This window comes from Miniopterus schreibersii (genome assembly GCF_964146895.1).
Source record: "Miniopterus schreibersii genome assembly, chromosome: 19".
NCBI lineage: Eukaryota > Metazoa > Chordata > Mammalia > Chiroptera > Miniopteridae > Miniopterus > Miniopterus schreibersii.
Window position 1 is genome coordinate 28,233,794 of NC_138119.1, and position 72,089 is coordinate 28,305,882.

Below are 72,089 nucleotides of genomic sequence, written 5' to 3' on the forward strand. Positions count from 1 at the left end.
TCTTTTTAGGATCCAGGATTATACCTCAATATAAATGGTTGATAGAAGTAAACAAAACGAGCCCAGTGCACTACCTAGTGACAAGCAGTAATAAAGATCAGCAATGAGGATCTGCAAGAGCTCCCCTGCCATCTCTAGATGTCACGGAAGTAGTTTTTAATCTCTGTGGGTGGTATAAACCTGGAAAATAGAGGAACATTCAGACCATATGGAAGTCGATACAGCTTCGTGCCAGGAAAGGTGAGAAGCAGCTTTGCCTCTTTAAGAAAATGACTCACGGAGGGCACATGATACCTGAAGTCTCACTACCTATATATTTATTTGAAAATGTACTTTACCTAAATTGATGAGATCCAGCCTGTCACAGTCCGGGAGATTTCAGTTAGAGACTATACTTGTGCAGACATTGGAAAGGTGATACCAATGCAAATCAGTACACAGAGTCCAACAGACTGATACAATATTTGCATTACCATAGATCCCATATGCTAAAAAAAATCTCACCAGCACAATTAAAACAATAAAAGTTTTATATTTGGGGTGGGAAGGGTAGTGAAGAGTTCATCTTCTAGAGAAATGTTTTTTGTGTTTTGTTTTGGGTTTTTTGCTATATGTTCAGGATTACCTATGTTTTGATCACTAGAGTATCCCTTATTTCTTTGGCCACTGCTGGTCCTAAGTAAATAATTTTAAGTAATTTTATTTTGATCCAGCTCCATGGAAAACAGGAAATTTCAGCAGTATAAATGTTAGAAGAGAGGTAACTTGAGGGAAAATAGCAACATGGGAAGAGGCAGCTGATCTCGTTGCAGGAGAAGCTGGGAAGATGCTCCCAGGGCCCAATTTCCACTCATTATATTAATCTACAAACTCCGGAAAGTCGGTCTGGGCCACTATTCCCACTTAAGGCCAGGCTACTATCCCGTGTCTTATTAACCTGATGCATCTATGGCCAAAAGCAAAATCTGGCTTTGCTTTATCCCTTCCTATAAATTCCCATCAAGTTAACCAGATTTGTAGTCACAGCCAATAAATACACCATACACCGGCCTTTCCCAAGGCCTAAGGCATTTTACTTGGTGTCCAGGCCAAGAATTAAAATGAGATTTCAAGCCCCTTAAACTGATTCTGGTTCTTGCAGTTAGGCTGACAAATGACATTATTCTTGTAGAATCCAGTAAGTGCCAAAGCCCTTATCCTCCAAATCTGATGGCTTTGGATGTAGATAAAGGGCTGAGTTTCCTAAGGTGACATTACCAATGCCACCCAAAATGTTTTGTTGCCATAGTCCCAGGCTTATTTGGGGCAATTTTCCTCAAACCTTGCGAGTTGGCAGACAGCTAAAAAATTAGTGTTCTTTGCATAATATGAAATGTGGATGCGTTTCATTCCAGCATTTGAACTAGGAACAATTTTACTAGCAGAAAATGACTATATTATAGGTAAGCGACATAAAATCACGACCCATGAGCATGCAGAAACCAAGCTCTTGGAAGCACAATCTGCCGTTTCTGAGTTTTCCCATTAATGTTCATTTACTGCTCGTGCATTTGTGTTGTTGCCTTCCTCCCAGACAAGCAAGAGAAACCACCGAAGATTCAAGAACAAAATATGAAAGGAAAATTTTAAATTGAAAATGTTCCCTCCATTAAGGGATTGTTTTCTCTAAATTAGCAAGCCTGCCATTCCTCAGCTTCATCCATGAAAAGTCTTGGATCGGCATTTGGAACATTGATGATCTTTGGAAAACAGGTTGAAAATTACAGATAGGAATTCGTATGATATGGAAGGAAACTTGGAAGCTCAGGGTCAGGTACACCCAGATTTCAGTCATCACTGTACCAGGTGCCAGCTGTGTGACTGTGGGCGTGTCGCTGAGTCTTTCTTTGCATACTTTTCTCTTCTGAAATGGTGATAATTATAACATCATAGAATTGTGTGTTAAGTGAGTCTAATGGGGAGACGGTATATACACCCCAAATAGCCACAGATGGCCTAGAATAATTATGGTTTAATCAGGAACACCTCGGACAAGTCTCTTAATCTAGTTGAAACTCAGATCCCTTTTATAATAACATCTTCTCCCTGGTATTGTTAGAGAGTCACTTAGATAGAGGAGGGAATGTCTGCAATTCTGCCTTGTCCTGTGCCTGCTCAGTCGCTCAGTGCCATCAGTGGCTGCGGGTGGTCACTCTGGATTGTGGTGCTTGGCACACAGTGGACATAGGCAAGCATTTGTTAAAAAAAAGAAAAAAAAAAGAAAAAGAAAAGAGCCCAGCCTGTGTAGCTCAGTGGTTGAGCTTCAACCTATGAACCAGGAGGTCACTGTTTGATTCCCAGTCAGGGCACATGCCCTGGTTTTGGGCTTGATCCCCAGTAGGGGGCGTGCAGGAGGCAGCCAATCAATGACTCTCATCATTGATGTTTCTCTCTCTCGCCCTCTCCCTTCCTCTCTCTGAAATCAATAAAAACATTTCAAAAAATATATTAAAAAAAAGGTTTTCTTTAAAAAACAAGAAAAAAAGAAAAATTTTGTGTTAAGTGAGGTGGTATATTGTTAAGAACTCTTTGATTTTAAGCAAAAAAAAAATCAATTTGGAGTAAATTAATCAAAAATAACTTATTGGAAGGATATGGGGGTTTTACAATATCCATGAGAGCCTGATGCATCAGACATGGCATTGAACCAAAGCAAACTTGGTTCAGAAGTAGAAAAGATAGCAATTATTTTGCAACAGAAACTCTGGTCCGATCACGCTCAGTCAAATGGCCGGTAACCCCACCATTGGCAGACTCTGACTCTGACCTTGTTTGTGGTATCGGAGCGGAAACTCCTCACGGGCCTCGGCTGGGTCATGAGGCCACTTTCTGTTGAGGCATGAGAAGCATCTCCCATTACAGCTTCTCCCCAGGACAATATTCAGTGAGAAAGACGTATTCCAATTTAGAAAACGGGCTACAGTTGGGAAGGGGAAATGAGTGCCAGGTATTCCAAAACAAAATGCCTTCCTTTCCTTTCAGCTTTATTGAGGTGTGATTGACAAATAGACTGCAATGCATTTAAAGTGTATAATATGACGATTTCCTATACATATATATTCCAAAAGGATTCCCACAATGGAGTTAACACATCCATCACCTTACACATTTACCTCTTTGTATGTGTGTGAGGACACTTCAGCTCGATTCTCTTCATAAATCACGATTATACAATATAGTATTATCAACTATAGTCACCATAAAACAAAAATGTCTTTGATGGGTGAAGTACGAGAGTGCGTGACACCGGCTAGGCACTCAGCCTACGGCATTTCATCTCATTTTTCTACCTCACTTGGGTAATGCTGACTTGGGATTCTAGGTAAGACTTCGTGATCTTTAGCTGTTAGCCCAGTGATTTCAGAAGAATGTCAGAAGCCCACGTCTCAGCAGCTTCCACATCCCTGGAATGAAGACACATGATTTGCTCGCTAACAGGCTTTGGATACCAACCCTTCAGGAGGAGTCTGAGGATTTCTAAAGACCCAGTTTTTCACAGCTGGAGCTCACAGAAGTGGCTAAGACAAAGCAGCTCTGCTAATTAACTCCTAGTGACGATATCTAGGAAAGTGTGGCTGCATATATCACTGTTTCCAATATATGCTTGAAGGTCTACAGTATGAAAGGAAATTAGTTCTATGGTCATGCTTTTGTTCTCCAAATTGTGCATTCTTTTAGCATAACCATGGCCAAAAAAAAAACCCCGAACACACCCTTGCATCCTGTTTTATCTCTGCTGATACACAAAATCTACAAATATCTCAGAGAGTTGGGCAAGTGTGAACTCGCACAGTATGATAGGTTTACTGTTTTTTTTCCTGGAGTGGCTAGGAAAATTCAACTTGTGGACATATTTCCATTGCTAACTGGACTCGAATATCTTCCTTTGATAGCTCCCTCACTTCTCAGCTGGTTATTTTATTTACTAAACCACAGTTTAATTTTATTCTTTTATATATTTGCATATTAAGGAGAACTTTTCAACTGGGGTCTTTTCAAACTCCAGCAACCTGCCTCCTGGTTGCAACAGTTTAAAATAGATGAATCCCTCATCTCCCCCCAATTATAATTCAGATAACAATGTGGGGGAACAGCCCGTATAGCCAACTATACATCGTCTTCATTTCACCTTTGTGACAAATTCACCACAGCACCTCTGGAGTCCTACATTAAATTATCAGGACCCTATTGCTTTTAGGATTGATTTGATGGGAGACTTGGAGGCCATCATAGCCACAGGCTCTGTATCACCAGCTTTCTTTTCCTTTTTTCCTTTTTAAATAAAAAAATGACTTTGGTTTGTCACAGTCTGACCCATCTATTCAGAAGTTTGTTCCATTAACTCTTTTAATAGTCCCTTCTCCTGGGCTCTGATGAGATTAAAGTCATTTCCTCCCCAGAGGCTGGAGGGCTTCTGCCTTTCACCATAATTCACTGGCAGGAGCTAATGGGCAGGGGAGGGAGGAGTGGAGGGTATTGCAAGTCTAGGCCATGCTTTGCAGTGACTGCGGGATTATTGAAGAGAGAAGTAGTGGGTGTTCTTCCTTTCTTTTTAGATCTTTTTAAGAATGCTTATTTTTGTCCCTCCTTTCCCAGCTCTAGCCCAAAATGTAGGAAAAGTAGCCCACACAGTATTCTATATAAGGGATGCTGGAAGAGATCGGGTCCTTCCATATTCATTTTCCATACTTTTGGATGAGGCCTACACTCCCACAATCAGTGATTCATTCTTTCAACTTAAGGTTTTAGAGTTCCTAAAACTTTTACTAAAATAGCATATTGGTAGCATCTCATAAGAAATTTCACACTTACTAGACAACAGAATTTGAACCAGATAGTTGAGAAGTGTTAAAGCATATGGGGTCCCTGAGTTAGTGGGAAATGTGTGTCAGAAAAGCCCAGAAATTGATAGCACCACTAAGACAGCCTCCACCAAACTTTGATATTTAACCTAGAACTGGCCTGCTTCTATCCCCCACACTCAAAATATTCATCTGGATTCCTAAAAGACATAGATTTCTATCTTCTATTTCTCAGAATTAAATATTTATTAAGCACCCTCTTCGTCTGTATCCCATTTCTCCCTCTCCATGTCTGTCTCCATATCGTCTCTCCCTCCCTCCCCGTACCCTGTCTAATCTCATTTCCTGGCACAACTGGGGAGGAAATTACAAAGAGGATTTCCAAAAGACAAGTGATAGGCACTGCCAGACCACAGAAGTGTGAAGGAATTAAAAATCAAGTGAAGTAACTTTTGTTTCCAGCCATGATATAGTCACTAACTAGTCCTGGGCTTGTCCCCCTGGCATAAAAAAAGCTAGAAAACTGAAAAAAGGAAAGAAAAAAGAGACAGAACTACAAGAGTATAATCCCTAAAGGAAAGAAAACAAAATAGGTGAGACCTATAATTGACCTGGCTTTTACTTGGAGGCAATGTTTGGACCACAGTGCAGAGGTAGGAAAACATGCAGAACACAGTGGCCTTGCTAAGCGAAGGGGCGGCAGTCAGAGTTTGGTGAGCAGGCGGAGACTTACGTTTGCTGGGCAGAGCAGCAAAATGGAAAGGACCATACACCCAGAGAACCCTAGAAATCAGGGCAGGAGCTCCTGCCAGCCAGTTGCTGATTATTTGTTATATACTCATTAGGTAGGATTTTTGTAAGGCTCTGCAAAGAACAGATATAAAAAAATAACTAAGATGGGAAGCGACAAACTGAACAATTCCCAGACAGAAGTCTAAGACATGTCCTAGCTCCAGTCAGCCAAAATCAGAGAGAACTCAGAAAAATCATAATTAACAGGAGCAATAAATGAGAGAGAGTCAAAACTACCCTAGACCCCTCTTAATAAAACTTAAAGACTTGCTTTGAAAAGGATCCAGAGGATTCCATGTAACTGCCTACCCAATAAAACTCAGAAGTTTTTAAAGGAAGGCAACAAAACCTAATATTAAAAAATGTAATATTTGCAATGCCAAACATCCAGTAAAAATAACCAGATAGGCAAAAAGAGGAGAGCACAGGAAAATGAACCACATGCAGAGAAAAGGTGACCAATGGAAGCAGATCCAGAAGTAACAGGGAGAGAAAACTAATGGCTATTATAAATTTTTTTAAGAATTTAAAGAGAAATAACATAATGAGGAGGTAACTAAAAGATAAAAATGAATCAAATGATTGTCTAGAGATAGATAATACAGTGTCTATAATAAAAGAATTACTGAATGAGAGCACCTGAAGATGACACATTGCAGGAGAAAACGATCGATGAACTTGAAAACATAACACTAGAAGGTACCCAAAGTGAAGCACAGAAAGCAAAGAGAAAAAGAAATAAAGAACAAATACTATGAAAAAAGTATTAAATAGTTTAATGTGTGGCAATGGAGTTTCAGAAGAGAGAAAGGAAAGAAAATATATTTGAACAAATAAGTTCAATTTCCCCCCAAATCTGATGAAAACTATACATCTGCAGACATAAGAAAACCAACTAAACCAAGCAGGATGAACACCCAAAAAACCACACCATGGAGCATTATAATTAAATTACTGAAAACCAAGAATAAAGAAAAATTTGAAAAGCATCTAAGGGGAAAAAAGATACGTTATATATAGAAAAGTACAACAAACAGGAAACTGCAGACTTCTCCTGAGGAATAATATAAGCCACAGATAACGTGTAAATACCTTTAAAGTGCTGATGGAACAGCAACAAAAACAAAACCCAAAAGTTCAGAAAGCTAACCTCCCAGCCTGGAAATTTAAACAGTGAGTATATCCTTCAAAAATGGCAAGGGAAAGTTGGATTTCAGAGGACGGAGGAGCACTGGGAATGGTAAATGCATGAGTAAATATTTTTTAAAAATTTTAAACTCATCTTAAAGATAATTGAATATTTAAATAAAAAATATAACAATGTATGTGGGGGCATAAAACATGCAAAAGTAAAATATATGACAATAATAGTACAAAGGAGAGATGGGGAGGCCCAGGTACTCAGTAGTAAATTTCTTATTTTATACAAGAAGTGATATACTGTTTAAGCAAAGATTGTGATAAAAATAAGATATATATTGTAAAGCCAGTGGCATCCACTGATTTTTTTAAAGGTAATAAACCAAAAAAGAAGATAAAATGAAATACTAAAATATATTTTAAAGTCCAAAGAAGACAAGAAAAAAGGAAGAAAGAGAAAAACAGAATAAATAGGAAACAAATATCAATGTGGCAGACTCAAGCTCAAACAAATCAATAAATATATTAAATAAAATACTTCAAATAAAGGACAGAGGTTGTCATAGTGGCTGGAAAAGCAAAACATAACTAAATTCTGCCAAAAGAAACTCCCTTTAAATGTGAAGATACAGGAAAAAATAAATGTTTACCAAGCAAACAAGAGTAAGAAACTGCAGCGGCCACATGAACAAAAGATGAAGTAGATTGGAGGCCAAGAAATGTTGCTGTAGACAAAAGGAGCTATTTTACAATGATATAGAGGGGAAGGCTATAATTCTAAATGTGGTTGAAGCCTTAGACGTGCATAATTATAACTGAAAATTTCTGTACTCCTCACTTGGCAATTGATAGACCAAGTCAAAGGAAAGTAAGGAGAGAGAAGATTTGAACACCATTATCAGCTACTTTTACCTAGTTTATACTCATAGACAAAATAAAAGCATATATATTCTTTTAAATACACACAAACATTAAGTAAGACAGACCATGCACAGGACAAAAATAACAGTCCTGATAAATGCAAACAGATTGGAATCATTCAAAGGATATTCTCTGACCACACATAATTAAATTGAAAATAAATAAAAAATATTCATATGTGGAATCTAATGAACAAAATGAACTAACAGACAAAATAGAGACAGACTCATAGATAGAAATCAGGCTGACTGCTGTCGGGGTCGGGGTGGGGCTTGCTGGAGGTGATGGAGGGATAGAGCAAAAAAGAAAAAAAAAGAGAAAAAAACCCTGGACATGGACAGCAGTGTGGTGATTGCTTCGGGGAGGAGGGGATGGGGGGGTAAACGGAGATGCATGGAGACTTGACTTGGGTGATGAACACACAATTCAGTATATTGAATGTGCTGTAGAATTGTGCACCCGAATTGTGTAATTTTGTTAACCAGTGTCACCCCAATAAATTCAATAAAAGTAAAAATAAATAAACTAATTAATAAAACCGACTTGAGAAATGGAAAAAATTCTTCTGGAAAATCCTCCAATATTTGGGAAATAAACAACAGGTTTCTTAGTATTTCATGTGTCAAGGAAAAAAATCATAAAGGTGATTAGCAAATATTTTAGACATAAAAATAATGGAATCGTAATATATAACAATTTGATGGAACACCTAAAGCAGTGCTTAGAGGAAAAATATAAATGTTTATATTATACAAAAAATGTTTAAAGTCAATAATCTCCTGTAAAAACGAAAAAATAATAAAAAATTATCTTAAAATCAGTAGAAGGAAGAAAAAAAAATAGTTGAAAGAGATGAATTGGAGAACAAAAAATAGAAAATAACTAGGAAAGCCAAAAGCTGGTTCTTTCAAAATACAAATAAGATTATTAAATGCCTTGCTATAATGACCATGAAAAAAATATTTTTAAAAAGCAGGTCACCAATATTAGAAATGACTGAGGATATATTACTACAGATTCTCTAAAAATTAAAAAGATTATCAGGTATACTTTTTCTAACTTAATAATCCTGGTCATTTCTCCATTGGGAGAAATCAGAAAATATTAGAAAAACTTGATGTCTATAAATTAAACAATTTAGATGAAATGGTAAAATTCTTGAAAGACTTACTTAAATTGATACAAGAAGAAATGAATACCTGAAAAGCCCTACAACTACTAAAGAAATGGAATTGAGAGTTATTAACCCTTCTACAGGGAACACTCCAGGTCCAAATTAGGGAATTATATAAAATATATAATATAGATTTCCTCCTTTTTTACAGCTGAGTAGTATTCCATTGTGTAAGTGTACCACAGCTTTTTTCATCCCCTCATCTACTGTTGGACTTGGGCTGCTTCTAAAACTTGGCTATGGTAAATAATTCTGCAATGAACATAGGTGTTTACATATTCTTTCCAATCAGTGTTTCGGGCTTATTCAGATATATTCCAACCACAATAGAATCAATAAAAATTAAAAATAAAATAAAATATATAATGTAAAAATAAACCAAAACAACAGAAACTAACTTGAAAAACTTTCCAACTCAAATACACCGTCAAGATTATTTGTATACATAAGCCAGACAAAGACATCACAGGAGGAAACTGTGGACCAATGACATCCCTCCTAAACATAGATGTACATAGTGTTAGCACAATAACAGCACTCCAAGTTCACAGCATACAAAAATAAATATGACCTACAAAACGAGATTTATGCCAGGGATATAAGAGTGGTTCAACATTTGAAAATCAATGTAATTCACCATATTAACAGAATAAAAGAGAAAACCCGTGTGAAAACCTCAATAGATTCAGAAAAATATCAACACCTATTCATAACAGATTTTTTAAAAGCCTCTGGGCAAACACAGAAGAAAACTTTCTTAACCTGATAAAGATATCTATAAAAAATACTACAGCTAGCAACATGCTTAATAGTATAAGACTGGATTTTTTCCCTAAGATCAGGAGCAGTATAAAAATGTTCTCACCATTTTTATTCAACATCATAGCGGAAGAATTAATTTGGTAAAGCAAAGAAGATTGAATGAACTGGATACATATTGGACAAAAAGAAGTAAAGCTACCTTCATTCACACATGGCATGATCATGGGCAGAAAATTCTTAGGGATTTATAAAAACATTACTAGAATTTATAAACAAGTTTACCAAAGTTTCAGGATTCCAGATCAATAGAAAAAAATCAATGTCAATTCTATATACTAACAATGAACAATGAAAAATAAAATTGAAAAAGCTATACTATTTAGAATAGCAACCAAAACATAAAATAAAAGATATATTTAATAAAATATGTGCAAGAGTTCTACCCTGGAAAATTAAAAACATTGCTGAGAAAAATGTAAAAGGACCTAATAAATGGAGAGACTACTGTATTTATGGACTAGAAGATTCAATATTGTTCTGATGTCAACTCTCCCAAATTGATCTATAAATTCAATTCAATTGTATTCAGAGTTTCCAGCAGACTTTTAAAATAGCAATTTATAAGCTACTTTGAATATTTATATGGTTATTTAAAAACCTTAGAATATTCAAACCACTGTAAATCTGCAGTAATTGAGACTGGGTGGTAGTAATGTAAATATAGAGACACAGACCAATAAAATAGAATAGAGTGTCTCTAAAGATAAATGATCAATTTAATTTTGAGTAAGTTTTGGAGGCACATAAATAGGGAAGGGATGATGCTTTCAACAAGTGGTGCTGGAGCAATTAGGTATCTCTAGAGAAAAACAAACAGAAACAACAACAGACCTCAACCCTTACCTCACACCACACACAACTAATTCAAAATGAATTACAGACTTAAATATAAATACTAAAACTATACAACTTCTAGGAAAAATGCAAGAAGAAATATTTGTAACTTTGGGATAAGCGAATATTTTTTGGACAAGTCACAGAAACCTTAAAACATACATAAAAATAATAATTTGGACTTCAAAATTTTAAACTTCTGCTCTTTGAAAGATGCCTTAGATAAAATTAAAAGATAAGCCTCACAATGAGAAAATATATTCATAGCCCATACATTGGACAAAGAACTTGTATCCAGAATAAATAAAACATTCTGACAACTTAGTAGTAGGAAAGCATGGCCTTAAAAATAGGCAAAATATTTGAACAAACACTTCACAAAGGAAGTTATAGTAATGGCCACTAAGCACATAAAAAGATGCTCAACATCTTTTGACATCAGGCAAATGCAAATTTAAACACTATATATCTACTAAAGTTAAAAAGACTGACAATACCACATGTAGAGAAGAATATAGAGTAAATGAAAGCCTGTGCATTATTTGTGGGAGAATAAATTGGTAGAGCCACTTTGGAAAATACTTAGCAATTTTTTATAAAGCTAAATATATACCTATTATACAACTCGGTAATTGTACAGCGAGGCCTTCATTCAAAAGAAATGGAAACGTTTGTTCACACAAGGTCTTGCAAAACAATGTCCATAGCAGTTTTACTTATAATAGAAAACACTGAAAATCAACAAGTAAATAGATAAACAGGTTTTGTTAAACGTATTCAATGGAATATCAATCAATAATAAAAAGGGGTGAACATGGAACAGCATGGACGAATCTCAAAAACATTATGCTGAACAAGAGAAGCAATATACAGAAGAACAAATACCATGTGATTCAATTTAGATAAAATTCTCAAACAGACAAAATGCATCTCTAGGGACAGAAAGCAAATCAGTGGATTTCTGGATTATGGGTAAGAGAGAGTTAACAACAAAAGGGCGCAAGTGAAATTGGGGGGTAACCATGGGTCTATATATTTGCCAAAAGTTGCCAAATTGTACACTTTCAATTGATACATTTCATTGGCCGGTGTGGGTCAGTGGTTGAGGGTCGACCCATGCACCAAAAGGTCACCAGTTGAATTCCCATCAGGGCACATGCCTGGGTTGCAGGCTCGATCCCCAGTAGGGGACATTTAGGAGGCAGCTGCTGATGTTTCTCTCTCATATAGATGTTTCTTTCTCTCCCCCTTCCTTCCTCTCTCTCTAAAATCAATTAAAAAAAAAATTTGTTTAATGGAGATATGGGCAACTCAGTTCTTTCCAAACAGAAGCAGAACGTATATAATTTCAGTAACTAGAACAAAAGTGAACAAGGCTTACTAGCTAAAGGTCTCAGGTGTTGGGATGAGTGGACTTGTGACAGGTCTGGAAAACGTAAGAGGGATGACTTCTTTTCCCCTCTTGTCTTTGTAATATTTCCAGTAACTGTGCCATTAAACTCCTTAGGTAACATTAAACGTGATTTAGCAGAGAGCGCTAATGAACAATGAAGTGAGAGGCTCCTGTCTGGACTGGCTGCCTGGCGTGCATACCAAACAGGCACGGCGGTGCCCATTCCAGTAGCCCTGCCTGGTACACAAGGCCGAGCAACCAGGGGAGCAAGGGACCGAGACAGAGGGAAAGGCCGGGTGCCAATTTCCAGGCAACATGTGGGCGAGCTATTTTTCCTTCAGCCCTTCCACCTTCATTCCCAGTACACGCCTGCCCCTGTGTGCTCTTGTACGTCTGGAAACGGAGTGCACAGGCCTGACAGGAACAGCTGCTAAAGGCTCCCTGCAGATGAAAAGGGAAGCCAAGGAGCGTGCTCACGTGAAGGGGATTATCAACCAAATGAGTTGATTTCATCTTCGGATCTTTGCAGCAAAAAATGTATGTCTCCTGAATGATAATGATGTCTTCTACTTTTATTATGCTTTCTTCCCAGGACTCCAAGACATTCTATTTTGTTATCTGTCCATATTGGGAAGGAGGGAAAAAAGGAGTATAAATATTTTCTAGTGTGCTTGACTGTCTAAGTTGGACTGGCTTTAGTACTGAAAGTCTCATGGCATCCCAGGAAGCCCTCAGTCGAGGGCAAACTGAGACCACTGGTCACCATGGATTTCTGGTCACCACTGGTCACCAAATTTATATGTACAATTTCTGAGTTCCAGGGTGGCACGGTACCTTGGGCTGGGGGTAAGAAAACCTGTTATTGTTGTCTTTTAAATTTATGTGACACAAATAATGCACACTTGTGAAGGAAAAATCAGCCTGGCAAAATTCCATTCCTTAGTTGTGTCCAAATTTCTGTCTAATCTGCACATGGACACATACATTCTTCATGCCACTTTCTCTCTCCTTAGACCTCCAATATCCACCCCATCCCCACACTCAGCTGATTGTTTTGCTTCCTACTTCAGGAAAGTACTTTCCAAGCTCCCACCCCCACAATCATCTGTGTGCTCCTCTGTTTTCTGGAGAAGCAGCTCTGGGCCCCGTCTCAAGGGCTGAGGTGTGTGTGAGATCCCATCCCTTCTTGCTTACTTGAGAACATCATCAATTCTTTGCTCTCTCCTCTGCATCACCAATTCCCTCCCCCTTTTAGATCATGCTCATCAGGACATTTTTAAGACGGTATTTCTCCCATCTTAAAAATACCATCTTGAGGTCACATGCCCCTTGAAATTTTGCCTCTTTTATTTGCTCCCTTTTGTAGTGAAACTCCTCAAAATACTCACGCACGCCCTAATTTTTCTCCTTATGTTATCTCCTACATCAATGCCAAGCAAGCTTCTGACGCCTCCACTCCACCAACACTTCTCTTGTAAATGCTGACATGACATCTGTGTTACTAAACCCAATGGCAGTTCTCACCTCTCACCTCATCTGGCTCTTAGCTGCACTGGAGTCAGTGGATCACTTTCTTATCCTTAATGTATGTCCCTCAGTTGGCTTTAGGAAGGATACGATTTTCTGGTTATTGTCTAACCTCATTGATCTCTTCTCAGCCTCCCTCTTTATCTCCCAAACTCTACGGTAGGACACTCCTAGGGCTCTATTTCTCACCAGCAGCATTCTCTATTTATACTCAAACCCAAATCTACTCTTTATTTGTACTCGCATCTTTAATCAGGCTCATGGCTGTAAGTGCCATATATCTACAGCAAAGCCCAAATTTATATCTTTAGTCTAAACTTCTCCTTGATCTCCAGAATCATATGTCAATCCCCTACTTAAGGGCTCTATATACATATCCAAAGGGCTTATCAAATCTCTGATACCCAAACCCAAACATTGAATCTCATCCAAACCTGCCTTTTCTTCATTCTTCTCATCTCAAATACACAGACACTCCATCCTTCCAACTGTTCAATCCAAAAATCCCAGGGCCATCTGTTTACCTGTCTTTTTGTCACATATTACAATGAATCTATCAGCAGATCTTATAAGCTCCAACTCTCAAACTATATACAGAAGTCACCAACCCGGCTTGTTCAAGCTGCTCTTTTTTCTTGCCTGAATTACTGTCATAGTCTCCTAATGGGTTTTCTGTCTGGCCTTCCTCTGTGAAATCATTCTCAACACCAGAGCCTAAGTGATTCTTCCGACGTTTGAGTCGGACGAGTCATTCTTTGTTTAAGACCCACTAATGACTTCAGAATTTAGTAAACTCCTACTGGGCTCGGCCAGGGCAGGCCCCACAGTATCTCTCTGGCCTCATCATTTCCTCCTTCCCTCCTTGCCCCCCTTTTCCCACTTCTCCCCAACCACACTCACCTCTTTGGGATTCTTCAGTTGGGCCAGACCCCCACCTCAGCCTTTGTGCCCTTTCTGGTATCCAAACAGCAAACTCTCTTATTTACCTAAGCAAGTTACTCAAATTGCACTTTCTCAGGTCTTCCCTGACAACCCTACTTAAAATTGTAGCCACTGCTCCCCACCTCCCCCCACTCCCGCTTTATTTTGATCATAGCAGTTATCAACACATGTCACACTTTTTAAAAATGCATTCATTTATTTTATGTCTCTTTCTCCTAGGATGCAAGCTTCATAAGAGCAAGGATTTTGCCTACTTGGTTCTTTGTGTTTAGTAAAGTACCTGGCATCTAGCAGGTGTTTAATAAATATTTGTTGAATAAATGATTAAATGAGAACCTAGTATGGTCTCATAAACAGATTTTGCCAAGTACTAGCTGTGTAACATTACATTACATTTGTCTCTCACTCATGCAATTACATAATAAAACCTAATTTATAGTACTGTTGTGAGGATTAATGTAGGCAAACATCCTATTGCAACACTTGGCATGAAGTATACATTCAACAGATATTCATTGAACTTATTTACCCTAAAAAGAGATTACCAGCCCCGGCCAGGTGGTTCAATCGGTTGGAGCGTCACCGGTACAACAAAGGGTTGTGAGTTTGATTCCCAGTCAGGATTTGATTCCCAGGTTACAGGTTTGATTCCTGGTCACGGTGCATACGGAAGGCAACCTATCGATGTTTCTCTCTCACATTGATGTTTCTTTTCCTCTCTCTGTCTCCCTTCCTCTCTTTCTAAAATCAATAAAAACATACCCTCTGGTGAGGATTTAAAAAAAAGAGAGAGAGAAAGAGAGATTATCAAAATTTCCTGCAAATTGCAAAATTTATTTCTTCCACATTTCCCATCCTAGTTTCTACCTTCAGCTATTTTAAAATATGCTTTATATTTTCCATGCATTTTGCTAAGCCAACAGTAATCACTTACCATGGGCTACTCGATTAATTAATATCAATGCATTAGTGCCCAGTGTCAAATAATAAGTCCCTCTCTCCCTCCCCCACTCCCTCCTTCCCTCCCTCCCTCCCTCTTTCTTTCTTTCTTTCTTTCTTTCTTTCTTTCTTTCTTTCTTTCTTTCTTTCTTTCTTTCTTTCTTTCTTTCTCTCTCTCTCTCTCTCTCTCTCTCTCTCTCTCTCTCTCTCTCTTTCTTTCTTTTCTTCCTTTCTTGTCCTTGTTGTTCACCAAATAGACCATCTCTAGTAATATAAAATAATAAACTTCAAAGAAAATTCCCCAGGAGCTTAAAATTTAAGTATGAAGTTAAAATGCCATCCTTCAAGCAGTCAGATAGATGCCAAGTGGCTGAGGTCTAGTGTTAAATGTACACAGGAGTGAATGTTTGGATGGCTACAGATTTAGAGACAGGTATCTTGAAATAGGTAATACTGGATCTCAGCCCTGAAGGATGGCTAGGTATTCTGTTCAGAGTAATTAATATTAACTGCAACAACAAATAAACCCCAAATAATATGGGCTTAACAAATTAATGTCTGCTTATTGCTTATGTTACCATTTGATGTGACTTGAGGGGCTCTTCCTGGCCAGTCTCCTGCCCTCCCCCTGCCGCCCATAGCAATGATGCACATGACCTTCTAGGATGCCATCGCCAGTATCTGGTCTCCAAGATCACCAAGCACACCCTTTATCTTTACTGGCTTCAGAACAAAGCAGCTTGAAGGGTTTAAACAGAATCTCGAGGATTCATTGTGACCTTACTCAGGGAGTACTACTCTGAGTCTTGAGGACTTGGAAGCTGCCTTGAATAGTTGTATGTTTCAAAAACATTTGTATAATCCCGAAAACAGCAGAGCATTGTGGCCAATGCCCCAGGGAGGGTTTTGTAGGTCTCAGGGTGTGGAATTAGAGAACAGTGGTGGGCCATTGCAGCCTTATCACCATAAGGCAAGCGAGAAGATTCCTGAGACTGGCATGGAAATGGATGGGTTGGTTGAAGGGAGAAACACTTATAAATCAGGTAAACAGGTGTGCATGGGATTACAGGTTCATTAATGAGGCGATGGACCTTCGAGAAAGAGAGAGATTGCATTTCAGCAATTGTCACAAACAGGTTTGTTTATGATGAGGGCTGTGACCTTGGAGGCTATCACAATGGCACACTGCATCTTTTCAGAAGATTACAGTGTAATTATCATTCTAATGGGCTTCAGGCAAAGACTCTTAAAGTAACCAGAGAGTTCCTATTTTCTGTCTCAGAAGGGTATGTGCAGGTGATATTGAGACTAGTTCACAGGTAAGGCATTACTTAAAAACATTTTAGCAACTTAAAACGAAGACAAAATTTCCAAAAGACGACTGTGTCAATTCGAACTTAAGCAGTAGCTACTTTTCCTCTGTCTCTCTTTTTATCTCTCCCTCTTCCTACCTCTACCTTTACGTCTGATTTTATTTTTTTCTCTGTGTTATTTTTTGCCTTTCTATTTATGTGTCTCTCTGTGACCTGCCTTCTCTCTTATCTGGCCAGGTGCCTCTGTTCTGATGGAAGATCAACTTGTCCCATGGACCATATAACCCTTTAATGAAATAATAATTTAGTGTCTATTTCTTTAAGATATTATGCCAGTCCAAATAAAAAGAGACTAAACCGAAGTTTATAATCCCATAGTCTCGAATGTAAGCAGAAAGAACTAACAATCATCCAAAAGGGGGACTCTTCCAGTGGATATGACAGACATTCTCTAACCAGGTTGTAGTCTGTAACAGTCTACACCAGCCTAGCCAGACCTAGATTTTACTCTTAGCTGCTTCTGGCTCTGCATCAGAAGTCCCTGATGTCTGTTTGATTTTCTACTTCAAGGCACTTTCATAGGAGCTGAGAGTTGACTTTGTTTCAATCTGCAAAGGACTGCAAGAGGCAGTGTCATTCCTCCTCTTGGTCTTAGTAAGAAAGATACTCAAAGAGATGAAGAGGGAGGTGAAATTCTCTTCTTTCTAAGGCTTTGTCCCAGAGGAATTTCTATGAAAAAGAAATAATGCTGTTTCTTATTTATGAAACACCTAATGTTTGCCAAAGACTCTGGTAAGCATTTTACATTCATCAAGTCATTTAACATGTACAACAACCCTGTGAAGTAGGTGTTATCTATCAGGAAACTGAGGCTTAGTTAGTAAAAGAACATGTTTGAGGTCCCACCATTTGTAAGGGACAGAACCATGATTGAAATTCAAATTGTTGACTCAGAATTCCCTGAGTATGTGGCTACTGTGGGCTGGTTCTTTACATACAATAACCTCGTTTAATCACTGAGCAATTTTTCATAGTAGGCATTACTATCTCCATTTTATGGGTAAAAAAACCAGAGGTTTAGAAGTTAAATATTAGACTGAGATAATATAGCTGAGAAGTGGTTATTTTGCATTTATTCAGGCTTATAGAGGACTGAAGTATTCCCACACTTTAAAAAGCACTCACTTTCATCATTCTGCTCCCCGAACTCATCCCCGTCAAGACTGTATGTTCTTATGTCTCACCTCGATCTGTGTGTGGTGATAGAGTTTATCTTTCTCCCACCTCAGTATCAGTCGCCAATCAAAAATCATATTTATTGTTTTTTTTTAATATCTACTATGTGTGAAGTCTAGTACTCAAAACTAAAAGACATAGACAGATAAATAGAAACTGGTTCCTGCCCTCAAAGAGAGATGGTCTTAATTGGAGAGAAGAGAAACTCCTGATAAAATTAAATGGCTTTTTAGACAACAATAGAAGACAAGTCATGAAGTATGATATGACCAATGGCTGAAAGAATATTACAGACAAGATGAGCAGTAGGGTTTCAGATGAGGGAGGAATGGGGAGTACATGGTCACCCCTCTCTGCATAATACCTTCATATATTTAAAGCCTATTACTGAGCCCTTTAAAAATCACTTGTTTAGGATAAATCTTTGTAATCTTTCCTTGGGAATATCATTTCCCATTCCTTTCAACATTTTCTTGTTTCTTCTCCAACTTTCCCATGTTTCTTAGAAATTCTGGCATCAGCAAAACAGTTCAACAATAGGCGTTTAGGAAGTCTTTCCTCTGAGGTCCTATGTGAGCTGAGCCTTTCCCTCAGGCCATGGGACAACCCACAGGCAATACTGAATATATATCTATAGGTATTTTCACATAGCTCTTGGGACATGAGCAGCCACACACTTAAGTCCGTGGTAGATGTAAAGATGAGGTGGGAGATGGAGGAGAAGGCATGAGAAGATTCCCCAGCCCTCTCTTAGCACCAAGATTTATTCTTCCCATCCAGGTGGGAGTCATCCTGATGGATACATGCTTCGGCAGGCAGCCTTTGTAAAAATACAAATACTCTTGACTCCCGTCTTATACAATATTCTGCTTATGAAGGCCTAGGAATGCTCTTATGGGGCTGGAGGAAGGAAAGGGGGTGGTGGAATGTGAGCTTACTGCTGTTGGTCTGAGGAAAGGAGTTGGAAAAGAAATGCAGAAGACTTGGAGGGGAAAATTAGCAAAATGCAGATGGGGAGTCAGGAAGTAAATCTTACCTACTTGGCTGTCCTGCCAGGGACTACTAAAACCTGGTGAAAAGTTCACAGCTGTAGAAATATATGAACCCATTTTTTTTTTTTTACCCTTCAGTCAAATGTCAACCACAAATCCTAGGAGACCAAAAGGTTAGACCGTCATAAATGCCCTCTATCTCTAATCAACGGTGACCGAGATAAGAAAAACAGACATGATAACCTTGCGAGAGTTTATCTCCTGGACAGCTTTCAGGATACACGTTTCGTAAGGAGTTGTCCCAGTCACTTTTGTGTCTTTTCCTGTTGTCACCTGATAAGTTCAAGACACTGAGTTTACCAGAAGACAATTTCTGCAAAGAAACTGCCAACCATCTTTGATTCATGTTTTCTGTTAGATGTTGGAAACTTTCTTAAGAGACTTTAATTCTCCTCTTACGGTGCTTGCAGTCCTGTGATAGGGAACACAGCCATCAGTCCAGGCTGCTTCTTAGGGACCCTTGGCCAACCAAGCACACGACTCACTCATCCAGCTGGAGACAAATAGGCAGCTGGCAAGATCTATAGTTGCACAGAGGGGTGGAAGGGGACTCCAGGGCTGGACCCCGAGGCACAACACTCAGAGTGTAAGCTGGGGATTTGCTATTGTCATTTAAGCTCATTCTCTTTCAGATATATTATCTTTAAATGGTGCTAATAATATTATGAAATATACCCATAGATGCATTGGGATATTTAAGATAGTTTGTGTTAGAGTGTTCAGCAAAATAGCATATTTTAAGAAACAGTTGTTTAATCTAGGTCCCCCATTGTTTAAGGAGAAGGAAGTTTGTAGGGAGGAGGGGGAACGGGAACCTAGAATTCAGGGTGATGGCTTCAGGACAGTTACCCAGACCCTGAACAATAGTTATTTTCAGGAAGCCAAGGATATTAAAAATAGGTGGGCTTTTTGTTTGTTTGTTTGTTTGTTTGGCAGCCAAGGATATTAAATTTGATCTCTCATGAGACACATTGTTCCAAATTTAACTATAGTCTGTGCTATGCATGTAGCAGTTACTCATTAAAGGGTAGGTGGGAGATAAGTGAATGGATGAATGACTGACTCCCTTAAGGAGACATTAGATATTTTTCTGAAAGTGATGGCCTCATCGACCCCAGCAGGTTATGTTTCAGAGACCACGGAGGTGAACCCTTCCAAGCATGACTGTAGCAAAATGCCTGAAAGGACAACATCCTGTAAGTCATTTCCACGTGGAACCCCTCAAAGCACATGAGAATCCCACGCGGCTGTGCTGGCTGCACCCCTTCTAGTCTGAGCCCTCCCCTCCTCCTGCCCAGGCCCATCTGCATGAGGCCGCACCGTGTAATCTTGCTGGCTGTAGGCTTACTGGTGACTGACAGCCTTTCCCTGGGAACACCGGGTCCGCCTGTAGCCTGGCTGCGCATGGATGCTTCACAGTGACAGGACTAAGCGCTGAAGCTTCTTCAGGGACAGCCCATGTTCAAGAATGTGTGTCTGAGATACTGTCAAACGTGGCAGCCAGGGGATGGCTACTGGGCACTGATGTCTCCCACGCATGAAGAACATCACAAACAAAGCACCAAGGTCCACTCGCAGGCTAGCTTCTCCGGGCTCCTCGCCTTTGTCTCTCTGGCCGTGGAGGTGTTGGTGGGCGGCAAAGGACTCCATCTGCCTCACCTCCTTTATTTGGAGTGGTATTTTCCCAGTAACTAAATACATTATAACCTCAAAACCCAACTGGATGCTTTGTAGACATACAACACACTCTCTTCTAAATCCAGGGGCTAAAGTTGGACAGGAAATATGAGAAACAAGCAAGTAGGAAGGTAACCGAATGACTGCAGCTCTTGGAACTATCAGAACACACTGGGGTTTGGCCATTGACAGGGAAGAATCAGCCCGTGGAATTCACAGGTAGGATTCACAGGTAGCACATCGTTTCTTAACACTTAACAGATTTGCTTTGGAAGAATGTTTTCTTCTCAGGAACTTCTGACCTTCAGCCATAAAGCTTAGTTCATGATACATATTAAGGCTTCAAAGAAAAATACAGTTTTTGACCTGATTTTCTCTGTCATGGTTAAAGAAAGGAGATTCTCCCCTTCCTTCATCATGGTACAGTCACAGAGAACCTCCCACACCTCTGTGGATTCCACTAAAGTTTTTTTATCCAACTCAGCAAGCTGGAGTTAGAAGTGGTCTCCAGATTTGGGATAAGAGGTCTCAATCCCTGTTGTCAGTATTTCACCCCTACTCCCCATGGCCCTATGACCTTGGGGCACTCCCCAATAAATATTTCTTCTCCATTTGCCACTGGGCTCAAAGTCCTCAAGATAAAAAGAAGTGGTGCCATCTAAAGGAAAATTCTGATCACTGTTATTAAAACTAATAATAGGAAATGACAGGCCTTGGGGACTGAGGTGATTGGTCTAGTTCAGATGGACCATGATCACTGTAATTTAGGGCCTTGGTGAATCTTATCCCCATATGCTCTACCACCCTGCTGGACAGGCAGAAGGTGACTTCCTCCTTCCTCACTTTTTTGAGCGATGATATGGATCACTTCTGAAAGAGGCTGAGGTTCACAACCAGCATACCCTTTCCCCACCTGCTCTCTTCTTGTCCTTGTCATCTGACTACACAGTCTTGCCCTGCTTGCTGTTAGTTATTAATGATCCTCTCCTTATTTTGGCGTTTCCTGAAATCTTTAGCCACCACAGGGGCTGTGTCTCTTCCAGAAATCCCAGTGTGAGTACGGGCCTGTTGCCAATGACTCCTGTAGACATAAGGTCATTTAGAATTATACAATGATAAAGATCATTCACTTATACACTTTAGTTTATGAAATTGGACACAGAGGTCAGAGAGCTGTATGGATTGTCCAAGTTCAAATGGGTCACCGTGGCTGAACAGGGGTGAGAACCTAGGTGTTCTAACTCCGGGGTCACTGGTTATTCTGGCCATTTAGCTCCCACCAGCTCTTTTCAATGATTTTACTCCACGATTAAACTTCTGCTTTCCTGTGGTTGCTTTAAGGATCTTACAACTCAGTTTTAAATCCATCTCGTTCTCTGCAATCCTTGTGCCTTCTTCCACCATGATTCCCACCCCCCCACACATACCATGTCCTCCCCACTGTTACTCTCTGTTATTTAGTTACCTCAAGGGATGCACACAGAGTTGGGTGGATAGAAAATAAATTCTTCATTCCTTGCCAATGTGGCCTGAGGGAAGTCATTAAGAAGCAGCTCTTCCTTCACATGTTTCCAAGGCGCCTGCTATAATTGTGGCTGAAATTTCAGTATCAAAGGTTAAAGTATTATGGTTTCCTTTACACTTTCTTTCATTTGCAATTATCAGCCAGGAGGGAGCCTGCCTGAGCAGGAACGCTCCATGCAGTACTTCCCAACCCAGATGGCCCTGCAGAGTGGGCCGCAGGAGCACAACCAAAGATGGAGATGGGCCTGTGGGAAGGGGGAGCATGCGGGCAGAGGAGAGCCCAGGGGAGGGACAATCTGTGGGCAGGATGGGTGGATGACACCATTCAAAGGGAAGGGTTTTCCGGCTTTGGTTCGGTGTTCTAGTACAGATGCGAGAGAATGCAGGTGAGTACGTTTTGATTCAAGAAAAGGGGTAGAAATGGACTAGAGGCATTGGGTTGTGATTAGGTTCCCCAGGAGCCGGTGTGAATGAATACAGCAGCTCTAATGATGGCCTGGGGAGTCTGAGAGAGACGGAAAGTGGGAGGGCGAGGAGCGCTGCAAGGGTGGGCACCACGCGGTGTGATTGCTACTGTCAAACTACTTATGTGACCTTGAACATATGATTTCTCCTCTCCAGGTCTCAGGCTCTTGGCCGGTAAAATAGGCAGGTGAACTTGGTTATCTCAAGGTCCTGACTTCATCTAAGGCCACTGGGGCCAAAATTCTCTAACATTGCATTTCCACTACGATCAATCCTTCCAGGTGTAACTTTCTCTGGGCATAACCACAAAGTAACTACCTTGTGTCCAGTCTCTTCTCTCACATGCCTCTTCTTTAAAAAGCAAATTCTTTTTTGAGACTTTTATATCAAGTCAATTCAAGCATTTTATTTTGAAGCCTCATTTTATTGGAGGCACATAGCCTTGAGGGCCTCAACCCCGGGGGCATCCCTCCCTTCACTGCCCCTTCCTTTCCTTTCCCCAAACTCTTCCCTTTTGCCTAGCAGGCCCAACTCATTTAAGGTGTAAATAATAGCAAATCAGGAACCTCCTGCTGCTTATAATCATAACACTTCCTGTAATTTGCATGATAAAATTCAGCTGATTTCAGATAGCATTTCTTAGGACAGATAGGTGACACAGGGCTCCATGAGGGGAATAAATTACCACTTCAAGTTCTTTGCCACACAATTGTAGATTCAGATTGGCTGACATTCAGTCCCAAAGAAAAGCACAAAGCCTTGTCTAATGGAGCAATGAAAAAGGAAATCTAGAAAATATTAACAAGTTTTGCATGGTAATTTATGCAAATACATGCCATAACTCAGCTGAAGAGGCTCAGCTTACACCTACATGAGGGAACTGCACTAGCCAGGGATTTTATGGGACTGAGATCACCTTATTGCATCACAGAGGTTGTGGGCTTCCATACAAATTAGCAGTGGAGAAACTTCGGGTGGCAACTGGTCTTCAGACCACCTGCATCACAGGGTGCCCGTTAAATGCCGCTTCCTCTGGCTCAATTTTAGCCCTATGGAATCAGAAGCCCTCAGAGTGGGGCCTGAGAATCTGCATTTCAATAAACATGTTTTTGTTTCCCCCAGATAGGTTTTATGACCGGGAATTAGACCATCTTTCAGAGCCTGGCCTCCCGTGGTTGGTACCATCTACATCTAGGTTATGCACACAATGACCTACTCTCTTACTATGTCACTGGGCTGTGTCACTTCACCTTTTTCAGTCTCGAGTTCCTCATCTATAAAATAAGAGGTGGGCCCAATTACCTCTTAAATATATCGGGCCATGGTTCTTTTTTAAAAACACAGCACGGGCCATACTGCAGGCAAAACAAAACATAAATACAGGTGGCCAGTTTGCAGACTGCCCCAGGTGGACTCTGTAGCTGAGTCTCTGGAGTTCGGCTGCCTCCCAGGAACAGGGAAGCTGCACCGCCACACTGCTCACCTCTGCCCCCCAGTCTCTTGCCCTCATCGACTTTTTGTAGCCTGGAAGCCATTGCTTCCCCCAGAGCACTGCATCTAGACCTAAATCTTTTCTCCTGCTGGAGGCTTAGGCTTTTGAAAGAAAAAGCCATTGTGATTTTAGTTTGTTTGTTTTTGCTTTTCTTTTGAAGGCTGGTTACATTTTCCATCTTTAGTGCCTCTCCTCTAAGGAAATAACTCTGTATATTTTATATACAATGCTTTCAATGCCTAGAATGGCACCTGTCATATAGTAGGCTCTCAGTAAATAGTCATTGAGTGAAGGAACCCAAAAAACAATCACCTGATGGAATAGGGAATAAAAAAGGGGAAACAGAGAGTGGCAGAAATATATTTTGATATATCAATATATTAGCACATAAAATGAACATTTACTTATAGCCACATATACTCAAGGTTTTCTATACATATTGTCATATGTATTCCTTACACGTCCATGAGGTGGCTATTAGTAGATGCATTTTACTTGAGGAAATTGGGCTCAGATAGATTAAAATGCTTATCCAAGGCTTCACATTAATAAGTTGCTGAGGCTGGATTCAGTGCCAGGTTTGTCTTATAATAAAACCTAAATATTTCCATCTCAGCACTGTGTCTCCCCAGGAAAAGCCCAGGAAAAAAAAAAAAAAAAAGTAAACAAACTGTTTTATCTAAGTTAGTTTCCCACCCCCCCACACTTTATTATTTCTTTCTTATCTGAAGCTGGTTTGTTCACCTTGGACTCAGATAGGTTAAAAGTAATCTTGTTAAAAGATTAAAAGCAAGATTGGAATTTGTTTAGATTGAAGCTCAGCTGTTTTTGCAACTAAGACAGCCGACCAGCCACTGTCCCGTGACCTTGGGAGAGGATGTGTCTCTGCAAAGCATCCTCTGGCATAGTGAGAGTCACTGGGCAGGAACTGGGGGTGTTTCTTAAGGTCTCTTATCTCGAGGTTAGGCACCACCTTCTCTTGATCCTACTGAACTTTCCCAGGCACTGTTATTCAATGAGTCTTCTCTAGGTGTTCTCCTCTGCACCCCTCATTTCTCAGGTTATACCCACTTTGAGGGTGATGGAAAGTGCTTAGGCAAATGAGGGAAAGGTATTCCAGGGAGGGGAACCTGCACGGCAAAGGCTCTGAGCAGCTCTGACAGTCCAGCAGGAGCCTGGCGATTCTGTGGAGGGAGAGGCTGTGACCCTGGAGCTAAGCTTCCCTGTTAGAGTGACTTCGACACCCTTTCCCTTATTTCTTGTCATCTTCATTTTATTCTTCCTGATCTTTCTCTGGCTCATGTACAAGCTCCCTGAGAGGCTCACACCTTTCAGTTGGTCCTTATTATTTGTGGTGAGCCGAGTGCTCGAGCTAAGCCCCCTGACAGATGAGACACTAGCTGCCAGTGTGCAGGGTCAGTTGTCCTCAGAGGGGTGTGGGCAAGGTGGGCCTTTCGTGCTTAAGAGTTTCCTCTGCAATCTATTCTCGCCTCACTCCACTGAATGCTTGTGATCTCAGCCCTGGCGCTCACAATCCGGCCACCATCCCTTCATTCCTGCCTCCTCCCCTTTCTCATAAGGCATCAGGCCACTGTAAACTCTCAGCCCACCATGCGGCCCGCAGGCGCCACACCTGATGCTTGCTAGGAAAGGAGGTGCATGTCATTGGTAAGAATCACAACTGAGGCACACACGACCTGGGAGGTGGTGCCTACAGCCTTTCCTCATCTGAAGCCCTCTCTGCAGGTCCCTGCCCGGCCCCCATCCGGTTCCCCATCACCTCTGCCTTGGTTCAGAGCTGGCCTTCCTTTGGTCACAGCAAAGCCTGGTTTCATCACTTTCTTCAAGTCTTTTCTGTCACTATTCTCTTTTGCTCCCGCGGGCCTACAGCACGGGCTGTCTCTGTTCCTCTCACAAAGGGCGTTGTCAGTGCTGAAGGCTCCTTCCAGGAAGGCAGGGAGGAGGCTCTGGTTTTTCTAAGTCACAATCAGATGCTTTATTTGTGCTCCTGTCCCCTTTTAGGCAGGTGGCATATTTCTACCTGCACAGGAGAGATCACATATTCAGGGGCGTAGGATTGAATGAGTGTGTGTATGGGGGTGGGGTGCAGTTCATCACAGGAGAAAAATGATGCCAAAAAAGTGGGGGAAAGCAGAGGAAGAGAAAGAGAGGAAGAGCAAAAGAGAGTAGGAACTTGGGCCATGAGACCCGTAATAATGGTGCCAGTGGCCCAAGACTTTAATACCCTCCCCCTGGGTCGTGTCCAAATGTCAGATCTTTTCAAGGCTCCTTCAGCTCTGGGTTCAGTTGGTGTCTGGGTGTCATCCAGTGTGACATCCAGAGTGACATCCATCAAGTGCTCCTTTCAGCTCCTCTTTGGGCTGATGAAATTAGAGTTGTCAGCGTGGAGACAAGCATCTCAGCTGTGGCAGGGACCAGGGACACAAGCCCAAGGAAACAGAGCCACTGGACGTATTCTCTCCTGGGCAGTGTCACTGGGTGCCAGGCTCTGGGCCCCAAGGGCACTGATTCAGCCTTCGCTTTTCATTTGTCACCTGCTTTATATCTGTCCTTCCTAAAGATGGTTAAATATAGAGGAACAAGTGAGGCAGCCATTCCTCTGAAGGCCGAATGCCTAGTTCACATGCCACCATCAGGACCTCTGCTGGGCTTTGCCAGCTTTTTTACATCCTGTGCAGCTCTGCTAAACACCCTTTGAGGAGCTGATTCTGATGGACGAGAGCTGTGCTCAGGGACCAGCAGTTAGTCTGTGTGTGATCTTGGCTCCATGGCCACACTTGCAAGCACTGCTAATGGGGAGGTCAATTAAATAATGCCAGCCACTGCTTTTCTTCCCCAAGGCACTGGCACTGCCAGAGAGAGGTGCTTTGTGGATTATTAACAACAACAATTAATGGAGGAGTAACTGACTGTGAAAGGAGGCCAGATACAGGGGCAGGAAAATCCAATCCTATGTTCTTGAGGCCAGGGCTTCCCAAGGGTTTAGACTATGTCCAGAACAAGGAGTCAGTGAGCTGAAAAGGAGGTGTATCTTGGGTTCCCTGGAGCGAAAGTTTAGAAAATGCTGGCCTGGTGCTGGAGTGCACATGGCCCCAGTTTGCAATGTCTCCCTGCTGAATTAAGTTCCTGATTCTGAAGGGAGAGTCATTTCCTTAATGTGCAAAGCCGCAGGTTCAGCCATTAGAGCTGGGAATGACATTTATTATGTGATGGAGGCCACTTCTGCAATTCCTCCAAAAAATAATTTGCCTGGGTTCAGTGACATTTGTTCCTACTAACACACAAAAACTTCATGGGGAGGGTAACACACTGACCATTATAAGTCAATAATGTGATCAGGATAATAATACTAGCAACCAGCATTCATCAAGATGTTGTTGCCTCATCACTGTGATCCTCATCATCACCACCATCAGCATCACCACCATCATCATCACTACCATCACCACCATCAGCATCATCACCACCGTCATCATCACCACCATCAGCAGCATCATCATCACCACCATCACCACCATCAGCATCAGCATCACCATCATCACCACCACCACCATCACCACCACCATCATCATCACCTCATCAGCACTATGATCCTCATCATCATGACCATCAGCATCATCACCATCACCATCATCATCACTGTGATCCTCATCACCACCACCATCACCACCACCATCACCACCACCACCATCACCATCAGCAGCATTACCACCATCACCACCATCACCACCACCATCATCACCATCAGCATCATCACCACCATCACCACCACAATCACCACCACCATCATCACCACCACCATTATCACCATCACCACCATCACCACCATCACCACCATCACCACCACCACCATCATCATCATCATCATCACCATGATCCTCATCATTACCACCATCAGCATCACCCAGTGGTTCGCATGCATTGAGACCTGTCTGTTCCGAGCACTCTTTCAAGCAGTTCCAATGCATTCCTTCTTCAGTCTTCATTACAACACTATGAGGTAGGTGCTACTACTGTATTATCCCCTGTTTGTAGACAAAAAAACTGGAAAGAGTATTTAAGTAAGGTGACCATGGCTCCCAGCTAGCAAACAAAGCCCCAGAATTCTAAACTACCAGGGTCTTTGCCATCAACCACCATGTTGCTGGAGTAGAGCAAACAGATGGGTCTTCCTGTCAGTCCTGGGGCTTTGACTTTGGCTGGTTCCATACCTGTGACATGGGGATGCAAGTACAAATGGAACCAAGAGGGCCAGAGTAGGTGGAGGCAAGGGAGGTGCCTGGCTGCCAAATTGAAGGAGGTGCTCAGGGAGGTGCATAAGGCAGCCTTGCACTTCAGACCTGGCAGCCCTTGCTCCCTTCCTTACTCACCCAGCCCAAACAAGTAGGTGCTTCGCCACCACTGCTCACTGCTGCTGTTCCAGTTTACATAGCTTTCTCAGTTGTGCATGAGATGTGCCACCAACAAGACCAGCAGCGGACATTTAGGGCCGGAATCTTGCTCTAGCAGCTTAGCCTTTCCCCTTCTAGAGAAAACTGCTTTTAGAAAGCTTGGCGATGACCTGCTTACCCTATCCCCAAATTCCAGCTTAATGTATCAGTAATTTTTATGAAAGAAGAAACTGCATTCTACAACCCTCCTTGCTGGGCAGGGGTGAAATAAGTGAAGTGTGCATGCATGTGTGTGCATGTGTGTGCATGCGCATGGGTAGGTGAGAGAGGATTTGTTGCTAGCAGGTAATAAGCCAGAATCTCTTCTTGTTAAAGCTAATGGCAGCATTTTCTATTCTGAGGACCTAGCACAGTGCTTGGCACAACACAGGCTCAGTTTCTGAGCATCTCCCTGTCCTCTGCTGCATCTTGTCTTCCAAGCACCATAGGCCTAGAGGGAGAGCTGGGCTAATCTCCACCATATGGATGCTGCCACTCACAGCATGACAATTATGCTTTAAGGGACTATTGCTTTATGCGTCTTTCTCCACCTTCCCCATCTTTCTAATGATGACAAAGTTACAAGGGCAGGTCTGTTCTCTTTTCCCTCAGGTTGGAAAGTGGCTCCTTCTAGGAGTCTGCTAATTGCTAATGAAGTCTGATCTGATGAAGGCCCTCTAGCCTTGTGGATGCTCTGATTCTCTGAGACCTGGAGCTGAGTCTTTACTGGATATTTAGGACAATGCCCCCCTTGGGGCCTCGTTCTTTTAGAAAGTAACAAAGTCTACTGACCCCAAGCCCAAACGCTTCTAAGAGAGCTGATGGCCAAATACTGTCATCCCTCTCAGATAACTTGTCCTTGGTCACAGTGATTCAGATAATGCAGGTGGAAATAATTTGGAAACAACTTGGAATAGCCAAGTCTTAGAAACAGAAAATTGACTGTGTGCATCACTCACTCCAATATGTTTAGTGCTTGACCGTGTGTGTGTGTGTGTGTGTGTGTGTGTGTGTGTGTGTGTGTTCGTGGTGGTGTAGAATAATTATTTAGATTTACTTGGCTTTGATAATATAAAAATAATTACATCAACATAATTTTATTTAAGCTTTGCAATAACCTGATGTGGTTATTTTCATTTAAAAAATGACTTGTCCAAAGTCATATAACCAATAAGGAGCAGAGATGGGACTTAAAAACAGGTGTACTGCTTTCACATTTCAGAAACTTTCCCAAAATGTACTGGTGCCCTGCTATTTACAGTGTGGCCCACAGACCAGCAGCCTTGGCATCTCCTGGAAGCTTGCTGGAAACGCAGAATTCCAGCCCTCACCCAAGACCCATAGACTCAGAACCTGCATTTTAACAAGGTCTCCAGGCAACACTGTGCACACTGAAGTTGGAGAAGCAATGCTTTAGAGCTGTGGTGTCCAATCAAATATAGTATGCATTACCCATGTAATATTGTCTTGTAGTCACTAAAAACTTAAAAAGAAACAAGTGAAATTAATTTTAGTGTTAATAATACATTTTAACCCAAAACATTGAATATATTATTTCAATATAGGTCAATATAAAAATATGTTTTTTAATTTATCTTTATTGTTGAAAATATTACAAATAATTTTAAAATTGATATTATTTCTTTGGTACTGCATCTGAAATCTGATGTGTACTTTGCACTACACAGCTCAGTCAGACTGGACACCTTGTGGACTCAGCAGATACACGTGGTGAGTGGCAGCTCTATTAGATAGTGCAGATACACAGTCGTTCTCAGGTTTTAGTGTGGACCGGAGCCCATGGGAGGGCTTGTTCCAGCACAGATGGCTGAGTGGATCTGGGCTGGAACCCGAGTGTTTATATTTCTAACACATTCCCAGGTGATGCTAATGCTGCTGGCCCTGAAACCACACTTTGAGGACCAATGCTCCACAGGTTCCTCTGCCTCACCTTAGAGATCATCAGGTTCTGGACTTAAAGGAGAAAACCAAAGAGGACTCAGGAATGTAGGAGGAAAAACATCACAACTAGAAGCAAGAACTAGTCTTCTTGACCCACTCAGTGATGTAGGGTAAGATGGCCTTGGGCCTGGACCTAGTGGTCCACAGGAAAACAAAACAGTATGCAGATTGGCCCCTATATGTACCTTCCTTACAAAAAATGTGTGTCTGCATCTAGACTCACAGACTACCATGTTCATTCTTACAGTAAATATTAGCTTCAGAGGGTTTACCCAGACACCTGTGGGCCTTCTCGATATCTCCCTCTCTCCCTGGACCCAACATACATCTCTTAGCACAGCCTGTCTCTTCTTCCTGGAAAACCACCTTGGGCCTCCTCGCATCCTTTTGTGTCCATTTCCCCTCCCCCTGTCCCACTGAGAAGCCCCCTGGCAGGTGTTCCAGGCTTGTGCCACCTCCAGTTCATTCTGCACGTGGCAGCCAGAAAGTCCCTTTTAAAAGGTAAATACATCTATTCATGTCTCTGCTCTGGTTTAAACAATCCAAAAGCTTTCCCTGAACCTCAGAATAAAATTCAACCTGTTTCACTGACCTCGAGGCTCTTCATGACACTGTTTGCCTGCTCTCCAGTGACATATGGCACCACTCTGCCTTCAGCACAGCCCTCCAGAGACACTGTCCTGCCTCCTTTTTGACAAGAAACAGAAACCTCTTTTCTGACTCTGGGCTTTCTTCTCAGGGATGGTCCCTCTGCTTGGAATTCTCTTTCTCCCTGATTTTCAGGCCGCTGCTGCTTCCTTCAGGTATCAGCTTTCCCACCCCTCAGGTTTTGTTAGAGCTCCTTTCTTCATGCCACTTAACACGACTTGTTATTCCATGTCTACTTGTGTGTTTACTGCTTCATAGTGGTCTCCAGTTGTCTATTAGTAACAGGAGTATAGGGACCGTGTATTAGCTCATCCATTCTAAGCCAGCACTGTGCCCAGCACAGTGGTAGACTCTCATATATCTGTTGGTCAAGTGGAAAATTCTAGCATGTTAATCAATGACAAGGACATCAGTAATAGAAACGCTGATCTTGAATGTTTTCAATTGCTCAAGGCCATTGGGTGATAGAAGCAGAGGGAGGCAGCTATTTTCCCCAACAGTATTCACATTAATATAACCATATTAACATGTTCAGAAATGGTCCAAGAAAAAGGGACCAGGCCAGGCTTGCTGGGTTACGAAGATTAATGCCAAAAAGAAAGTGTATCTGTCACAGTCAACTATTTGTCAGAAGAGGCAGCCTGGTGACATAGAAGACGATTATCATTTTCTCTGTTTGGTAGAACCTGATAGCTCCTTGGCTATTTTAAATTAAACTGAATCCAGCATGGTTGCTTCCTATAGAATTTTATTTTTAGGCTTTAGTTACAATCTCGGGGATGTATCCTGTTTCCTTTTATAGCCAGACCGTAGCTATTGATCCCCTGTATCTTTGTTCCTTCTTCATCTAGGTGCAGACAATATACAACCCCGGGGAGGAGCCACTGCCTCCTGCCCAGAGGAGTGCTGCCCGAGGAATCCCAGGGCTGCTCAGCGTGGTCGCCCCTTTCACTGCTGCGCATCCCGGTCGCCTGCAAAGCATCCGTTGGGGGCTTGGTTGCCTGCGGCAGAGGGTCTCATAAATCAGACAGAACCCCGCAGAGGGGCTCCGCCGATTCCAACATTTCGAGGTCTGCTCAGACCGGGACCCGAGCTAGCCCATCCTTCATCCTGCCTGGCGCTTCCTTTCTCCGGGAGGTGCCTTTTGTTGAGTCCTGGAGCCTGTGCTCTTGGGGGGCCCCTGAGCTGGCTCTGAGTGTGTGTTTTTGGGGAGGGGTGGGGGTGGTAGAGGGAGGGAGGTGCACCCACCCCTATGCCTTCTCTCCCTCCTCTCTTCTTTTGATTGTCATTAATAATGAAAGATTGAGACCAGGCTGCTAATGAGCCTAAACTCCCTCCTGTTAGTTTATTTTTCGCCTTCAGACTGTCACTTCGGAGTAAATCACTTTGCTCTGCATCTTGTTGCAGTAATATTACAGCAGCGGGACCCTCCCCCCCCCCCCCCGCCCCCGCCTAATTTCAGGCCTATGGCGCTGCTCTCACTGCAGTTTCCGGAGCAGGGGAGGCCGCCCCATCCATCACGCTTAAACCTGCGCCACGGGCTCCCTCCTGCAATTGAGGCATCATTCTTGTCGCACGGGGTCGAGCCGGGTTTTAAATACTTACACGATGCACATAGATATAACCTATAAATAAGTAAGTAAATAAATAATGGGCACCCATCTCTGTATGTTATTTTTGGAGCTCTGCGGAGAAAGATTTAGAGCCCAGGAGGCAGAGTGAGGCCCACTGGGGAGGGAGGGAGGGAGGGAGGGAGGGAGGGAGGGAGGGAGGGAGGGAGGGAGGGAGGGAGGGAGGGAGGGAGGGAGGGGTCCCAGTGAACAGACAGGCTGCAGTCCCTGCCCCCCCCCCCTTCTGCTCAGCTCTGCTCCTGTTCATTTCGTGGCGTGCTAAGCGATTCCCTGTCAATGGGGAGATGTCAGGATGTGAAAACAACCAACAGCAAGGAGATATTTGGTGCCAGCCCAACAGCAAGTGTCTCAGATACGCTTTTGTCTCCTCTTCAAAGATGCTAAGCTGGTCCCCATCAAACAGCCACCGTCTCTTCACGTTCCCTGGGCTCCTGGGGAACACAAAGGACTGAAGATGCGGGACCGCTTTCTGCCCCTTACGTTCTCTCCTTCATTCCCTTCTTTCTTCCCAGGCTTCATACTGGTGTAAAAAAAAGGCTCTCAAGCCTCAGTTTCCCCCGGCTCTGCCACTGACGGTGGGATCGTGGGTGACTAATTTAAGCTTTCTGGTCTGTGCCCTTGCCTACGGTCAGACCGACTGCATGAGGTCTTGAAAACCAAATGAATGGACGCGTGTGCTGCGCTTAGTACGATGCCTCGCACTTTATAAAGATTCAAGACTTTTCCTCCTCTCTTCTTCTGCCTCTTTTTTTATCTCCCCCTTGCCTTGCCTTTTTTCCCTGGGGAATTCTGACCCCAGAGGATTGGCTTTTACCCATCGCCCACCCGTCTGCTCTGTACAGACCTGAACATAATCCCACTTTCTGGCTGATAGTCACACACAGGCTGTTGGAGAGCTTTTGGAGCAAGGGGAAGACTCAGTAATACCAATCCTGTCTTTATTTATGCTTGTTGATATGTGTGATACACTTGTTCATTGTGGATTCTTTTTTGTTTGTTTTAATTTAATTTTTAAAAACAGTGCATTAAAATATCATTTATCTTGATTATTGAGCTTTTTACAAACACTTTCATTTATGCAAGTGAATCGCGGGCCTCCCTTGCCTTGCCTTAGCTCCAGCCCTGTCAGTCTCAGAAATCAATTTTCTTCCGGGCCTCCTATATTTTGCTCTTACCGGCATCTCTATAAATGGTCGTCCACCTGGTCTTGGCCATTGCAGAGGACAGAAAGTGAGAGCTAATTTTACCCAGAAGGGAGCATCTCTTTGAACTGAGCATGAAACAGAAGGCAAGCAGGAAAACCCATTTGAGATCTACACGACCTTGAGGTTAGGCCTTCAGGTTTTCCCAGCTGATCCATGAAATCTCTCCTTGCCTCGCTTGATAGGACATAAATAGGGGCCAGCCTGGAGGTGGGATTATTTATGAACCTGACACTCTGGGTGCAGGATGGTGCCGATGGAAGGGTCAGACAGCAGAATTCAAATGCATAGCCTTTCCTTTCTTATTTTCATCCAAGTGAGTAAGAATCTGCCCTGGGATTAAGCATTTTTATGAGGCTCTTTGGCTATGCCCCACTATAAAGCAGGGGGCTGCACAGAATTTATCCCTACAGCTCTCTTGATTTAAGGATAAAAGGGCATCTGCTGGTCAAACCAGAGGCTGACTGTGCCGGCTCCTAGGCTCCCATGTTAATAAGACCACCTACTACAGTGCTGAACCCACTTCCTCTGACCATTCAGATGCGGTTGGAAAATTATGCAACGCTTTTCTAAGCCTTAAGTTCCTGGGAAGAATCTCAGCTCCTTTATATATGCCCTAAAAAAAGCTGCTCTCTATTAAATGTCCGCACTATTCTATCTTTTCCAACCCCACACAAATTTCTGGCCAATCTGCCCTAATGGTCAAAGCCAGGCAGTGTAGGTCTCAGGATCACACAAGTCACTAAGCAAATACGATGCATTTTAACCTGATGAAAGACTTTTTCTTCCCCCCCAAATCGATTCTGCTTTGAAGCAAAGTGTCAGTAATATCTTTGTTCCAATGTGTTTTTCCAATATTTGGAAATGTGCCTGAAGAATGTATCCAAATGTCAGAATTTGAGTCATTGAGCCATTTACCTATGTGAACAGATTTCTAGATCTCTCCTGATGCTGAAATCTCTAGAACAATGGCCCTCAAAGGTCAGCAAGCATCGGAACCACCGGGAGAGCTCAGTATAATCCTGGGCTCCACCCTCAGAGTTTCTGACTCAGTAGATCTGAGGCAGGATCCAAGAATTTGCATTTCTCACAGTTTCCAAGTAACGCTGGTGTTCGGAGACCCTACTTTGATGATCACTGGTGTGGGCTCTGGATGTGCGTGAGGTCACAGCTTCACGTCAGTGCTCTTACTTGAATTATCCTATAAATTCAGTGTAGAGAGAAAATGTCTCTCCCTTTCTGTGGATCGGGGTGGGAATTCCCTAACACAAACTCCCTGTAGGTGTTCTACCTTGTGTCCTCTGCGTCCTTGGGGTCTTTCCCATTCAGTTGGTGAGTAGAAAGGAGAGTAAGGGGTAACCGGCTTCCTCACCACTTTGGCCCAGGAGTGGCTCGTATCCCTGAAAGGACAAGGAATGTGGCCTAGCAGTGTGCTTGAGAGGAAGAGGAAAAATGCCCTGGGGAATGTGTAGCTCTCTCGGCCACAGGCCTCAAGAATATCTGGGCCTTCCGTTTTGTTCTGTGTAAACCATTCCATCAGTGGTCTCCACTTTCCACTTTACAGCAAATGTAAAGTTATGCCCTGAGTTCCTCCTCGAGCTGTTTGTCAACTTGACATAATTCATTGCTTCTCTTGAGAGAGAAGGTATTTCCATTCTGTGCAGCTGGGTTTTGGGGAGGCATGTCACCAGGTAGGGGGAGATACGGATTCTTTTCTGGAGGCCTGTGATTTCCTTCCGTAAGGACTTCTGAGCCAATGCAAAGCAATTGGGCAAATCCCTTCAACTTCTGTTGCCCTTTACTCACCATACTCTTTTGTTAATGGGAGGGGAGCAAGGGTGGGTAGGGAATGGAAGGATGGAAGGAGTAAAACTTTTCATGGTGTCTGTGATTTTTTTTACCCATCTGTATTGCAATTGCGCACGATCTGTGTGAGAACATGAGAATGAACATCTGACCAGACATCAATTTTTGTTGCAATCAGGATTCTGACAAATTGAATGATGTATAACTATGTATGTAGGCAGAGATCCTTAAAATAGCCCGGAAATCACCACTTGCATGCAGGCATATCATTACATATGATGAAATAATGTCACTGTGTGTCGAGAAAGGTTAAAAGAAAGACACGTTGAAATCAGTTTCTCTCTCCACCCCTCCTGGAGTTTGCAGGGAATGAACAAATTGCTGTGCAGTCTTTTCTGGCTGCTGGCAACTCTGCCCACATGCTTATTTATACACTTCTGCTTGTCCCTTCCAGGGGAGTCTTTTTTTCTCTATAGAAAGTCACAGAAAGCAACTCCTCTATAGAGTTTTCACGTCCTTTAGAGGTCCTTTAGGACAAGGAGCTGGTACGCTCAAATCACTGCAGAGTAACAACAAACTATTAAATGTGTATGACTCCTTATACTTTTTGCAATAACCTTGAATACATTTTCTCTTTGGGCGCTATTCTTAATCTTGCAAAAAATATACAGGGTGAGTGTATTATGTGGCCCCAATTTACAGATGGAAAAATTGACAAGCGAAGTGTCAGAGTCATTTGTCTCAGGTCACCAAATAAACTTGGACATGGAACTCGGTCTGGAAATAAACTGAGACTACATAGAATATATAGATAATAGAATCTTTGGCTCAGATACATGTGACTACAGCCCCTGCCCTTAAAGTTAGGGGTGCCTTACCTGTTCCTTCCCACGACCAGCCCAGTAAGGGTGGCTTGTGAAGATTTAAAAGTTATTCCTTATATAACTATAATAAAATTTAGGCCAAATAAATAATTTTAATGATATTAACTTTCAATATGGTTAACTTCAGGGAGTTCTAATATATATGCAATTTAGATACCAAATTATTTATCTGCAATGAAAGGGAGTATGGCAGAATATCACAGGCCTGGCTTAAGCAAGCAAATGACCACGTACCTGTCATTAACCCCTCTGCTCTGAACAGAGAAAAATACAGCTCTAAACACTTCTGTGTCTGTCTTCTCAACCAATTTACTTTCCAGGAAACAAATAGGCCATCAGCCCAACTCAGATTTAATAGGGAAGCTTGTAATGGCTACAGTGACCTAGCACCTCAGTACCATTTTCTTTTTTCCTTCAAAAATACCTTATAACCGTGACTGACAGGACCCAGTTCTGAATTTCAAGTTCCAACCGTTGTTGCTACCCACAGTGCTCTACAGTATCAAATGTCTCGAGATGTCCCCGAGCTTGCTGTCATCCTGCGAAAAAGTATACGCCCTATGAAAAGCATTTATTTACATGCCTTTAAGAGCTATCAGGAAAGACACAGGTAAAATGACATGAAATAATGAAAAACAAAAGCAAAAAGAAAGCATTTCCTTATTCCCTCCCCTTTTTCCCAAAATATGCCCCTTCTCTGACTATTTTTGCAAGCCTCTTCTGAAGCTGCTTTTGTATTATAACCAAATGGCAGGTGATCAGAGGCACTGGGAAGCGTGCCGTGGCCTTTCCCGTGAATTCCCTCCCTCCAGCTCGGCTCTAAATGCCACCGCGGAGCCGACTAACAATTTGGGCTCCATCCAGAGCACCGAGCCTTGCCGGCATTATGATTACATTTTTTTGCACAGTCGACATTGCTGCGTTAAACTCCAGATGCTTTCTCACAAGTCACTAAATTAACATCACATCCATTGTTGGCCCATTAACATTACGTTAAGATCACAGGAGGATTATCACCCGGAAAGGTGATTGTGTGCCTGGCTTCTGCTTTCATCATCTCTTCCATTTTCACTTTTGCAAAATTACGTGAGGGAAAACGAGCGTGGAGACCTCAAGAAGACCTATGCTTGAGACATCACAGGAAACTAGGTTCCTGTCAAGAGAAAAAAAAGTCACCGTCCTGTGTCTGTCAGCAGATTGACATGTTTTATGGAGTGCAAGTGACAGCCTTTAATGCAAGTACTAACCAAATTACTGCTGGAGGGCTTTTTTAGAAAACTAATATCCTTTATGACATGAAATATATTAAAACGTCAGTGTTTTAACCAATGTTTATAAAAATACGTTACAGCCATTTATTGAGTCTGTAAAGCGTGTTACGCACTAACAGGATAGAAGGTGCTTTGCAAATGAAGTTCCTATTATTTAGAATGTGCATCTGCTGCCCAAGTTCATGGAGCGTGGGTAGGTGGCACCTTTGGCCTCTTTGCAACAGAACAGCCCTTCCTTTGGGAAGATAAATAAATTAATCCGCGTAATAGTTGGCACTCAGTTAGGCAAGCTCATTTGTAGTACTTCTGCACCAGTACTTTGGTGCAAAGTCTTGTACACACTGAAATATTTCAGTATCTATCTGAGAAATCGGTTCACAAATCCAGCACTGCAATTGCCTATGTGCTTAACTGCAGACCCTCCTTAGACTCTCAGCTCCATGAATCGGGGTGGATGCATTGTTTTCCACTGTGTGCCCAATGCCTGGGGGGAGGTGGGGCAGGACACAGAGTAGACTACCAATAAATGTGTGTTGAGTAGATAAATGAAGCAATGAATGAATGACTCATAACCCAGGTCCATTGACCTATCCTGAGATCCCAAACTTGAGTAAGTTGGGTAGGTACAGTGTTTCTACATTGAAGAATGGCTTTCCCAGTTGTGTTGGCCTTAAAAAAAAAAAAAAAAGGACATTTTAAAGCAACGATGATTAACTGGAGAGGTGAAGTTTCAGACATTTGGGCTTATTAGCAAAGGACATCCTTGCTGAAAGGAGAGCCCGGAATTCAGGCTGTGACCCCAGGGTTTTCTCTTTTTGAGGAGAGAAAATTACTGAGTGAAATGACCTTCATGTTGTACAACTCAAGGGTGGAGATCCATGCAGCTAATTGGTCTTCAGATGTCAATAGCTCTTCTCCGAAACATTCTTAATATTTCTTTAGGCAAAACTGTCACAGAGCGGAGGAAAATCCTGGGTAAAGGATGTATCTTGCTTTGTCTTTTAAAGCACCTGTTTCATTTCAAGCACCACCAGGCTATTGTCATTTTCCCTGTCTTCTCACAGGTCCCTCTCCAAAGCCAGTGCAAGCCCAGTTCTGAGAGGGGTGAGACATGAGTTAGGCATGGAAGATGTTTTACTCTGTTGAGCACATTCAATCCAGTGAGGGGTTAGAAATGGCTTTAAAGGAGCCAGAGCAGCAAGCAGGTGGGGTGCTACACCTAAAGGGGGGTTTAATGTGGCTGCTTTATTTCACATGGCTCAAAAGAAAGAAAGTGCACTTAAAAATGCATTCGCATTTTAGAAAATCTGAAAATCAGAGAAAATTATAAACAGAGGAAATGATGCCACAATATAATTCCACCTGCAAATGTAGCCACTGTTTATCTTTTGTATTTCTTTTCATTATATATATATATATAAAATGCAAGTATATTTTATAGAAACATATTTATAAAGATACATTTTATAGACTTTGTAGCAGTGTATTTATAAAATATATTTATAGAAATATATTTATAGTAATATATTTTATAATAAAGAAAGGTCATACTACTTATACAATTTTGTATTCTACTTTTTCAGCTGGGCCATAGCAAAGACTGGGATGGGGTTAAGGCAAATTTATCCAGTGACAGAAATCTTGCCACTGACAATTTAGAGTGAAATATTCATAAAACGTCACAGACTGAAGTCCCTTGGAAATCATTTTATTCAAACCTCACTTCTCCTCCTCACTTCTCTTCTTCTCTCTTTAGGAAAAGTATCTAACATCACATGTCCCTCTAATGTGCGCATGGCACCCCTTTATGCACCATAGGACAGGAGGGCAGGGCAGGAGGGAAGCACAAGACCCACAGTCAGGCCACCTGTTCAAATCCTGGCTCTGACATTTACTAGCTTTGCAATGTTGAGCAACACACTGAAATTCTCTGCATTACCATTTTCTCTTCAGTAAGTCAGAGATAACACTAATGCCCATCTTATATGATTGTTGTGGAGATTAAATGAGTAAATTCATAAAAAAGCACTCAGAACAGAGCTTGGTAGTTACTATGTCCTAAGCAAATGTTAGCTATTTATTATTATTTTTGTTATTATTTTTACACATACTCCCTATGTCTAGCAGACAATACATTCAAAAGTCCATGCTCGTCTTGAATTCCATTTAGACACTTCCTCAAAGGACCGGATGTAATGATTAACAATGTGATTTTTCAATCAATCAGTTGATCAGAAAGAAAAATAATCTAATGTATTAACGGACTAGGCCTTTTGAAGTTTTGAAAGAAATATACAATATGGTTTACAAATTTCACTGTAGAAACAAAATGTAGAAATGAAGCAATCTTGATAAATGTTAAGACAGTATTTAACCACATGGACAACGGTGTATTATTAATTTTAATTATGGCTCTTAGGGACCTGGAGAAGTTACATAATCTGCTTAGAGAGCCTGAGCTTGTTTGTACAAAAGGACCAGAACCAGAGGCTCTGATTCCCAGCCTGATGCTATTTCCACGGTACAAATGGCTACATTTTATATGACAAGGTTCAGAGAAAAAAGAGAAAGTCGGGTATTGGATGACTCAGGAAAGTTTTCCTGGACAAGGTAGAATTTCTGTTGGGCTGTAAGGGAAAGATTTGGAAATGAAGCCAGGAGGAGGAAGGGCCATCTGGGCTGAGAGGAAACAAAGGCCGGGGCTCCGGCAGAGGAGTGGAGCTGGGCTTAGAGGGTGGTCCCTAGGTCAGGAAACCCATGTGCTTAACCTGATTTCGAGAGGGCTTTATGTTGTTGTTGCTGTTTTATAGTTTGTTTGCTCAGGTTTCTAGTTTTTACGCTGAGATCCTTGGCATATGAGCAACAGACTTTTATCCTAAAGTCAAATAAAAGGAATCCGTTCCCACTCTGCTTGGAGCTGGTAGCAGTCAGCGCAAGGTTGATTAATGCTTCTTTTTTCCCATCTGCAGATTCAGGGACCCAGGAGTCCTGGAAAACAACAGGCAGAGGCAACATGGTTGAGTAGCCACCGTGCACTTGCTTCCAGCAACACTGAGTAAATCTCTGAAGCCCTCATTTGCTTATCCAATAGTCGCAAGAATACTATCTTGCTCAAAGGTTGTCATTGCAGACAAATAAGAAAATACGCGTGCAATGGCTTTGGAAACTGTAAAAGGCTAACATTTTGGCTCATACATTTTCCTCAGCTTTCCCTTCACCATCAGTGAGGAGCAAACCCAGCCAACTCTTAGCGAGTTGCCCCGTTTCCTGAGATGGCTGATGCAGCTGGGGCCCGGCCATGCAGCAGCTGCACCAGGCAGCCGAGAACATTCCTTAGACACCATAGCACATGCACGGCAGTGACTGATTAAAGATACAAGATGAAACATTGCCGCTCTCAATGAGCTCTGCACATGGCTGCCTTCTAATGAAAGGATGCAGTTTCCGAGGGAAAGAAAAGAAATGAAGAAATTTAAGAGGAACACTGTGATATGATCCTGAAAATGCTTCACGGTAAAATATTTTTATTTATTGCCCTCCATCGTAGAGCGTTTGTTTAATTTCCCCTTTTCAGCAGGTATATATTTCAGTTTTTAATTAAAAAAACACATTGTTGTTCCTCGTAGGTTTCCTCACATCACTTCATTTCCTATTTGCTAGCGTCTCCTTGGAATTTTCTGTTGCCTGCGATGAGGGATTCCTTCTGATATTTTATTCTGCAAAACTGCTGTCTGAAAAAGAGAATATGACCACAAGCGATTTAATTTTGCTAGACTTCGTTTCCATATCTGCCCAAAAAGCAATGTGTCATTTTTCTTTCTACCTCTAACACTTAGAAGCACAATGCCACCTCCATCAATATGGCATTTAAAAATGTTTTCATGAAAATATTATTAAAATAGAACATCTGCAGGGTGGGTGTCCTTCAACAGGGATGTGCAGGCCTGTGAGGCTGTGAGAAGCTGAAACCTCTCGCTGTTTGGTGGATTTGGCAATTCAAGAATCATTTATCTTGCCCCCATCTTCCTTCCTGCCCTTTCTGCCAGCTACTCTGTCTTTTGTGTTAGTGTCCTTCTGTATAACCAAGGTTTGGCTAGTCCTCCTGCGCTCCCTGGGCCTTGGGTAAAAATACAAACAAAACAAAACAAAAAACAAACAGGCAACACCCAGTAAAATGACAAGAACACTTTTTCTCTCTGGCTCCACTCCCCTGGCTTCACATGGGAGCCTCACCTGCAGGGGCACCTCCACTAGGTGTCCCCGGCACGACCTTCATCACAGTCCTCAATAACGTCTCTTGAATAGGTCTTGTTAGTCTGGTTGAGTTCTGGACATCCAGATATGCAGGGATAGCGAGGAATTAGCCAGACTCTGAGGTTGAGGGCACAATCCTGCAATTTGCCAAGTCTGCCCAAAATTCCTGACACAAAATATCTGAGTGTCCAAAGAAAACACCCTCTCTAGGAAAAGCACTCACTGTTCTCTACTCTCACTTCTGACACCAGATGTGTAGGTTTTTCCCCCCACGCCAACCAAATATCTGACATCAGCTGGGTATTCCACAATTCAGCTCTGACACTAACCATAGTTAGTGCAGACCCCACACATTATGGGTTCTGCCCCACAAGATTGCTCCTCACTCTAGATGCCAAGCACAAGTAGTAGGTTCCCAGGTTACCCACAATTTCAGTCTGACTTGGCTACAAAATGACACTCTCTTCAAGCTTAATAACTTGCTAGGACAGCTCTCAGTACTCATGAAAACAGTTTATTTACCACTGTCAATTTATTACAAGGGATATTTTAAAGGATACAAATAAACTGCCAGCTGAAGAGAGACACAGGGCAAGGTCTGAGAGGGTCTTGAGTGCAAGATCTCTGTCCCTGTGGAGTTGGGGTGTGTCTCCCTCCTGGCACATAGATGTGTTCAACCCAGAAACTCTCTGAACTCCGTAGTTCAGGGATTTTGTGGAGTCTTCATCGCATAGCCATTAACTCATTTTCTAGACCCTCTCCACTAAGTAAGGCTAAAAGTTTCAGGCTTCTAACCAATGTGTTGCCTTTCTAGTGGCCAACCCTCATCTAAAAGCCCACCAAGAGCCACCTTATTAGAACAAAGGAGCCTCCCATAACCCAGGAAATCCCATGGATTTAAGGAGCCCTGTGTCAAGAACTGGAGTCAAAGGCCAACTATTAGCAGGAACAAAGGGCAGAGACCAATGTGTATTATTATTTTTTATTTCACATATCCTGAGGTTCAGTAACTCATCAGAAGTATTATATTCATGATCTAGGATACACATTAAGTGTATTCAAAGGAAGAGACTCATAGAATGGAGGCTGGAAGGTTCCAAACCCAACCTTCCGTCATCCTCACAGCACATTGCCTGTGAAGCTCGCTCAGGCTTGGTTTGCAGAACTCTTATTGAGGCTTCTTTATGTATCAGGATTGACTGACTGACTGGCCATGTGGTTGAACTCAGTCTCTGTCTCAACACCAAAAATCTCCACCCTTTAATGACACTGTTGGCCTTTCTGGCATAGCCTATCTTCACCTTAAAACTATGAGGTGTGGCCAGCTCCCCGGCCCCCCGAGTCATGTTGTGAGATAAACTATTAGGTGTGGTGGGGAGGGGGAACCATGAATTAAAAAACACTTCTGTGAGGAACCAAGGACAAAAGCTGGACTTCTACTTAGGTATAGCCAAGCTCCTTAAGACTCAAGGGGTAAAAAACAAGGTGGAAAGGACACAGAAGCCTCAAGCATGTCCACCTGTTTCATTGAGTGCCTCCCAGCCTCTTGGCCCATTTCTTGCTCTCTTTAAAGGGTCAAGTTTATTCTAAATAGAGTATTGCTACAGGCCTGTTGCTTTTACCCAGTCTGTATTTTTTTAAAACCATATGAATTAAAATTCTTATGCAGTTCCATAACTCATGTGTTCTGGCACATTCGATTCTGCTTTAGCTCACATTTAAAGGTGTTTTCCCTGTGACAAGCCCTCTATTTAATGTCCTGAATGGAATTCACGTGTCTCTTTAAAAGATTTCCACTTTTTAGGAAAGTGTTCGCAGCCACAAACTGCAAAGCTCCGTTTGTTGATGGAAAAAGATGGCTGTTAGAGACCAACACAGGTGTTTTCCAAACAAAACCTTCTAGTGAATAACATTTCTCTACCATGGCGTCTGACTTGGAAATAGAAGAAATTACTGTAAGTTTTGTAGCTGTAACTTGTTTTGTTTTTTGCTTTTGTCTTACCAGAGCTCTCTACATCGTAAGAGTGGTCTGAGAGAAGTTTACAGCATTTCTGCCCACGAAGGACAGCAGGAGGGAACTCTTTTGAGAACGGAGACCCTGGTCCAAATGTTCTGTCTGTAACACGGTGCCTGTTGTCTAGAGAGTGGTTTCTGTGTTCAAAGGAGGCTGTGACACTCAACCGCGCACAACAGTCGGCATCGTCACAACATGTCATTTGCTCCCACATTCGCAGGTGGCGGCTGCCCGCCCTGTGCATGCCCTTGGAACGAGGTGCTCCCTGCTGCGCACCCGCAGATATGCGTAAACTTTGCAGAATCTGGCAGCACAATACATTTTGAAACTTTATTCTCACCTTTGGGTAGAGTAATAAAAGTCTGTAAGCTTAAGAAAGCAATAGTTCCTGGAACTGCAATATATGGCAACGATGAAACTGAACTTAAATGCACAGTAATCTCTAAGGCCTACCCAAGCTGGAGAGGTGCAAAGTGAGAGTTATAAAGAAAAATTTAACACCCGCCACACTAAATGTCATTTTCGGCCTCTGACCAATTTCACGCAGAATTGGAAAATATGACTACTATCAAGTCCTGATTCCCTGGGGGGAGCTTAAGAAAGAGCATGTCAGGAAGAAAAGTGATGGCCTGTTGTTAGTTGAACCAATGAGAGGTCACCGCTGGTGTAAGTGTCCCAAAGTCTTCGCAACAGCAGCTTTCCTTCCCTGTTCTTGAATCCTATCTGCTCTAGACGATGAGACTTGCAGCCATCCTTAGGAACTCGGGACCTCTGCAGGTAACAAGATCTCCATGGCAGAGACCAAGGATCTTCCTTTCCATGGAGTTTACTTTGGGATGGGAGAGCATCCGTTCTTTCCCATGATGTAATGTTTGCAATGTGCAATTTACTGTCACTAAGGACATCCCCATACATCAGGCTAAGAGAGGAAACAAACACACAGACACATTAACCAACCCTGCATAACTGTTCAAAGAATTGGCTCGATACATCTAGACTATCTAAAGCACCCATGCTCCCAGGCCCTCCAAACCTCCTTAGCCAAGTCTGGAAATGCTATTCTTTTCTGTTCTTTTTCTGACTTAGTTGGATATTTATATTGGGTTCTGGCACTTAGGTCTCCCCCTCTTAAAATTTTCTTTTAATTATCCAAATATAGACCTCTAGCTAGTGAACTTGCTCTGTGTCCAGCTTGACCATCTCTCTTTGTTGCTACACCATCGATTAGTCCCAACTTTGATGATGGTAGACACAGTCTCACATGACCATCAGCTCTGGTTAATGTCCCTGGCTTATTGCAGGATCATTGACGTGACAGGAACATGTCAGCAGTGGGTGATATCCACTGAACAATGACTCCAAGACCGTGGCTATGCAAGCAGAGCAAAGAGGAAATTATCCAGTGGATGTGATCCACGCTGACAGCTAATCTGGATAATTCAAATAGAAACAACTTCCTTTGCCTCACCGGCAGGTTTGGGGGTTGACTTACTGAGATCATTGTTTAACTTCTTTGCCTGTGGAAATGTAGTACATGTGTTTGCTGGTTAAGTGAGGGTTTGGGGGTTACAATCATAACATCTGTTAATTTGACATTCAAGCTCCATTCTGGTTTGGAAGCCCTTGTGCCTAAAATTTAAAAGCAGTGATACATACCTGATCCCAGGTGTCTAGGAACACAGACTGCATATGCTTCTTGGTTTTCTAATTTGCCCAGAGAAATAAAACCATCACCTGAGCCAAAGAACAGTTTGCTTAATTGGATTTTTTTTAAACTTTAGAGATACACAAAGTGTATTCTAACATCGAAGTTGTATGAGCGACATTGCAAGCTGAGCCAGACCACTTACGTAGACTTGAAGATTTACATTTTGATGATGTTTTCCAAGAGCTGTTTTATCTAGAAGGGAAAAAGCAATAATTTAAGCAGCTGCAGAATTCCTTGCACATCTGCAGGAAGTCCCTCCTTCTGCCCTGGGCAGCAGGGCATAATAGGTAGAGCGTAAGTTTGAGAGTCGATTTGACTGGGTTCAAATCCCAGTTCCAAAACTCATTACCTGTATTATCTTGAGCAAGGTACTTAGTCTTTTTAAGCATCAGTTGCCCTGTTTATAAAATTGGGGGTGGCAATCATTCTGATAACATCACGATGCTATGAGGATTTTAAGGATTATTTATTCCATAAACATTTGCTGAGTGCCTCCCACCTGCCAGGCACTGCTCCAAGCACTGTTCCAGGCACTGTTCCAGGCACTGTTCCAGGCACTGTTCCAGACACTGGGCAAACAGCAGTGACCATAGAGGGTACATCAACAAATCAGTGCGTTGTGGGGCTGATAACCTATGTGGGGGGAGAGGCAGACAAAAAATAGATTAATAAGGAAAATAAATGTTAGGTGAGATGATGGTAAGAGCTGTAGAAGAAACACCACCTGGGAGAGGAAATGACAGTGGGTGAGAGGTGGAATCTGCGATGAGGTGCCCGAGGAGGTTTCACTGACACAGTGACAGATAAGGTGGTGAGAGGGTAGTCATGGGGATATTTGTGTTTCCCCCAAAGATGTTAAAGTCCTAGAGCCTAGTAACAAACTGTGACCTCATTTGGAAATACGGTCTTTATAGAGGTAACCAAGTTGAAATGAGGTCATTAGGTGAGCCCTAGTCCAATATGACAGATGTCCTTATAAAGAAAGGAAATTTGGACATAGAGACAGGTGCACAAAGGGAAGGTGGTGTGAACCCACAGGGAGAACATGAACAAGTGACTGGAGGGATGCGTCTACAAGTGAAAGGGCTCTGAAGCTTGGAGGCAACCTCCAGAAGCTAGAAGAGGCCAGAAAAGACCCTCCCCTAGAGCCGTCAGGGAGAGCACGGTCCTGCTGACGCCAGGCCTCCGAGAATCGTGAGGCCATACATTTCCGCTGTTTTAAGCCACCCGTTGTGGGTACTTTGTTACAGCAGCCACAGGAAACTAATACAAAGGCTGTCTGGGCTAAAAGGCCTGAGACGGGAGGACGCCAGCACACCTGAGGGACAGCAGGGAGGCCAGTGTGCCTGTGCCTGGGAGGCAGGGGCCAGGGGACCGAGGAGTGGGAGATGAGGGGGGAGGGGCGTGGGGCGCAGACCGCGTGTCATCTGTCAGGCCGCCCTCAGGGCTGTGCCTGTACCATGAAGGACAGGGAAAGCCCCCAGAGGGCTTTGAACAGAGGGGAACGTGATTTAACTGACATTATAAAACGATGTATGTAAGTGCCTCCTGATTGGCAATTACTATTTTTCCTTCTCCAGCCCACTTCCCTTCTGATAAACTCAGGTGGAGCGGTGGGGAAGGCGACGCTTTCACTGTGTATTATTTATGCAGCAGCTCCTGTGCTCTGTGCTGCCAAGAACTCAAGCTCGTGCTGATTGTCACCCTCAGTTTACAGTGACAGGCAGCTTCCAATACCCGCACCTCCCGGCGCCAGGCCTGATGCACCAGAGAGCGATTCATAGAGTCTTTTCATTTAGTGTCCGTTCCACTTTGCATATGTATTGCTTTTTGCTTTGCTGTAGAAACACAATGAACTTAAATGGATTCCTTCGGGGCCAGTTGACCGTTTCTGGAGAAAGAAACGTACGTTTCGGAAGGCACAATGAAAGTGTGTTCTTTGAAGCATCTTCTGTTGCTGGAGATGCCAGGTCATCGCCCAGTGAGTGACCTGAAGAAGGGCTGAAGGAGAGGGGAGGTGGCCTGGAAGTGTTGGTGACACTGGGGAGGGTAGGAGGCTGAGTCCTGGGGCAGGACCTCACTCACTCCACCTATTTACCCAGCAGGCACCACATGGCAGTCACGGGTTCAACCCCAGATACGAAAAAGTTAACAAAATTTGGCTCCATCCTCAAATAATTCCCAATGTGTGTGAACAAAAAAGAAACGACACAGAAAAGAGGGGGGATTCATGCACTGCGTTCTGGGGTTGGAGAAACCCCGGGGCAGGAGGGACATGGAACCTGGGGAACGTGTGCTCAGGGCCCAGGTGTTCAGGACCCCAGGCTAGCAGCCGGCAAGGGGGCTGCCAGAGAGATGAAGGTTGGAGGCTGGAGTGGGGTACGTGGCAGGTGAGCAGAGCATGCCGGGGGGTTCCAGGGAGGGCTGGGTGACCCAGGGAAACAGGTAGGGCATCTGGAAGATGTCTTCAGAGTAGCAGAGCCCAGACACAGGGCAGAGACTGAAAGATGCCACTCCATGGGGATGGCGGGGAGGGGCCGGTGGGGGTGAGAGGGAGGTAGGAGACACATAAGAACAAACAGGACATACATGACCCTGAGGGTGATGCCTATTCTGCTGGTGATCACATGAGGATTTCAACACACAGAAAAAGATGGAGAGTCAGGTAAACAAAACCCCACACAACCAAACAAACAAAAACTTGACCACCAGATGAGTTCAGGTTATGGAAATACAACAGCTCCCCAATCACGGCCATGCAGGGAAAAGGCCAGGGCTTAATTCAATGTATGAGAGATGGAATGCTAAGGCCCCATTTGCCCCAAAGCCTGGAAGGGGCAACCCCGAGGCCCCCTTGGTTATCTGTGGGGAGAGGAAGGTCATAAGGAGACCCCACCGGCAGTGAGTCAGCACGAGATTTCTTGCACAGCCTGGGAATTGCTGAAACGCAGGCTAAGCCGCATGATCCACAGGAAGGAGAAAAGAAAACCGCCTCTCACCAGGGACCAGGGCCATGGCCAGGCACGACTGCTCAGCCTCCACGGGCCACGTGACTTGGCAGAAAATGAGTTGCTTCATCCAAAGCACTGCTCTCTTGCTAGTGAAACGAGAGAGAGGATGGCGTTGCAGAGTCTGAGATGGATGCGACCTCAGACACAGTTTATTCCTGCCGCTTCATTTGGCAGAGAGGGGATCCAGAGAGTTGCTTGGTTTAAAGAATTTTTTTTTTTAATGAAAAAAATAAAATAGAGGGACAGCAGCAGTTCGTTGCTAGTCTGTGTCTATTTAGATTTTCTATTTTTCTCAAATGGCAGGAGAGGAGAAAGAGCCTCTCCAGCATAATCACTATAATGTGAACAACTTCTTTGATTTCTTTCTGGTAAGAGGAGCAATTCTGAAAAGTGCAGTCAAATATCCGTGTGCTGTTAGCAATAAATATCTCGAGAGAATAAACTAAAGATATTTGTCTCTCTCGGCTACCACTGGAAATACCTGTACATCTTCCTCATACTTCATTTTTTCTGTGTGTCCAGAATTATCTTGACCCTAAACAGGGGCAATGAAAAGACCTTCTCTCCCTAACCCCTCACACAAAATACCTGAGCCTCTAATGTGTGCTCTGAAGTCAGGGTGCCTGTGTTGAGCCCTGGCTCTGCCTCTTACTAGTAATGTAACCTTGAGCAGATGACTCCACCAACTTGTGCCTTGGTTTTCCATCTCTGAAATGGGGATATTATAGAAACTATAAAATAGTATTAAATAGTATGAAACAAGTTAATGCTTGTGAAATATCCAGAACAATGCTTGGCATATAGTAAGCAGCAAGTAATTCTTTGCTACTAATATTACCGTTGTTGCTTTTTATGTGTCCTTACCTGGGAGACCTTGGGCAAGTCACTGACATCATCTGGGAATCGTTTGTAAAAATAAGTGGATTGAAAAAAACTGATCTCTAAAAACCTTTTTCTGATGCTAAGTTTCTAAATTTCTGTCCCAGGATGCTGCCATAAAAGTAAAATCAATAGTTACATTTTCACGCTGACTGCAACGTTGGTGGAAAACCATGCAGTGGGGGTTTAAAGATGAATGTCACTGAGCCTTGGAAACCTTTCTCATTTTCATGAAGAATTTTCTCCATTTGCTCCCTGTTGATCATAAATTGAAAAAGTTGTCTTGAACTTCAGTTTTACAAAATGCGAGCATTAGTGAAGAAATGCAGATATAAAGGATGGAGGCCATTTGTGCTCCTTTCACCTTCCCGGCTTCATGAGCGGTGCTCACATTCTGCCGGCAAGGAGACTCCAGCTCCCTCTGACCCTGACCTTTGAGTAATATTTATTGAATTAGGAGAAACAGTTCATTGAGTAATAAAGATATCTGTGCCTGCATTTATTATACACAAAACTGTGCTTCATTTTGGAAAATCTGTCCCAAATGTACTCAGGGGAATCGGCCATAGCAGGGTCACTGCAGACAAAGCTGAGTGCCCTGCAGCTGTCTTTTGTTTCAGCTGGGATGGCAGCGATGGGATGAAGAGAGAAAGAGAGGTTTCTACAGAAGAAGGGACACTCCACCAGCTCTGTGCAAAGAAAACCAAATATTCAGGGGGATCTTGGGATGGCTAGTCTTCTAGAGAGGAGCCCTTAGGGTTTAATAGGGACCCATCTTCATTCCCAGGGGCTGGGCACTCTCCCCTTTCCCTCCCCCATCCTTCTCATCTCTCTCTTTCCCCACCTCCCCTATTGCCTTTCTGTCTCCTGGGTCTCCTGCTCTTTCTTGAAAAATGCACAGATTCAAAATTTCTTCTGCTTCCAGTGATACTATCCAGGACCAGGATCTCTGCACCACATCCCTCAACCCCTGCAACCACCTCTGAGCACCTCTCCTTGCCTCCTCTGACTCTCACAAATCCATCCCACATAAAGATTTATCTTACATCCTGCTTTCATTTGCTTACTTAGATGATGAATCTCAGAGATTTGCTCTTACTTACCAGTTCAAATCAACATTTCTTATTCTACCATTCTCAGCAGTCTATTGATTGGTCTCCAAATATCTATCCAATTTATTTCTGGGACTTCTGCAATCTGATTTCTCCAGTTCAGCAAGACTCATTTCTCACTACTCAACAAATACACGTCCCCCTTTCCACACCATTTCCCAGTTATGTGCTCTTACACCTGTTTATTTTCTTGTCTTTGAATAACATCCCACTTCCCATATGCCACACACATAAGTAAATTTCTTCAAATTAAGCTGGAGCTACATTTTCTCTGATAATTATTTCTGATTTGCCTTTATTAATAATAATTTTTTAAATATTTGGAGGATTTCACTTGTTGAGGCATCAGCCCTGAATATTTCTTAAATAGGATGTTTTAATTATAAATTCAATTTCTCATATAAACATAGGATTTTTTAGATGTTCTATTTATTTGGGGATTGTCTTTGACATTTCTCTACAAATCTGTTTAGTTTTTAACACATACATTGATGTCAGATAATATCACCTGTTGGATTGGTTCTGATATCTCCTTTATCTTATATGCTATTCAGAACTTGTACCTTTTAATAATTTTAATCAGTTTTTATTAGAAAATTATCAAATGTTTTTTGCCTTCTCAAAAAACAAACTTTTGGCTTTGTTGATTTTCTTTATTTTCCATTTGTTTTATATTTAACTAATTTTTACTATTGTCTTTATCATTTTGTTCTATCTCCTTTCTTTAATTTACTGTTGTTTTATCTGTCTTCCTGAAAAAGCACTCAAGGTCTTAGAAAATTAATTTTTAGCTTTTCTTTTTTTTCTTGTATATGCATTTAAAGCAATACTTTTTCCTGTAAGATCTGCTTTGGCTGCATCTCACAAATTTTGATGTCATTTATTTTTAATATTCAGCTTAAAATGTTTTAATTTTCATTGTGACTTCTTTTCTTTCAACAAGAGGTTTTATTTATAAGTTTATTACTTATTACCAAACAGATTTGGAGATTAGAGGAGGAGGATTTCAGGCCTGGACTTCTTTTTTAAGTGTCCAAGGGAATTAGCAAATGGAAAACAGCATCTAACACTCAACTGAGAGAGATTTTTGAGCTAGAAATAAATATCAAAAATTTCTCAGCAAAGAGATGGCCCTAAAACCCTGTACGTAGATGAATAACTCAGTAACAATGAGTTGCATGAGCAGAATGCCCGGAAAGTACAACTGAGGACCATCAAGAGTTAAAGAGTAGGAGAAGGAACATGGACCACCTACGAGACTGAAAAACATGCCCCAAAAGTTGCTATGCAACTGATTGGGGTAGAGAAATAAGTGGGTAGAAGTAATAAGAGGCAGCGTACTCTATTAAATTTGCCTGCAAAGGGGAAAGGGGATATTATGCTGGGGTTTGAAGAAGAACATGGGCCTAGAGAAAGAGATTTCTTAAGAGATTGAAGTCTTGAGTATCTGTTTCTGGACATGGCCAAGAACCACAAAAACTAGGGAACATTTCTGAGGATGGCAAAAGTCAACAGGATCCCTGATGGAACAGGAGGTAAGAACTTCGGGCATGAAAAGGATCACCTCATGCTCTGCAGCCAGCCAAGAGACAGGCAGAAAGAGTGAGAGTAAATTCACATATATGGGTTTGGGGGCAGGAAGCTGAGGGGCTTCTCCTGCTGTTTTGAGCACCACATCATTACTTATAGAATTCTTTCTGATAATTGTGAAAGGAGAAGAAAGGTATTTCACATTTAAGTCCTGGTCTACTTTCAGAAAGTGGCTCCAGGTCTTCCTTGGTTTGTGAGAATACAAATCCAATGTCTGCTTCTATCTTCACAGGCCTTCTCCCCTGTTTCTTTGCCTCAAATATCCCTCTGCCTTTGTCTTATAAAGACATCTGTCACTGGATTAAAAGCCCATCCTAAATCCAGGATAATTTGATCTCAATATTCTTAATTTAATTACATCTGCAAAGACCCATTCTCCAAATAAGGTCTCATGCACACATTCTAGGAACTAAGTCTTGGACATACCTTTTCAAGGGCGATTATTCAACCCACTACAAGCATAGTAATCTGCTTTAAGATGAGACAGAGTAGTGGTTTTCAACAAGGTTGCACAATGGAATCACCCATAGAGCTTTAAAAAAAGTCCCTGAACAATTAAATTAGAAGTTTTGAGAACAGAACCCAAAGTTTACCAGATGATCACAGTGTCAACCAGGTTTGAAAAGCAGTAGCATAGAGAAAAAAAATAGTAACTGAGGAGTTAGACAAGCCTGCGTTCCAATGCTGCCTCTTTGTCTCATCAGTAGAGTCTACTCATCTATAAAACAGAGATAATCATACTCACCTTTTAATATTATTGTTGTGAAGCTTAAATACAATTCTGCATGTAAAGCACTTAGGTTTTTAATCATAGACTATATGATTTCAGAGCTTCATTCGCCCTTTAGCCTGTTCACTGAAGCATTCGAAATAACGTTCTGCTGAAAATGTAGGCCCTGCTTGTAGCCCTCCTCTGTTCGCCTCTGATGGAAGGGAGAAGAATCTCCTTTTAAGCATTTCCCTTCTGTGCCCCTCAGCTTTCAGAGAGTGAGTGAGTTAGTCCTATCTTCCCCAGCTCAGTGATCTCTTATATAATCAGGTCTATATTCAATTGGCTACAAAGCTTATTTAGGTTCTAAGCATTTCCCAGGAAGTACAATCTTGAGCTCATACCCACTCACTATTTCTTGAACATTCTGTTGAACAAAATAATTTTCCAGGAAGGTTGAGTAAATGACCAAAGACAATCTAAATTCCAGATAGTTTAAGCTTCTTTCATTCAAATAAAAGAAAATTGCTTATCAAGGATCTAAATGTCAAGGAGTAGAGATATTGAGATAATTTAACTTGGAATCAGGAAGACAAAAAACAGTGAAAACAGACTGCAAACAAATGTACAACTGTGGCAAACGCTGAGAGGGAGGCTTACATGCTGCTACAAACCTATAAACAAGATTGTATAGACTCAGAGAGTTCAGGGAGGCTCTACTGAGGAGACTCAAGCTGAGATGTCAAGTATGACAGAATTAACCATGTGATGGAGTGAGGCAAAGGCAAAGTGCACTCTTATCAGCCCATGGTGGCAAGCTGGCTACCACAGTCCCCAACATTGAATCCACATTTAAATGTATGTGTATGTGTGTGTGTGTGTGGGGGGGGGCATTAGCTTTGTCTGCCCCTTTTATCAGAAAGTCTTTCCCAGAGGCCCCCCAGCAGACTTTCCTTATATTTCATTGGCCAGAAAAAAGGTACATGTTCATATTTAGGTCAATCACTAAGTAAAAGGAATGGGGTCAACATGACTGATCTAATTCAAAAAAGCTCTTCCTTTTATTCCAAGGTCAAATACGAATTTTAGGAGCAGAGATGCTGTTGCTGCAGGGATGTTGTTGGGTAGGCAATCAACAGTGTCTGCCCCCAAGACTGCAACAATAGTCCAAGTGGAAGATGGAAAGAAGCTGGCTTTGGCTGATCCCACAGCAAGGCCAACTCAATTTTCCACAGGTGTAAGAAAGAGGGGTCTTCTACAGAATAAGTAGCCACACGAGCAGGCGTGGGAGGGTGTAAGTAAGGAGTATGGCCCTTCTGAGCGCAGAGTTTTCTCAGCCTAGGCACTGGTGACATTCTGGGCTGGACAGTCATTTGTTGTGAGTGGCTGTATTAGGTTCTCCAGAGAAACAGAACCTATATGTGAGGAAAAGGCTCATGTGATTGGAGGCTGAGAAGTCCCGTAACCTGCGTCTGCCAGTTGGAGATCCAGGATAGCTGATGCGCAATTCTAGCCTGAGTCCGAAGGCCTGAGAATCAGGGGACCCAATGATGTAAACCCCAGTCCAAAGACCAGAGAAGATCAGATGAGATATTCCAGCTCAACCAGTGAGGCAGGGAGAAAAAGGGGCAGATTCATCTTCCCTCTGCTGTTCTGTTCAGGCCTCAGTGGATTGGATGATGGAACCACCCTGGGAGGGCAATCTACTTTACTGATTCCATCCATTCAGGTGCTAATCTCTTCCAAAAACACCCCCACAGACATACCCAGAAATAATGGGCAGTCAAGTTGACATAAAATTAACTATCGCAGTGGCCCTCCTGTGCATTGCAGGATGTCCAGCAGCAGACCTGGCCTCTGGCCACGAGATACCAATACCACCTGCACAGCAGTGACAAAGTCTCTCTCCAGACTTTGTCAAAAGTTCCCTGGAAGGAAAAATCATCCCCTCTTGAGAGCCACTGCCTCAGAGAATTCTGTCTACTGAATTGGCTTTGAATGATATGGTCACAAGGACAGGACTAGGGTAAGCAGGAAGGTGTCTAGGGGCTCAACATTTCAGGAGACACTCCCCTCCACCCCCCAGAGTGAGTGCCTCCTTAAATTTTGTGCCCTAGGAGCTTCACTCACCTCTCCCTAGTTCTGACCATGTAGTATTAGCTTATATTTCAACACGAATAAACCCCATTCTACTTATAATTGGCTCTTGTTCAAGGCTGTTGTTGAAGATCTTGCTCTTCATGCAACACAAAGTGGTCTGTTTATGAGAAACTCCAGGAAAATTCCTGCCTGTAGTTGTCCAAAGAATAGACATGTTTTTCCTAAGTCACTGGTGTGCTTTTGTCCGATGACTATTATGAATCGTACAGTCTTCTGCCTCCTTCTTTGCATTGGTTGTTATTAAATTGTTCCCTGTTTTTGTATTGGCTGCTACTAAAGTTGAGAACCAAGCTGTGGCTTGCAAGACAAGCATGCATAATAATATTTCTGACTTATTTCTATTTTTTAAATTCTTGCCTTTTTTTTTTTTCTTTTTGCTTTGTCTCAGTTTTGTTTTGGGCTATCTTACATTTTATGTATTCGTATAAAATACCTTAAAGATGTTTAGAACTAATATTGTTAAATACCCAGCACAGGGCCTGCCCCCCAGAATGCATTTGGCACAGAGAAGTTTCCTTCCTTCAGTAATGATATAAAAATGTTAGACCTTGTATGGGGCAGACCTTTGTAAATGACCAAATGCTCTGGAAATATAAGAACAATATTTGAGATGAGGGTGGTTTCCAAGGGCAAAGAAACAGAGAGAGCTTGTAGCAAATAATTCTAAAAGTACATCCACTTTTCCAGGAAAATAAATAACACCCAGTGGTAGACTTTTGCCCTGTGTCTTTGTTGATCCAAACTCTTGGGGGTGAGGGAACTTTCATAAAACCCACTGCCCACTCTCAGCCTTGAAAGCACTTACTAGTCTGTGTTCAAGTGCCTTAAGTGTCATCCTCCTTCACCACAGGCACGTGTTATGACTGTGGGTTGTGATCCATTTTTCAAAGGCAAGGCTCAAACAAAATGACAGAGGGATAAGTTAAGAAGCACTCGGAAAACCGAAAGCTGTGGTTACATTAAGTGAATGAAAAATGGGTCCTGAGCAGCAAAGACAGAGCAGACGTGGGGGTGGGGGTGCTCTAAAGAGCCTCTGCTTCTTGCAATGAGATTACTGCATTTTCATCAAAATTATTAAATCTTGGCAAGAGGTTCAGCAGCCTGTTGCCCACCTCCCTGATGCCAGGCTGCTCTCCCACTCTGCAATTTTGAAACCTGGTTGGCAATTGCACCCTGAAGAGCAGTTCTACCAACGCTGCATCCAACTTTCCCCACTTGAAAACTTCAATTATGTATGTATAGGCTAATGGCAATCTACAGCCTACCATTTTCTCCCTCTGTCTTTTTTTCTTATCGCCATGTCATTAGCTTCAACGAAATTAAATTAGGGACATTTAGTGCTCAGAGAAGCCAGGGGAATAATAACAGATGGATTAGGGTAAAGGGGATAAGGCAGACAGAGGACAGATTGACTTCCTTTTAGAAAAGTTTGAGCCACACAAAGAGAAAGACACATACGCACAAAGATAACATCAAACTTTGGGGAGAAAATTTCAGCTCATGGTGAGCTAAGCTACTAGAAATCCCTAGGATATTAAGCAGTCACCAATCCTTAAGGGACATTCATGGGACAAATTAAAGTTATAATATGTTTTGTACAGTGTAGAGCATTGGGGAAAAATAGAAGAGAGTTGATAAAGTATTATTTTCCCCTAGCCTATATAAAATTTTAGTTAAATAAATAATAAAGATTCTAGATTAAAATCAACAATTCCCATGTGTCAGGGATAGTGGAGAACAACATTTAAAGCGCTGTTCAGAAATATGGCATGTGGACTTTGTCAGAGCCTAGTAAACGTCTGACCTCAGTGGGTACCCTGCAAAGGGCTTGTCTAACTTTTTCCATTCTGTTGTTAGCATTAATTAGCTGGGCATAGGTATAATTCTACCGTATTGGGAAAAGAGTTTTGAACATAGTGTGTATCCAATATGTGTTCACTGAATTGCATTAAGGCTTAGTTGTGTCTGTTTCTAAAGTGAAGGAGGCAAACACAGAGTGTCATTTGGGACTAATTCTCCAAATATATTCTAAGGCTTCACAAATGTTCGATATTCCCATTGGGTAATAAAGAAAGCAGAGTTTTATAGGATAAATATAGCTTTCAGAATTTATAAAGAAACTTTAAAATTTATCTCATGTATGTTTTCATCAGATTCTTGTGGAAAAGCCTTTGTTACTCAAATGAGGTAGATATTACTAGTGCCCTTGTAGCCCCTAGAAGAACCCCTTGCTGTCGGACAAGGGTAATGGATAGTAGGTTCCCACCAATAGGCTGCTGGAGAAAGTGACATGGGTTCATCTGGTGAGGGGAATGAGATGGCCATGGGCAATTTTCTAGCCTCTCTTCCCAAATTCATTGACCAAGGAGGCTAAGTGCTCCACACAATGAAACTACAGGGTGGCTTCTTTATTGGCCTGGACTGTTAACACATGGAGGAAATTTGCCCTAAAAAGTCATTTAAGGCCACATGGATATTTGTGCATAGAAATAAACATTTGCTGTGTTAAATTACTTAGATGTCTTCATTAAAAGACTCATACTTATTAATACACCAAAGCTTTAGGAATGAAAAAAAAAACTGAAGTTCAGAGAATTATTTACAATAGCCTTAGATCACATTGCAGGTAAGGGACAAACTGGTATATGAACCCAGATTTGCTGAACATATATCAATACAAAGAGAAACACCTATCCATTGTACAAGATAGGAGGATCTTATTTGGTCTATTTTTGGTTATAGAGGTGGGTGGTGGGATCTTTTCTGGGCAGTGGGATCAAACAAATATTGGTGAAGATCAGATGTAGCTCTTGTGAAACACAGATTAGCAGAGAAACAAGGGAAATCGTTACTTATATGCTTTTGTTCTTCCTAGAGTGCTCTTCCCATAGGCATTATTATTATTATTATTATTATTATTATCATTATTATTATATTTTATTTTTAAATACAAAAGGAAGTTTATTTAGAAAGTCACAGAGGTAGAAGAAGTGAGCTGTAGAAGAAATGGGCTCAGGAAACAAGTTTCAGAAGCAAAAGAAAGGCCCTTGGAGCTTAGGAGAAAGAGAGAGGCAAGGAAAATGCTCCGGTGGGGGGTGGGGTGGGGGGAGGAGAAGTGGAATGGTGAGGGCGTGCTCCACAGAGAGAGCCGCTCCACAGGTATTATTAAATAATTTTTGTTTCTATAAAAGACAGCCTCACATCTCAATGACTTAACATGAAAGAAGTTTATTTCTCACTGATGTAAAGTCCGGTCAGCAGAGCCTGGGAGCTTAGGTCACACAGTGATTCAGGAACTCAGGTTGATAGACTCTACCATCTGCAGTCCATGGTTTCCAAGGGATTCCTGGGCACTGCTGGAAATCCAGCAGCCAGAGGAAGAGCAAATGTGGGGAACTGAGCTGGTCTTTATGGACCAAGACTGGCAGTGGCATACATCCTTTCATTCTCATTTCTTTGGCTAGAAGACAGTCATGTGGTTCTCCTGGCCTACAAGTAAAACTGGGAAATTTAATCTAGCTGGGTGTCTGAAACGAAAAGGAAAAATATTGGTAAAAATACAGCAGTCTATACAGTAGTCAATCCTTTTTGTCACCAAAAAACCATTCCCTTCTTCCTCTCATGTATAGAATACACTCACCTGCCCCAGCCTCACCATTCAGCCATCCTAGGAGGCAACCCAATACTTGCATCCAGCTCAAAGTCCAAGATCTTTAGGTGATGTTCCATCCACTCCATCAGATGCCCCTTTATTTTCAGAAACCTAAACGAAGAAGATCGGTAAGCTGTCCTCCCAAACAATGGTAACACAAGGTCAGAAAACTGCCTAAATTCTCACCTTTTGGAAAGGAAAGAATGGAAAAACATTATGGATATAAGAATGGATATACAGCAGTTACTGGCTCCCTGCAGTTAGGAACTCCATGAGGCAGGTACTGTGGAGGCCCCTAGCCTGGGGTTGTGGGAATTTCCTTGATTAGTTTACAATTGTTCTTTGCGGGAGAAGTTACCTTGTGTGTAGTCTCTGTGGCCCTGGTGACATCTTCTGAGTGGCTGTTCATTGCTTATTATCCTCTAAAGCTAAAGGTTCATTGAGAGCTGCATAGCTCGTGCAACCTGCTTTTTGGTTAGTGATGTTTAGGGGACCAATAATTGCTTTTAGTTTCACACAAAGACATTTTAGTCTGGACTCATGGTATCTTTGATCCAGTACAGTTACTTCAACATCTTAGGAGGCTCCTAATCTATTTGCTTCCAATCAGCTACTTATGTCAGAAACCCAACCCAAACTTATTTCTTAGACAAAGTTCTCAATCTGTCTTTTTCTTTTTTAACTTTTTGCCTCGTGAGTCTCTTTCTTAACATCAGTTTACCCTGAGACACCTGGAAAAATAGATGGAAAGATGACACCCTTCATTTCACCTTTGAAGAGTCACTTTGTTCAACCGGTAAGTTTTGTGAAGTTTTATCACTAAGCATCTTTGTCAAGTATATCTTCTTAAGGCTTGAATCTGCAAGCCATGGGCTTTTCCCCCCTTTTGAGGCCCCAGATTTCTGGTCTCTCTTTATTTCCTTTTATTCTAACCGAACATCAGTCAGTCGAGTGCTAAGATGATCTTTCTTATAATAACTTTCTAATAGTGAGCAATCATAACTACTTCTTTCTGATTCTTTCATCCATTTTCCTTGGAATCACCAGCTTAGCAGGCATTAAATCTTATTTTCATGTTTCATCAAATGTTTTGCTAAAAAGTTTGCTTCTAAGTAATAGGTCTACTTGTCCAGCCTCCAGTATCCGTTTCTTACCTCACTCGCCAGATTGGTGGTACATATTTTAAGTTTTTATCCAATTATACCCCAATTCTGACAGCAGTTTATCTATTTGTTAAGTAACACTTGCTTCTACAATAGGCAAACCTGAAATCTTAATGATTTAATAGGTGTTTATTTCTTGTTTTTTCAGAAGCTCAATTGGTAGCATGGGGTTTCCAGTACATAGTCATTGAGGATATCAGGCTACAAGGGTCTCTGCCATCTTGCTTCCAAACATTGCTCTGGTCATTGACACCCAGCTGGCAAAAACAGGAAAGGTGAGTAAGAAGGATTTCACTAGATACTTTTAGGAGCCAGGTTTGAAAGTGGCATATCTCATTTCTGATCACATTTCGTCTGAGGCTAGGGTTTTGCAAGTGAGCGAGACAAAAGAACAGGAACTCATGAGAACAGGAGGTAAAGTGAGGGAGTAATTAGATAATAAAGAGATTGAACTCAGGAGGGTGTTGAATGGTGAGGGGAGCTATGGGATTGAAGAACTGGTCGTCTTGATGAGGTCTAAGAGTACAAGTATAAATAATAAATCGAGAAAATGGAAATACAGAAATTATGGCCAGAGAGTAAGGTGTTAGAACTGGTTTTTTTAGATCCATAGAATACCAAAATTTAAATTTTGGATAGAGAAGGGGGTTGCTGCAGCTTGGCTAGGGTGTCTTTGTTCTGTGTTTCAGTCCTGGTAAGTGTAGCTCAGAAGCAGGAAGAAGGTACAGGGGTTAAGCTAGCAAGTTCTAGAGCCAGAAAACCTCCGTTTGGATCTTGGCTAAATCACTTGCTAGTTTTTGTCCCTTGGCATAGCAATCTCTCTCAACTTCACTACTTATCTGTAACATATAATAGGACTCTCTCCTCCTTCACAGGGCTGTTTTTAGAATCATGGAGTTAATACGTATGAAGTACTCCATATACTCTGGCCATAAACAGCCATTTATAGTCTGTCTCTGTCATTCCTGACTATCCTGTTTTCAACATCTCTCATCTCCACTTATGCCCCTACTCCTACCCCAATTTTATGGGGTTAAACAATGTTCAGTTCTTTTTTAGATTGTATGCTATAAGTTCAATGTTCCCTCCAAATGCATCACACAACCTCTAGATGGGAATTTCTTTTATATCACATTAAATATCCAATTTCAGATGTAGTGGCTTAGTTTAAAGTGGTTCCATTTCACTAGATTTCTCTTGAGAACAAGCACACACAAAAAAGTTTTTTGTAATAGAAAGTTTTGGCCAAAGTTGTAGCCGATGATCCACCATTACATTCACATCACAGCCGTTACCATCACAGCTGGGTAGGTATTATTTCTAGTGGTAGTTCTTGTGCCTCTCCGCTCACCTGGCTAGAAATATCCCATAGGTAATAGTCTTACTATTCAAAATATGGACCATCAGCATCAGCCTGAATGTTAGAAATGCAGAATTGTGAGTCCCATCTACATCTATTGCATCCAATATTGCATTTTAACAAGATGCCAAGAGATTTTAATGTGTTATAGAGTTGGCAAAGCATTGATCTATAGCAAAGAATGTAATTTTAACATCCCTTGGTCTAAAGGAAAGGTTGCATCTTAAAATAAGGTACCTGGCAAGGTACTCAGTTGGTTAGAGTGTCATCTTGATATGCCAAAGTTGCAGGTTCAGTCCCTGGTCAGGGCACATACAGGAATCAACCAATGAATACATAAATAGGTAGAACAGCAAATCTCTCTCTCTCTCTCAAACCAATAAATAATTCCTGTTGAAATGCCAGAAGCGTATTTCACAGAGCTAGAACTAATATTTCAAAAATTTATATGGAACCAAAAAGGACCCGGAATAGCTGCAGCCATCTTGAGAAAGAAGAACAGAGTTGGAGGGATTACTTTACCGGATATCAAACTATACTACAAAGCCATTGTAATCAAAAGAGCTGGTATTGGTAGAATAGACATATAGATCAATGAAATAGAACAGAGACCCCAGAAATTGACCCACATCATTATGGTCAATTAATATTTGACAAAGGAGGCAAGAGCATACAATGGAGTAAAGACAGTCTCTTCAATAAATGGTGCTGGGAAAATTGGACAGGTACATGCAAAAAAAATGAAACTAGATCACCAATTTACTCCATACACAAGAACAAACTTAAACTGTATAAAAGACTTAAATGTAAGCCTCAAAACCATAAAAATCCTGGAAGAAAACATAGGCAGTAAAGTCACAGATATCTCATGTAGTGGAATTTTCACTGATACATCTCCTAAGGCAAGAGAAACAAAGGAAAAAATAAACAAATGAGACTACATCAAACTAAAAATCTTCTGCACAGCAAAAGAAATCATTCTCAAAATGCAAAGGAACCCCATGGTATGGGAGAACATATTTGCCATAGATATATCTTGGCAAGCTAATTTCCAAAATATACAAAGAACTCAACAAGAGGAAGACAAATAATCCAATTAAAAATGGGCAAAGGACCTGAATATACACTTCTCCAAAGAGGACATATAGATGGCCAAGAAACATATGAAAAAATGCTCAACATCGCTAATCATCAGAGAGATGCAAATTAAAACCACAATGAGGTATCACTTCACACCTGCAAGAATGGCTCCCATCAACAAACCAGCAAATGACATGTTCTAGGGAAGATGTGGAAAAAGGGGGACCCTGGTACACTGCTGGTGGGAATGCAGACTGGTCCAGCCACTATGGAAAACAGTATGGAGGTTCCTCAAAAAATTAAAAATGGAATTGTCTTTTGACCCAGTGATCCCACTTCTAAGACTATATCCTAAGAATCCTAGAACATTAATCAGAAAGAATATATGCACCCCTATGTTCGTAGCAGCATAATTTACAATAGCTAAGATCTGGAAACAGCCCAAGTGCCCATCAGTAGATGAGTGGATACAAAGCTGTGGTACATTTACACCATGGAATACTACGAAGCTGTCAAGAAGAAGGATATTGTACCCTTTGGGACAGCATGGAAAGACCTGGAAAATATTATGCTAAGTGAAATAAGCCAGTCAGAGAAAGACAAACATCACATGATCTCACTTATATATGGAATCTAAAGAAGATTATAAACTGATGAACAAAACAGATTTAGTGACATAGAAGAATGAGACTGATGAATCTCAGAGGAAAGTCGCGGGTGAGTGGGTGGGTGGGGAGAGATTAACCAAAGAATTTATAAGCATATATGCATAACCCGTGGGCACAGACAATAGGATGGTGAAGGCCTGGGGTGGGGGAAGGGGAAGGGTAGAAGGGGTCAATGGGGAAAAGAGGAGACATCTGTAATACTTTCAACAATAAAGATAAATTTTAACAAACAAATAAATAAATAAATAAATAAAATTTTAAAGATAAAAAAAAAAAAAAACTAATAAGGTACCCTGCCACACATCAGGCAGAGCCCACTTAGGATTCAGCCTTCCTTTGAGAGATGTGAAACTTAAGCTCTATAGTTATCTAATACACTTAACTTACAATTCAGAGACAAGGAGAGTGGCTTTAAAAATTTTTCTCTTTAGGTTGCCTGAGTAAATTTGCTAATTTCCCTAATGTAAGCTCCTCCCTACTTCAGAAGGTGAGAAAGAAACAAAAAAGACAAAAAGAAAATGCAATACGATTTGTGTGTATAGTCCTCAAGGGTCTGTTTCATCTGGAGAGAAGTTTGGTAAAATAATCAGGCTGGGGATTTATATGTAGATGCAGGAGGAGGCCAAGAGCAATCTACTGAGAGAGAAGTGAGTAGTTGTCCCAAAAAATGTGTCTTGAAGCTGTGTTAATACAACAAGCACCCTATTTTTAACCAGAGTATGTGTTTATTTGGGGTGATGGTGACAGAGATTATGGTGAAGTTAAAACCCATCCCAAAACGATCAGCTAGAAGAAAAATTGCCCACTTGATGGGGTCCTATTATTAAACAGCTGTTATTTTATAGAGATGAAATGTGATTGCAAGTTGAAAGGTGCCATCTTCAAAAATAAAAACTAAAAGCATAGTTTAGTGGGATTTTCCCTTATCATCACTAAGCTAAACTAAGACCAAAATGAGAGGCCATCAATAGCTCATAAATTTCTTACTCTTTCGGACCACTCCAAGTTTCTTCGAATTTTTCCCTAGCTGTCTACTTGAGTGATTAAGAAACAGAGCAAAAAACAAAAACAGAAAACCAACCACAATTTAAGTTCCTGGTAAACCCTTCTTTAGCCAAGTGTTCAAAGTTAACATCACTATCAGCGAGGCATATTGTCATTACACTCTCTCTGATATTAGGCACTGAGAGGGACACAGTATCACTTTCGAGGTATTCTTGTCAAAAATGTATAGCTTCTTTCTACTGGAGTTTTTATGAGAAAATATCAAATAAACACAAATTGAAGGCCATTCTACAAAATGCTGGTACTCTTCAAAGGTATCAAGATTATGAAAGACAAGTAAATTGTCTCAAATTGAAGGAGACAACTAAACTCAAGGCAGAATACTACATTGGATCCTATAAAAGAAAAAGGGCATTGGTGGAAAAAATGGAGAAATTCTAAAACTTGTAGTTTAGTTACTAGTATCAATGTCAATTCCCTGGTTTTGAATCATTTCACTATGATTATGTGAAATGTTAACATTAGGGAAAGTTGAGTGAAGGGTATAGGGGCACTTTTGGTACAATTTTTGTAACTTTGTCTAAGTCTAAAATTATTTCAAAATGAAAAGTTTTTTAAACAAAAGCTCAGAGCTCTTTTATGTTTGTTTGTAGGGGAAAATATAGAAAATGAGTCCCAATCTTCTGTCAGTCTTGGTATGAAAGCACCAGAGAGGACAGGAAAATAGGACAAGATCCTTGGGCCAGTAGCGGGAAGACTAGGGAAAGCCCCAAGAATTGTTCATAGTCCAAGAAGTGGTCCTGAGCTTTACTAAAATATAAATCACAAAGATCCAAAACAATAGCACTCGTTAAATCTACCTGTCATTCTACCTACACATTTACTAATGTCTATATTAGTTGTTATGAGCTGAATTGTATCCCCCAAATTCATATGTTGATGTCCTAGTATCTCAGAGTGTGGTGACAGAGCCTTTAAAGAGGTAATTAAGTTAAACTGAGGCTTTTAAATTAGAGTTGTGGGGCCTAATCCAATCTCACTAATGTCCTTATAAGAAAAGGAAATTTGGAGATAGAAAGTGATACCAGGGATGTGAGAACACAGAGGAAAGACCATGTGAGGACACAACCAGAAGGTGGCCATCTGCAAGCCAAGGAGAGATGCCTCAAGAGAAACCAAACGGGCCCACACCTTGATCTTGGACTTCCAGCTTCCAGAACACAAGACAATAACTGTCTATTGTTAAAGGCACCCAGTCTGTAGTGTTTTTTTATGGCAGCCTGAGCAAATTAATATAATCGCATGTATTTTTAATAAATCTATATTTAAATTAGTCTTTTCGGCCTTCTCTAAACATGTTATTTTTCCCCCAGCATTTATGGGTGAGCATTCTATTTTCTCATAAGTAAGACTCTTCGCATATGCTTTTGATAGCCTTTAAGGACTATCTAGAAGATGCTCCACTCAGTTTTGTGTGAATATTAGATATGTAAGAGGTTTCTTCAGTTTAGGGTATTGTGTTTGAGAAGGACTTGGACAAACTACAGTATATTTGAAGGAAGTTGACCTGGGTTAGGAGCATCTATAAGCATCGTCATTCTAGGAGAAGTGCTAGGATTTGGGTTTGCTAAGTTTGAAGAAAAAAATCAGGACAGATATGACACATGCTTTTAAATGTTTTTGAGGGCTGCCAGTGGAAGAGATTAGGTTTATTTTATTCATTTTTAGAGAGCTTACTAGTTAGTTGGAGGGAACATATTTTTGAACAATTGGCGCCATCCAGTAACAGAGTGGTCTAGCTCGAGAGGTAGGGAGCTCTCAGTCACCTACGGTATTCAATCATCTAGCTATGGCCAGCTGCCAAGGTTGTGACCTGGTCGCTTCACTGGGAAAATACCTCAAAAAGAACTATCAAAGACACTAACACAACTGAAATGAGAGGATATTCAAAAGTCATACATCTACCCTGCCCCACAGGGAGTTGGTTTAATTGGTGTGGGCTAGGGCTGAGATCTCTGATCTAGTATTTCGCAATGCTGTACAACCTTCTCTCCCAACTCCTCATGATCTCCAGCAATTCTCAAAATCCTGAGCTTTACATCAGACTTCCTGACAAAGAAGGTGACATAAATTCTTCTGAACAATACTAGCACCAAGCTACCAAAAGTTATGGCCTGATCACAGGCTTTTCCATTGTCTGCACTTGTTTGACAGTAATTGTCACACACAAAGTTAATGCAAAAAATGTGTATGAGAACGTTTCCCTAAATATAAAAATTTCCCCAACTCCCCCATTGTGTGATAAATTGCAAACATTTGGGGAACTATTCCAGATGATGCCCAATATTTCCTACACATCTATCATCTTGCACAGACAGCTGGTACCTAAAGGGGGAGTCACCTTTGTTTGAGGGTGGTATGAAAAAATATTACAGGAATTATTAAATATTTTTTAAATGTATTGTAAGATTCAGCAGCTGCTGAATGCATAAAAATATTTTTCCTCTTTGGGAGATTAGAATAATTATAAAAATAAAAATAACAACTAACAGTTATTGAGCCTATACTCCATGCCAGATAGCATCCTAAGTAAGCTCATTACATCGATCCATTTAATTGTCACAATAATCTTTGAAGTAGGTGCTACTTTTCCTCCCCTTCCAGTTATACAGATGTGGAAACAGGCTGAGTGAATTTCACGGGGTCTTAGAACTAACAAGTGACAGTGATGAAATTAAAATTCAGGATGTCATAGTTTAGAACCCAGGCTCTTATTGCCTCTAACCCACATAAGTGTACTGAGTTTAGTGTCATCAGAAGATAGGGAAAACCAACGGATGTCATCTAGTCCATTTCTTCGTGTTTTAGATTACTAAGAGGGGTCATGGCTGGCGGATCTGTCAAACAGACTTTTATAAAGGTTTGGTCACCATGCAGCTAAGCAGATATGCAGATCCAGGAACCCATAACATGCCTCTTTAGTCAGGGACTAGGTGATATCTATCTATGTCAGTGCTTTCATTTCATTCACTTAACCTATTCCTGGAATTAAGTGTAATTATTTTTTTTAATCCTATAATTGGGACAGGCCATTCAGTCACCTCTGTGATATGATTTTTGCCTTGTGCTGCTAAATTATCTTGATACTGCTTCCACATGGTTTTAGATTTAACTTTTGCTTGTTGCCAACCACCTACTGGCTTTCGTTTACACTTGCTTGTCTTATCTTTAAAAAAACAAAACAAAAGAAACCAGTCCTGGGAATGTTATTCTGTGATTAGCACATTTACTTGAAGTAATGCATCAAATCATCTAATGGTAGTTGAACATTTGTCAAAGGAAAGTTTTATCTGTGTTCGGGTATAGAAAGATCCAGTATAGTCAATATTTCCCAAATTACTTTATGAAACTAATATAATTCCAATCAAAATTATACTATTCAGCTTGATAAAAGTATCCAAGTTTCTTCTAGAAGAATCAACAGAAATGCAGCTGAGATATTTTTTAAAGAAGAACAGGTTTATACTAGCTGATATCTAAACATATTTTAAAATTTGCTAAGTAAACAGTATGCTAATGGCATGGAAATAAAAAGATCAATGGAAGATTATTTTATTTTACACTTTATTATTTTTGGATTTTCATTTGCAAGGGAATTTAACTGGTAAATTTGAAAATGGGAGAAGGTTTACAATCACATTTGGGCCATCTAAATGTTGATATTTTATTCTGGAGCCTCTCATTTGTTTTATTATTGGAGTGTCTTTATGTTGCATTTAACCTCCTGGCAGAATCTCTGATAATGTATGTTGGACAGTGGAGCTAGACATAATTGAAGAGGGAAACTAGAATAGAGAGTTTTCAAACCCAGTAGGGGAGCCTGGGGTTGCCTTTTATTAATGTGCTACTTTAATCCATTTCTGAGATTTCTGGAATCAAAATCTAAACTCCATTCAGAAAGGATACCCAAAAGAGCAGTGGCCAGGATTTTCCTCTGAGCCTCCAGGCAGCAAGTGCTAGCTGGGAAGAAAGCCCTTTGAGAGAGAACCTGCCTGGGACTGAGCAGCTGCACTGAACTGTGGGAGTCAGTTCGCAAGGCCCACTCGGCTCTCCACTAAGTAAGTTACATCCCCTAACACGCCTGGCAACAATAAGAAAGGTAATATTTTGACCCCTATCTGCCCTAGTGATTCTTACTTTGCAATTTATTTAGAACAGAAGTAGGCAAGAGGTTACTACACACATCGTGGCCTTTGCAGACACTCCAACAGTAGTATTTGATAAAGATGACTTCTTGAGCTTCCAAGTTAGATCCTCACTGTGTGTTCTATGGAGCATTAGTTTCTTTGATGCTAACAGATGCTGTTTGTAAAAGGATTTCGTGTTTAAATGCATAATTCTAGGTAAAGCAAGATAAAATAGGTATCTTTCCTGCAGAAATTTCAAAGGCTTTGAATGGAAATATGCTCTGTGAATCTTAATGAGAAAATAGATTTTTCAGCCTTTCACAAATATATATGTTTCTGAAAATTTTTCCTTCCAGAATCCTGAAGTTTTAGTGTTTTATGGAACAGGGAACACTGAATAAATCCATACATAGTGTTGGGTCAACTGGTAGTTTGCAAAGAAAAAACAAAATAGAAAGAAATTACTACCTATGCAGCATATGAAACTAAATTACAGATAAATTTTTAAAAGTAAGAAATAAAAATATAAAATATTGGTGAATATAAAATCTCAGAATATAAAATCTAGAATGGGGAAAAATTTTCAAACAGTATAGCAAAGAAAGAACCACAATAGAATAATAGGTATAACTTACCTAACATTAAATTTTTATATAAATAACAACAACAACACATACAGTAAGTTGGGGGGTGGGAGCAAGTAGCAAGCTGGAAAAAATATTTTTAAGAATATGTGAAAGTGGTTTAATATGCAATAACTCACTAGTAAACAATTAAAAGATTACTATCTCAAGAGTGAAATCAGAAAAGGGTATGATTTGACAGCTCACAGGAAGAAATATCATCAGTAACTGTAAGAGACAATATCTGAAAACAAAAAAAAAAAAGAAAAAAGTAAAAAGCAAATTTAAAAAAAGAAAAAGAAAGTTAAAAAAGTGAATTAAAAAAAAAGTTAATATCTGATTTCTTTGGTAGTCAAAATTACAAGCAAAAATAATAGTGAGATAATTTTTTTAAACTAAAAAAACAACCTTCACTCACCTTTCCCATATTGTTGGTTTGGGAAATGTAAATTGGTGAATATAACTTTTCTAGGGAGCAACTTGACAATATGTCCAACAGTCATTAAAATGTATATAATTTTTGACTCAGTAATTCCACCTTTAGTAATTTATTCTAAAAAGACGATCATAGATGCTTGAAAAGATTTATATTCAAGCATAGCCACTTTATCATTGCTTATAATAACAAAAATGGATATATCCTTAATGTCCTATAATAACTATGACAAATTCATGAGCTGGAATGTTATCCAGCCATTAAAAATTATGTTGTACAAGAATATTTAATGATGTTGGGAAATAATGATATAGTAAGTGAAAACGCATGTTTTTTAAGGACAGAAGTGCAATATAACCCCAATTTATTAGAAAATGTGTAGAGTAAAAGAATATGCTCAAAAGTAAATAGTGATTCTATCTGAGTAGGTGGAGTTATGTATGAATTTTTGTGTTTTTATTGTATTTTCCAATTTTTCTACAATTAAAACCCATTGCTTTTTGCAATCAGGAAAAAATAATTTCAAAAGGATTATATTAGTAAAGATTGCATTTTACAAAGAAGAAATCTGTGGGCATGCCTTATTAAAATATCATAACTAGTGAAGCATTAGCCTAATAAGATTTTATTTATTTTTTACATTTATTTACCTGTGAGAGAGAAAAATGTTATTCTTGGCAACATTCTTGTAACTTTTTTCTAGGAATTTTTTTAAATGATAGGGCTCATGACTTTACTGCATTATATAGAGCCCGAAACTTTACAGACACTGAAATTACTGTCATATATAGGCCAAATGCTTTCAACAACCACCATGGATTTGCATGATCTGAATGTGAGAGAGGCTTTTCGGGTGATATTTGGACCGTGGCAGTTACCCATCATCAAGTTACAAGCACACAAAACCAGAAGTCAAACCATTTTCTGATGTGAGCAGGCTCCACGATTTCAGACTTCCCAAGTAATCCAGAAAGCCCGCATTTTACAGCCCATTCAACTCGAACAGCCATCAGCACCCCCAAGCTGCATCTAAACTGCACACATTATCTGAACATCTCCACAACAATCAGATCTGTTTACTCAGAACCTAGGGACAAAGGGTTAGTGGAAAGGAAAAGAAAATTGTCCCGCTCAGCTATCCCGTAAAACATAGCATGGAGGGCAGGACCCTTGATAGCTTGAAAAAGATTGTCTCAGATCCAAAATGGAAATGCTTTCTCTGTTTATCTGGCATCCTCTCATTATCTCGATGAGGCCGTGTCGTTTACGGCTGTTTCTCTCTACCTCTGTCTGTCTCTTCGAAAGCACACCCACAGAACTCAATTTTATGCGCTGACAGGGATGCTTTCAAGGCTCGGAATCAATTCTTCAATCATTCCACTTTCTTAGCTGTGATTAAAAACATGTGTCCCCTAATTAAGCTAATGAGGAATTGTTAATTGGCACGAAGCCCCCCTCTGTGCACACTTGTTAATGTCACCATCACATTGACAGGAGAAGTGATCAGAATCAAGGGCAGAGCTGTCTTAAGTGCCTTTCACCTTGGACTTAAGGACAGGAGCTCTGTTTGGGATGTGGGGGCTTCCCACTCTAGGGCCTGCCCGGAAAAATGAGGGATGCCATTTTTCTGTTGATTTTATAGGGAAGCAGAAGTTAAAAAGACGCAATAGGACAAGAAAGATTTTTTTCTCCTTCATAGAAATGATAATATTCCACTCACTGGCCTTTTTCCGTGTAGCATTGAGTCTCTATGGATAAGCCACAGCTGAGAAGGAATGTGTCCCTCTGCAGGACCTCAGGAAGGAGCCTTTCTCACTGTTGGCCCATCTAGTTTCCTCTCAGCCTCTGACGAGTAGCATCATTGCTGCACATTACCCTGTACCCCAGGCCCCTCGTGCATGGGAGGGGTACCCTATGTCAGAGGAAGCAAGTGCATGGGTGAGATTATTCGTTAGAGTTTTCTACACTTTCCATTTTGGCAATACCAGAGCTTTTTACTTGCCTATTTTGTCCCTAGCCTTTCCTGTGTATCTTTGCACATCAAAAGGAATCAATTCTCAAAGTCTCGTAAAATCTGAAAATGAACAAATGTCCTACAGGAGAAGATGGGGCCAGGATTTATGGACAATTCTCAAGCAAAACTTTAGGCCACAAATAAGGACTGAAAGTTCATGAACTTAAACTTTTTGTTCAGAGCCGTCAGTTCCAGGAGATGGAACTTTCTACTTTAAGTAAGTCCAAACTCAGGCCTTGGAGTGATCCTTTAGAAAGGGACCAGCCTGAGGCCAGGGTGACTCAGGTTATCAGAAAGCTCTGAAAATGCCTAAGAGGAGTCATGGCTGTGGGTGAGATCTGATGCCCACTTCTGAAAGTTCACTGATACATGAATCGCTTGTGGGGCACAGAGGTGGGGAAGTCCTGATGACCTCGAGTCCCCTTTTCTCCATCCCCTGCCTGAAGCCAGGTGCTCAGTAGTCTTGTTGATAATCTCAGGGAGAAAAGAGCACTGCAATCGGAAGACATATGAGTCACCTCTGGG